The sequence below is a fragment of the Miscanthus floridulus genome, chromosome 10 (genome assembly GCF_019320115.1).
Source record: "Miscanthus floridulus cultivar M001 chromosome 10, ASM1932011v1, whole genome shotgun sequence".
In the NCBI taxonomy this organism is placed as follows: domain Eukaryota; kingdom Viridiplantae; phylum Streptophyta; class Magnoliopsida; order Poales; family Poaceae; genus Miscanthus; species Miscanthus floridulus.
The window spans coordinates 123,693,505-123,754,841 of NC_089589.1; the positions used below are offsets into that span (position 1 = coordinate 123,693,505).

General features: G+C 42.6%; 1 protein-coding gene, 1 long non-coding RNA gene and 1 pseudogene across 3 annotated transcripts; 1 reads left to right on the forward strand and 2 right to left on the reverse strand.

Annotated features, from left to right (window-relative positions):
- Positions 1–6,498, forward strand: part of LOC136489502 (acetyl-CoA carboxylase 1-like) — a 10,391-nt pseudogene extending 3,893 nt beyond the window's left edge.
- A 25,439-nt stretch (positions 6,499–31,937) lies between these two features.
- Positions 31,938–36,282, reverse strand: LOC136485840 (uncharacterized). 2 transcript variants are annotated; one of them, XR_010766570.1, is made up of 7 exons: positions 36,145–36,282; positions 35,944–36,064; positions 35,801–35,842; positions 35,518–35,629; positions 33,381–33,454; positions 33,201–33,307; positions 31,938–32,069 (listed from the first exon to the last, which is right to left on the reverse strand). It is a non-coding gene; the product is annotated as an uncharacterized lncRNA (long non-coding RNA). The 2 variants fall into 2 exon arrangements; XR_010766571.1 differs by lacking the exon at positions 33,381–33,454 and having other exon boundaries at positions 33,201–33,331.
- A 3,787-nt stretch (positions 36,283–40,069) lies between these two features.
- LOC136489503 (uncharacterized) lies at positions 40,070–60,487 on the reverse strand. Its single transcript, XM_066486117.1, has 8 exons — positions 60,237–60,487; positions 44,997–45,143; positions 43,181–43,321; positions 42,785–42,922; positions 42,017–42,235; positions 40,795–40,936; positions 40,509–40,716; positions 40,070–40,416 (listed from the first exon to the last, which is right to left on the reverse strand). The coding sequence occupies exons 1-8, from the start codon at positions 60,485–60,487 to the stop codon at positions 40,223–40,225; spliced, it is 1,440 nt and encodes a 479-aa protein (XP_066342214.1). The 3' UTR covers positions 40,070–40,222.
- Between the last annotated feature and the right edge of the window lie 850 nt (positions 60,488–61,337).

Here is a 61,337-nt window from a genome sequence, read left to right on the forward strand (position 1 = left end):
ATGGTGTTTCTTACATCACGATTAATACCATCACATAGTCTTACACAACATAGCGGAAAATAAAAGATAGCTCTCTCGTGGAAGCTCCAACACAGGGATGGTCAACTGGTTGACCACAAGCCTAAAAGTCCTCTGGATACTCCTCATATCCGTTGACATCTGTTACCCATCCGGGATTTTTATCCAAATATTGAAAATAAACAAGCGTAAGTACTTCTCGTACTTAACAAGATAACATGGGGTTATGAAAGCTCAAAAATGGTTTACTGCTATTAGCACTTTTAGTAAGTCAAGATTTTATCATCAACTATCATTAAGTTATGCTTAAGACCCAATTAATCCCACATGATCAGATATCAGAATCAATTGTATCATATTATCATCGTAGAGCCTCATAAATAAACAACAATAAATGACTAGTTATTCTGTGAGTTTTCTGGGCCACTCATGACCGTGAGCACGGCTGTTATAACAATTTGTAACACTCTGCAGAGGTTGTGCACATTCACCGTGAGTCGTGATTCCCATATGTCCGGGTTAATTACTCCCATATCACTACCAAGGTGAGCGGGTGGGGTATAGTATGAAGCCATTTCATAGGTTTCGCTAACAAGTTCGGGCCGCTAGGTTTCCTCGGTAGCCAGATGTAGGAACCCCCCTTTCCTATGGCACAAATCCTTCGTGGCTATACACATAAGAACAGGGGCAATTCTATACCCAACATGGCAAGCCCCTTTTGCGCCATAAAGGTAACCTCTAACAAGCTAGAAAAAAGGTCCTATTACTGAGCTAAAGTTAGAGCCATGTGACCCTCACGGTTGCACTGTCAGTCCCAGCTTTTGCTGACAGATAAGTCCTTATGGAGGGCCAAGAGCATCATGATCAAAAATCATTTGCTCCTTCGCCCTATAATTCAGTTGTTTAAAAGCAACTTTTACCTTTTCTTTCCATAGAATCATTATTCAATATGTAAATCATGTACAATTACGTTGAGCGCTAGCAACTACCCATATGCATATAACCCTTAGGAGACAAGGAAAACATGATATTCAACCACTAGGATGTCCTTACGGGTATCAAAATTAGACACATGCAAATGAGTAATTAATAAATAGTGAATAGGACATCAAGGTAGATCCCAAGCTATACTTGCCTTGGTTAACAAACTCTTGTTGGTCCTGCTGGTCATCCAAGAACTCTTGGTCACCAACGTTCTCCTCACCATTTGAACACAACCAACATGGCAACATACAACATTTTCAGGAACATTCATGCAAAGCAAACAATCCTATAGTTAGGATAGTACACCAGCAGTATAGAAATCAAGTTAAAATGTTTATGAAAAGAATCTATGTCTTGCTACGATCACGTCAACGTGAAGTTCACAAAAATTGGAGCTAAAACGCGAAAGTTATGATTTAAACAAGATTTCCTATAGCAAATTAATTAAGTAAACCTAACCATGAAATTTAAAAGTTGCAAACATGGTTAACAGCGGTATTAACACATAGATTATGCAATTATGAAACTAACGCAGGTGGAATGGGTCAAATCGGAGTTAAAACGAAGTTTTCTATGAGCAAAACAAATCTAGTGGCATTTATGTAATTAGAATGAACTATTTTTGGATTTAAATAAAATCAAATCTAGGATTTTTAAATTGGCCGAGGACTGCGGGTTCAATTTGGTGAAACATGGGGGTCTCTTTAGCAAAATGACCCGTGAAGGGGTATCAGCCTTCCTGGGCCGTTGATCAAGCAATGGGCGGCTCAGATTAGAGCTGGGGGGGGGGAAGAGAGAAGGCCGGTAGCCGAAATAGTGCTCCGGCCGGCGGCGAGAAACTCGCCGGCACACTCGGTTTAGGGGCTACGGGACACGGTTCGACGAACCGAGGACACTGGGAGAGAGAGGAGATGAAGGTGACCTCGCCTAGGCCGAGAACGTGGCCGGAGGACACGGCCGACGCGGTGGTGGCCATGGCCAGCGGCCCGGAGGTCCATGGCTCTCGCAGATTGGGCTCTAGAGGCCATGAAACACGAAAGTAAAGGCACGGGGAGAAAGAGGGGAGCATGGTGAATCTCACCACGGTGAAAATCGGAGACGACGGTGGCACGAGGACGGCGAACCGCGTAGAGGGATGGACGGTGGACCTCGGCGCAGTGGTTGTGACTTCCTTATGCACAGGCAAACGTGAGAGTGGAGTGGGGGAGATAGCAAGGAGGGCGGCGATGGGGTCTGGACCTCCATTTGTAGAGGCCAGGGAGTGGGGATGCTCCCACAACGCGAGGGACGGCGTGGCAGCGGTAGTTGCGGCTTGACCGCGAGTGGTGCGGAAGGTGGGTGACGGAGCTGACATGCGGGCCTAGGTTGTCAGTGGCAGAGAGAAGGAGGGAGGGCGTGGCGGCAATTGCTAGCTCGCCCAGTTGGGCCGGCGCCTTGCTAGGCTGCGCGATGCAGGCCATTGCGGTGCACAAGGGAGAAAGCCGAGCTGGGCTGGCGGGGAAGGAAATGGGCCAGCAGGCCAAAATGAAGAAGGGAGGGGAAGAAATTAATTTCCTTTTCTTTTTCCAAATCAAATTTCCAAATTCATTTCCAAATGATTTTTGAATCCTTTTGAGTTTAAATCAAACCACTCAACATATTAAATACAATGCTACAGCATGAGTGCATCAACATGTATCTATCCTTATGATTGATTTTAATTTCACAAAATTATTATTTCCTATATTTGAATGCACACGTAATAACATAACTAAATCAAATTTAACTATTTTAAAAGAATGCAAATTTTAGGGTGTTACAATTCTACCCCCCTTAAGATGAATCTCATCCTCGAGATTTGGATGATTGCTTACTCAAACAGTTGTGGATAAGTCTTTCACAAATCCTCTTCTCTTTCTCAAGTAACCTCATCCTCTGTATACCGATTCCACTATACCTTGCACATTTTTATAACTCGGCTCCATATAACTCTTTCTACCGTCTGTAAGATCTTTATCGGATACTCTTCATATGTGAGATCTTCCTTAACAGCAAGTTCTTCTAAAGGAATCTGCTTTTCTGGTACTCGCAAACACTTCTTTAATTGAGAAACATGAAACACATCGTGCACACCTGACAAACTCTCAGGCAGTTTCAATTGATAGGCTACTTCTCCACGTCTCTCTAGGATCTTGAAAGGTCCAATATACCTCGGTGCCAACTTTTTCTTCATATTGAATCTTTTCACACTTCTCATTGGTGACACCTTCAAATACACATAATCTCCAACTTCGAAAGTCAGCTCTCTTCTATGAGTATCAGCGTAACTCTTCTGTCGGGACTGAGCCACTCTCAAGTTGTCTCTAATCATTCTCACTTGTTCTTCTGCGTCTCTAAGGACATCGGGTCCAAACACTTGAGTTTCACCAGTCTAATTCCAGAACAAAGGCATTCTACATTTACGCCCATACAACGCTTCAAAAGGTGCCATCTTGAGACTCTTTTGGTAAATGTTGTTGTACGAGAACTCAGCATATGGCAAACTCTTGTCCCAACTAGTACGATACTGCAGTGCACAAGCTCTCAACATATCTTCCAAAATCTAGTTGATTCTTTCAGTCTGTCCATTAGTTTGTGGGTGGTAAGCAGAACTGAAATTCAACTTTATCCCCAAAGATCTATGTACTTTCTGCCAGAATTGCGACATAAATTGAGTGCCTCTATCAGACAAAATTTTCTTGGGAACACCATGTAAGCACACTATCCTTTCCATGTACAACTCTGCTAGCCTTGCACTTGTATAGGTAGTCTTGACTGGTAGAAAGTGAGCAACCTTGGTGAGTCGATCCACTATTACCCATATTGAATCATAACCTCTTTGAGTGCGGGGCAAACCTACAATAAAATCCATCCCAACTTCTTCCCATTTCCATTCAGGAATCTTCATTGGTTGTAGCAACCCTACAGGTCTTTGATGCTCAGCTTTTACCCTTTGACAGGTGTCACACAAAGTCACATACTCTGCCGCATCTCTCTTCATACCATACCACTAATACTTCTCTTTGAGATCCAAGTACATCTTGGTACTCCCGGGATGTATAGAAATAGCAGACTCATGTGCCTCTTGCAGAACTGCGTCCCAGATAGCCTTCACTTCAGGTACACATATCCTTTTCACGAACCAAAGAGTACCGTTCTCATCAATCTTGAATCCTGGTGCCTTTCCAAGCACTATATTCTCTGCTATCTCCTTAAGTTTTTCATCCTCCAACTTACCTTTGCGTATCTCTTGCTCCAAGGTAGGTTCTATCACCAATTCCATTGCATTAGTGACAAAGCTCAAGTTGAGATACTCCATTTTAGCACACAACTCTGCTGGCATAAATGTCATCCGAAGTCCATTGGCATAACTCTTTCTGCTAAGTGCATCAGCTACGACATTTGCTTTTTCTGGATGATATTGCACTTCCAAATCATAGTCTTTGATCAATTCTAACCAACGACGTTGTCTCAGATTCAGATCTGATTAGGTAAAGATATACTTTAAACTCTTGTGATCTGTATAGATATCACTCTTACGCCCAATTAGGTAGCGTCTCTAGATTTTCAAAGCACGAACCACAGATGCCAATTCTAAGTCATGAGTAGGGTAGTTCAACTCATGCTTCCTCAATTGTCTAGATGCATATGCCACCACTCTTCCTTCTTGCATAAGAACACATCTAAGGCCCAAACGAGATGCATCACAATATATAGAGAAGTTCTTGCTTAAATCGGGCAAAATCAACACTGGAGCTGTAGTCAATCTCTTCTTTAGTTCATCAAAGTTTGCCTGGCATTTATCAGACCATACAAATTTAGCATTCTTTTCCAATAGAGTGTCATAGGCTTAGCAAGCTTGGAAAAACCTTCTATGAACCTCCTATAGTATCTAGCCAATCCCAAAAAGCTATGAATCTCACTTGCATTGGTTGGTGGTTTTCAATTCAATACATATTGCACTTTTGCCTGGATCCACTGCTATTCCACCATTGTAGACAACTTGACCCAGAAAAGAGACCTCCTTCAACCAAAACTCACACTTGCTCCACTTAGCGTACAACTTATGTTCTCTAAGCTTTTGCAAGACTGACCTTATATGTTCAGCATGTTCTTCTTCAGTCTTGGAGAATATCAGTATGTCATCAATGAATACCACCACAAATTTATTAAGAAACTCCATGAACACCTTATTCATCAGATACATAAAGTATGTAGGTGCATTTGTTAATCCAAAAGACATAACAATATACTCATACAAACCATACCGTGTAGTGAATGCTGTCTTGGGTATGTCCGAGTTTCGAATCTTTAGCTGATGGTAACCTGAGCGGAGATCAATCTTGGAGAACACGTAGGCTCCTCTCAACTGATCAAACAAATCATCAATCCTTGGCAAAGGGTATTTATTCTTGATAGTAACCTCATTAAGTGAACGGTAATCCACACATATCCATTGGGTACCATCCTTCTTATCCACAAAGATCACAGGTGCCCCCCATGGGGAAGAACTGGGGCGTATGAAACCTTTTTCTTGCAACTCTTTTAGTTGTTTCTTAAGCTCTTCTAATTCATTAACCCCCATTCTATATGGACGTTTAGCAATTGGTGCAGTTCCAGGTAATAATTCAATAATGAATTCAATGTCATGGTCAGGTGGCATACCTGACAAGTCATCAGGGAAAACATCCGGGAACTCCTCCACAACATGATCTTGTTTATTGGCATCACCATCCAGCTGGTTCACAGTGGCTGTTGGCTGAGCTTGCACTACCACTTCTACATAGATTCTATCTCCATTAGGCGATGTCACAACAACAGACCTCTCTTGACACTGAATCACTGCCCGATGTTGTTTCATCCAATCCATACCCAGAATAAGATCAATTCCCGCTGTTCTCAACACAATAGGTTTTACTTTGGAGTCTACCCCCCTTAAGGAAATGCTAGCTGAGGGACTCCACTAAGAAGCTAGCATGCTACCTCCCGGTGAATTTACTAATATGGGGTTTTTCATGGCAGATAAAGGTATGCTATGCATTCTAACAAAAGCTTGGGAAATAAATGAATGCGAAGCACCTGAATCAAAAAGTACTATAGCAGAGATAGAGTTGACACTGAACGTACCCAACATGACCTCAGGCATCTCCTGAGCTACATCAAATGACACATAGTTCACTTTTGCAGTGTGAGGTGGTCGAGCATTGAACTTCGGATTGCCATTTTGGTTCTGTGGAGCTTATTGGTTCTGCTTCTTTGGACACTGATAAACATAGTGACCTACTTCTCCACAACGGTAGCATGCGTTGGGGTTATTGGGTGCACCACTCTTCATAGGAGCATTGTTGCGCATTCCCTGGCATGATGCTGAATTGCCAGTCTGTTGTTGGAGATACTGATTACCAAACTGTTGCTGGTACTGAGGGCATTGCTGGAACTGGTTACGCTGAGGATACTGACCACTATTTCCCTGGTTAGATGGTCCTTGATTCCTCTGCTAAAAACCCTACTGGGGATAGGCACGCGGGCGGGTGTTGCTTCTAGAAGCTTGCCCTTGAAGCCTCCTCTTCTTGGCTTCCATCTCTTTGCGCTTATCGTCAATCACAATAGCGCGGTTCACCAATGACTGAAAGTTAGGGTACATGTTGGACATAAGCTAGAGCTACAGGCCATCATAAAGTCCCTCGAGGAAGCGGTGTTGCTTCTCCCTATCCTCAGCTACATCATTTGGAGCATAGCATGATAGTTGAGCGAACTTGTCATGATACTCCGCCACAGTCATGGATCCTTGCTTAAGGGACCTTAATTCCTCCTGCTTCAACTCTACTAGTCCATCAGGGATATGATATGACCAAAAATTGTCCTTGAATTCCCGCCAAGTGATAACAGGAGCATTGTTGGGGCGTCCATACTGGAAAGAACCCACCAATCCTGAGCTGCTCCCTGGAGTTGACCAGAAGCATACAACACCTCAAGATCATTGCATTGTGCTATGTTAAGTTGTTTTTCCACAGCACGCAACCAATCATCTACCTCCATGGGGTCTGAGGCATGGGTGAACACTGGAGGGCGACCCTTCATGAATTCTTCACGCTTGTCTCTGACCTGAACAGGTGGTGGTCCTCTTGTAGGTTCGTTATCCAAATGTTGCATCATGGCTTGCATTAACTGCGCTTACATTCCCATCAATTGCTCCATAGTCATTGGTGGCGGTGGTGGTGGATTCATGGGAACACCACGACCACAATCACGGACTCTGCGTCTTCCTCCTCTTGTGGTCATCTGTTTTCCAAACAAATGCGCAAAATTTTAGAGATTTCCAAATTATAGAGAACTTATAGAAGATAAGGAACAACGCTGAGGATTTTTTTTTGGACAAGATTCAAATACAACAGTTCGGTAAATCTGTCATAACTTGAGTTTTAGAGACCCAATAGAGGTGTACCAAGAATGGTTAGAAATCTTAGGAGATCAGCTACAACTTTTATTTAGAACACTTTTTTAGATTCTGATGTACACATGGTCAAAAACAGAGCTAAACCAAATCTGTTCTGGGTTCCAGTCTGTGCAGAAACATCAACTTGTGACAGCTAGATCTCACAAACCTGAACATATATTGATGTGGTTCTAGAGACATTTGAAGGATACAGATGTCTAAATATCTCCACAAAATTTTCAAAATTGTTGGCAACCCAGATTTCGATATACAAGGTAAAGAACACAGGCTGCTCCAGAAAACAGCACAGTAGAGATATGATAAAACAACCCATCTGCATTAAGACCTCTTCTAAACTTAGGGTTCAAATCTATGGAATCTGTGGATATGCCCACAAACCTCCAGCAATCAAACAAACTCCAAATCATCCAAGTTCACAATTAAAAACATCTAATCACTAAAGTTCACACGACAAAACAAGTCTAGACATGACACACGAACTAGCAACGTCGTAGCTTTAAACAAGGCACCTAACACCTATGGGGCGGTGTCAACCATGGTGAACGACCGGGGCTTCTTCTTGTAGATCGGTGGCAGCCCAAGTTGAGCACGCAGTTCGTCAACTTGCTTCTGGAGACGCCTCCTGGCCTCTGCGATGCACGCAGCCCTCCCTTGACTTCTTCATCTACCCCCTGCATGGCATGGACATGTTGCACTATTGCTTCCAGAGTTGGATCACTTTCTGGTGGTGCCAGAACCTGCCAATTACCCTCATGATCATTGTGAGGAAGGAACATAAAACGGTCCTCTTTCATGGCCTCAAAACGACGACCATGGTAGTAGATGTAAGCGTCATGCGCTACATCTTCCATGCCATCCAATGCATGAGCCTGTCTGGCAGTGGCACTGTGGATAGTCTCCACCTCATGTGCATTCTTTATGTCGTTCCAGGCGGTGACAACCAGCTATACCTTCCAAAAAGTTGCCTCCAAAGGGTGCTAGTACTCTGCACAATGATAGTTGATGGAGGCGTGCAGGTCATTGTAGTAGTCATCCAGCACCTGAGTAAGGAGGGTGTGGTAGTATGCCATTTCTGGGGCCTGCTTGAAGTAGTATTTGCACGTCCAACCCATCTCCTCATCCACCATAGGGACAGCTAGGGGTGGCACAGGCGTTGGTGAAGTAGCTGATGACTCCGTTGGTGTAGCTGCAACAGCTTTGACAGGTGCAATAGCTAGAGTAGGAGCAGGTGCAGGTGCAGGTGTTGGGGTAGCCATCCACTCCTCATCTTCTTTGATCAAGGGTTCCACCTCATCATCGGAGATGACCACAATCTCCTTCTCCACCTGTGGAGCACGGTGGGTGAACATGGCACGGTAGCCTGTAGTGCTGAGGCGAGCGGTCTTCGGGTTACGTGGCATCTATAGATTTAGAGTAGGATAGAATTAGAATCAACAATTTTATATAATAGATTAAGGTATGAAACGCATAGATATTTTAATAAAATAACAAGAATGAGACAGTAAGCATGAAACCAGTGGAGCAAAGATGCTAAAGCGACCATCTCTAACTAAGCTTGCGTCCTACAGTCAACACGGCTCTGATACCAATTTGTCACACCCAATTTTAAGGATAAAATTGAATGTATAAAACTCATGTGTGCCCAAGGATCAATCACACACATAAGTTGACAAATAACATAAAGTATCATCACGGTGTTTCTTACATCACGATTAATACCATCACATAGTCTTACACAACATAGCAGAAAATAAAAGATAGCTCTCTCGTGGAAGCTCCAACACAGGGACGATCAACTGGTTGACCACAAGCCTAAAAGTCCTCTGATACTCCTCATATCCGTTGACATCTGTTACCCATCTAGAATTTTTATCCAAATATTGAAAATAAACAAGCATAAGTACTTCTCGTACTTAATAAGATAACATGGGGTTATGAAAGCTCAAAAAGGATGACTCTGGTTTACTGCTGTTAGCACTTTTAGTAAGTCAAGATTTTATCATCAACTATCATCAAGTTATGCATAAGCCTCAATTAATCCCACATGATCAGATATCAGAGTCAATTGTATCATATTATCATCATAGAGCCTCATAAATAAACAACAATAAATGACCAGTTATTCTATGAGTTTTCTGGGCTGCTCGTGACCGTGAGCACGGCTGTTATAATAGTTTATAACACTCTGCAGAGGTTGTGCACATTCACCGTGAGTCGTGATTCCCATATGCTTGGGTTAATTACTCCCATATCGCTACCAAGGTGAGCGGGCGGGCTACACTATGAAGCCATTTCGTAGGTTTCACTAACAAGTTAGGGCTGCTAGGTTTCCTCGGTAGGCAGATGTAGGAACCCCCCTTTCCTATGGCACAAATCCTTTGCGGCTATACACATAAGAACAGGGGTAGTCCTATACCCGATGTGGCAAGCCCCTTTTGCGCCATAAAGGTAACCTCTAACAAGCTAGAAAAAAGGTCCTATTACTGAGCTAAAGTCAGAGCCATGTGACCCTCACGGTTGCACTGTCAGTCCCAGCTTTTGCCGACAGATAAGTCCTTATGGAGGGCCAAGAGCATCATGATAAAAAATCATTTGCTCCTTCGCCCTATAATTCAGTTGTTTAAAAGCAACTTTTACCTTTTCTTTCCATAGAATCATTGTTCAATATGTAAATCATGTATAATTACGTTGAGCGCTAGCAACTACCCATATGCATATAACCCTTAGGAGACAAGGAAAACAGGATATTCAACCACTAGGATGTCCTTACGGGTATCAAAATGAGACACCTGCAAACGAGTAATTAATAAATGGTGAATAGGACATCAAGGTAGATCCTATGCTATACTTGCCTTGGTTAACAAACTCTTGCTGGTCCTGCTGGTCGTCAAAGAACTCTTGGTCACCATTGTTCTCCTCACCATCTGAACACGACCAACACGGCAACATACAACATTTTTAGGAACATTCATGCAAAGCAAACAATCCTATAGTTAGAACAGTACACCAGCAGTATATAAATCAAGTTAAAATGTTTATGAAAAGAATCTATGTCTCGCTACGATCACATCAACGCGAAGTTCATGAAAATCGGAGCTAAAACATGAAAGTTATGATTTAAACAAGATTTCCTATAGCAAATTAATTAAGTAAACCTAACCATGAAATTTAAAAGTTGCAAACATGGTTAACAGTGATATTAACACATAGATTATGCAATTATGAAACTAATGCAAGTGGAATGGGTCAAATCGGAGTTAAAACGAAGTTTTTTATGAGCAAAACAAATCCAGTGGTATTTCTGTAATTAGAATGAACTATTTTTAGATTTAAATAAAATCAAATCTGGGATTTTTAAATCGACCGAGGGCTGCGGGTTCAATTTGGTGAAACCTGGGGATCTCTTTTGCAAAATGACCCGCGAAGGGGTATCATCCTTCTTGGGCCATTGATCAAGCAATGGGCGGCTCAGATTAGAGCTGGGGGAAGAGAAGGCGCGTAGCCGGAACAGTGCTCCGGCCGACGGGGCACCATGGCCGGCGGCGAGAAACTCACCGGCGCACTCGGTTCAGGGGCTATGGGCCATGGTTCGACGAACCGAGGACACCAGGAGAGAGAGAGGAGATGAAGGCGACCTCGCCTAGGCCGAGAACGCGGCCGACACGGTGGTGGCCATGGCCAGTGGCGTGGAGGTCCATGGCGCTCACGGATTGGGCCCTAGAGGCCATGAAACATGAAAGTAAAGGCACAGGGAGAAATAGGGGAGCACGGCGAATCTCACCACGGTGAAAATCGGAGACGACGGCGGCTTGAGGATGGTGAACCGCGCGGAGGGACGGACGGCGAACCTCGGCGTAGCGGTTGCGACCTCCTCGTGCACGGGCGAACACGAGAGTGGAGCGGGGGAGACAGCAGGGAGGGCGGTGATGGGGTCTGGAGCTCCATTTATAGAGGCTGGGGCGCGAGGACGCTCCCACGATGTGAGGGACGGCATGGCAACGGCGGTTGCGGCTTGACCGCGCACGGTGCGGGAGGTGGGTGACGACGCTGACGTGCGGGCCCAGGCCGTCAGTGGCAGAGAAAAGGAGGGAGGGCGCGGCGGCGGTTGGCAGCTCGCCCGGTTGGGCCGATGCCTTGCTGGGCCACGCAAGGCTGGCTGTTGCGGTGCGCAAGGGAGAAAGCTGAGCTGGGCTGGCGGGGAAGGAAATGGGCCAGCAGGCCAAAATGAAGAAGGGAGGGGAATAAATTAATTTCCTTTTCTTTTTCCAAATCAAATTTCCAAATGATTTTTTAATCCTTTTGAGTTTAAATCAAACCACTCAACATATTAAATACAATGCTGCAGCATGAGTGCATCAACATGTATCTATCCTTATGATTGATTTTAATTTCACAAAATTATTATTTTCCTATATTTGAATGCACACATAATAACATAACTAAATCAAATTTAACTATTTTAAAAGAATGCAAATTTTAGGGTGTTACAGTGTGTGAGATTATATTGATTCATAGTCACTTCTATCCCTGCAGCACACCATAGTCCATGACATTGCTATTTTAGATCTTAGCAATTCCAATCACCTCAAATGTAAATTGCAATCACCACAGTCCACGACACTACAATTGCAATCACCGATAATGTAAATTGCAGATATTGGGCACTGCAATTGTAGTTCTTAGCATATGTAATTTTAGATCTAGGCATAATTTAATTTAAGGTTTGTAACATCCTACTCATTACATAAATATGTTGGCTACTTAAATTTTGCTTCTATCTGCTGATCATTGTGAATTGCTGCATGTCTTTGATCACCGTGTCCTTAGTGTGTTGTGGCTTCGGGATCAGTGCTACCATTTGATGTTTCCTTCCTCTTCTTTCTTTTTGGCTTTACCGGGGAGCCTACAAAACATTATTAGTTCACATAAATAAGAATTTTTGCATTTGGATTCAAATTCTATTTGTATGTACTTAAATTCTATTTGAATGTCCTAAAATTTTATACCTGCACTATCTGTGCCATTTGTTTTCTTCTTTTTCATCTTTTCTGCTGCCACCAGTTTCTTCTTTATTTCTTCCATATGTGTCTTCATTCTGACAGGTTTAGGTGGCCTTTCCTTTCTCTGAATTCTTTCTGGATCATCTATTTCAGTATGTGGATCTCCAGCTTCTGCTGCTATAGTTTCTCCTTCTTAATTTCCTTGCTAGTCATTTTGTGCTTCACCTGTTTGCTGAGCAGATAACATTCTATCTAAATTGATTTCTGTCTTGTCGAATTCTACCATTCCATGGCTTTCTCATTTTTTGATCCTTTTGAATTCAGTATTATTGACTTCCTGGATAATATGTTGAATTTCAACAATGAGCATGTTGCAACTGTTTCTTCTTCTTGTCTTTCAACATGTACCTTCATATCCTTTTTTCTCCATTGTCTAAGAAGTATTTGTCTGGAATTGTGCTGATTACCTTTTCAATGACTATTTTAAGGATATGAGAGCAGAGTATCCCATCTTTGCTGAATTTTGCACATATGCAGGTAAATTCTTCTTCTCCTTCTGTTAAGTCAGTGTTTAATGTATATCTCCTGAACCTATGAACCTCCTAAATCTGGTTACTTTTTTGCCGCACCTCAAATGTTTTCCCATCTTCGGTTTCCCTGTAGTTCAACCTTGATGTTGCCTTCAGTTGTAGGTGGAACTTTTGAATATCTTTCTGTTGTATAGTTGTTGTGCCTGCTGCTATATTCTATAGCCGAATATAAATTCCTTTGGCCTTTTTTGCTTGCTATAGCTGTCCTCTAGCCTTTCTGCTCGATTTATGGTATCAACAATCTGATTGTACTCTTTTAGAAAGCTGATGATACTATAGGTTGGCCCTACATTGTCTTTGAACCTCGCATTTGTTGCCTCACTCCTGGATGTGGTCTGTACGAAAGGGAAGAAGTCATTTTTGTAGTAGACCGGGATAAACCTTTTCCTCATTTCCCACATTTTGGAAAAGTAGTGATTCCCTTGAAGGTTTCTTTCCTCAATCATTCTCTTCCAAAGTCACTCAAATTCTTCCACTGTTAGACTATTGTTCACTATATCTTCGAAGTCTTCATACAATCCTTCGTTTGCTGCAAAAACCTTGACATTCTTATTGTAGCATTTGGTCTTTATGGGGAACAAGCAATTTCTATGCTTTGTGTTTATGAAGACTTGCTCTATTGCTGATTTCATCGCCATGTCTTGGTCTGTGATGATCGTTTGAGGGTGTTTTCCTCCCATTGCTTCAAGGAAAGTTTGAAATACCCACTTAAAAGTGTCCACTGTCTCATCATGTAGGAAAACACATCCGAAAAGGCAACTTTGCCCATGTCTTGTGATTCCAACAAATGGTGCAAAAGGTAAGTTGTATCAGTTGGTCATATATGTCGTGTCAAAACTTACACATTCTCCATAATTTGCATAATATTTCATAGAAGAATAGTATGTCCAGAACAAGTTTCTCACTCTCTTTTCCTCATCTAAATCAAACTTGTAAAAGAAAGACGGATCCTCAGTTTGTTTCTTTCTGAAATAATCCAGTACTTGTGTCATATCTAATCCTTTAACTTCTCTGTTCAGCCTTGTCCTATAGTTGTTGATATCTTTCTTTTTCATCGGTAGAGCTGTAAGCCCCCTCTAAGATACGATAGAATAGAAACCATCTTAGTAGTCGGGATATTGTTATCATTTAGAGTCTTGATAAGTCCTTTTTTGATTTCTATCATATACTTGTGACCAGAAAATAGTTGATCCCTATCTCCAGGTCATAGCTCATGATTATGCTCCAAATCAAGAGTTTTAATCTTCCATACACCTCCTTCTTCTTTCACCATCATAACACAAGGATAATCTAACTTATGCAGAACATTTGTTTTCCTTCTCCTTACCGGTTTCTTTCCAACATCCTTGTCTGCTTCAGCTTCTTCTTGCTCTAAACACTTTGGTTCCTTTTCTTTTCCTTGACGAGTGCATCTCATTGTCACTTTGACTACCTCATTATTTCTCTTCTTACTTTGAGTTCTTGTTGTATGTGTTATGAAAACTTAAAATCCGGCTAGGAACACATAGAAGTTGAAGAAATGGTGAGCATCATCCCTAGTCTTAAATTCCATCGATAGTTGTGGGGTGTACTTGTTGTTGATTGGTGCATTATTGCCTTCATATGCTGCAACTTGCTCATTTTTTATGAATTCTTCAATCTTTTCCTCCATTAGTTCCTGACTGCCATTTACATGCTCATTATCATCTGTTATAGCTGATGTAATATCTGAACTTGTTGGTTCTGTTGCTATGATCCTCAAGTCATTTTCTTCCATTGTTGGTTGATCATCTTGATTTTCATGCTGCACCTGTAAATATATTAGCAACAGTCTTAGTTTTTGAGTAATGTCATTTATAATACAAATAATTTTTTTTCCAGTGTGGACTGAAATAGTTGAAGAGATCATTTTTTTATGTATCTCATCAATATCCATGTTATTGAATATATCAGTTTGCCAATGATATTGTTGAATTTTAGATCTATCATCATCAGCTATGCTTGTCATTGCTCCATCATCATTAGCGACGATTGTCATTTCTCTATCTTATTTTTACAAAGATAAGTTTTACTTTGATGCCAATACATTTTTGTATTGCTTATACATGTAATCAAATTGGCTCAGCTGTCTGTATCTACCTCATATGATAGCCTCAACTCTGATATTGACTAGTCAGTTTGTGGTCCAAAGATTCCATCCAAATCTTCAAGCCTCATATTCTATTTTATTTGTTTGATAATGAGAATGGTTATCATTTATAATATAACACAACTAGTTTGACAAGCATATATAATATAGTTTTACCTCATTCCTGTCATTTCCATGTATCATCTTTGTTAATGATCCTTACATCTCTTCATGTCGCTGCACAGTTTATAATGAAGCATTGAAATTAAAGTACTGTTATGCTGAAATTACATTGCACATATGTGTGTAATTTGCATATGTCTGAATTGTAATTTTTGTATACTGGTATTATAAATTTTACCTGTGTATTCCAATCAGTTTGATTATCTTCCTGAGAGTTCCTGATCTATTCCATCATAAGTTTAGTGTATCCTCCCTGCATTAAAATATATTTTAGTCAAAAAACAACCTTCTTATGTTGGCATTTTTTGATTCTAAGCAATGATTTTGCTCACCTTTTTTTTCTGTAGGTATTTGAAAGGTCACTGGAATAATTTGTGCCTGCAAATATTTGGTAAGGAGCTGACTGCACTTCCTTAATTGCTTCTTGTGAGTTCACTGATGTTGGATAATCATCACATCTACTTGTTGTGACATACATATTATTCTGCTTCATAAAAAAAGCAAGCAGCTGAATACTTATATAGCTTTTTATCAGATTCTTCTTCTTTTCATTACATCATTGTTGCTTTCTTCTTGGCGATTCATTTCCTCATAATTCTGAATCTGATATTGTGCCTCTAACATTTCCTGCTGCCTTGTTCTTCTTTCAAGATTCATGTTCTATTATAACATCCAGATTTCATGTTTTGATAGTTAGAAGGTTTCTCATCATTACATATTCCATGCATCTAACACACACAAGGAGATTGGATTCAAATGATCGGTGTACTAACCTTGGCTGTTGAGGTTTGTGGTTCCTCTTCGATCTGATCTCTGCCCCTTTGCCCTGCTTTGCGTGTACAAAGTTGCATGAGCCGGATCTTTAAATTATATACATGTACAGTATAATTGCATTAGCAGCAAGTACAAGTTGCACTATGTCAAATGTGCAATTTCCTTATTTTTGTTCTCTAATTTATTTACAATAGGAATATAGCAAATGCATAACAGATATATTTGTAAGTTTAGTTGAGGATTAGTTAAGGATTGCTGAGTGGTGTGGCTATGCTTATCTTGTGCAGGAACACACTGAGTTGTAGCTTCTTGTGCACACTGAGCATGTGCACAAGAAGCTACCATGTGCATCTCTATCTTGCTTTGTCGACGGCTACCATGTGCATGCATTCTCTTGACCTAGCTAGCTACCTAGGCACTGAATAAGTATATCCTTGGTGCGATAGCTAGCAAGGACACAGAAGCCAGTGATAGACTTCTTTTTGTTCTTACTAAACTGCTACTGGTGTGCTAGTTTGTTTCTTTTTCTTTTCCTATGTGTGGTTGTGCCCTTGTTTAGTGATTAGCTAGTTAGTTGTTCTCTACTCTTGATTTCAACGCTCTCTCACTTCGATCGGTGATGTGGTGGAGAATAACATGCATTTATCAACTCTCAAGTGCTTCTCCATTTTTCTTTGTTCTGGGACATCTCGCCTCTCTCAAGAATATTTATATATATGGCTTGATTTTTTCTTTGGAGCACTATGAAGTTGATATTGAAAGCTTACATTTTATCTCAAGTTTCCTAGACCCTAGAGCAAGAAATATATACTACAGTTAAAAACCATCCTTTTCTAGAGAGGACCTTTGGACAATGTTTTCATTTGTTTCCACTTGTGCCTTCTCTCACCAAACCATCTTTTCATGGCCAATAGCATTCCTGATTGTAACATCCACAAGACCACAATCAATACCAGTGCCCACCCTAGCGTTGTTTCTTGTTAGCACGGGTGTCACACATGTCCCAATCTTTTTTTTGTGAAAGATGTCCCAATCTTATTTAGTTGCATAGTACATCTTAGGCGTACGTACATCCATTGTGGTGTCAATTATGTCTGTTGTCTCTTCTCCTCTGATCTCTGCAATCGTCTTTACTGATGATGGCATCGTCTTTCTTTCTTCTTTTCCATTGGTTATCAGGAGTGGAGAGAAGCTAGCTAGCTACAAGACATGAGGGACATGGGAGAGAAGAGGAGACATGGGCATGGCCATGGCCATGACCATCTTGTTGGGTTTGTAGTCGGAGGGGTTGGACATGCAGAGCATGAGGAGAAGCGCATGGAACCAAAGAAGCTGGACATGAGCAGCATGTCCATGGACACCCTGCCACATCTCACCACGCCCCATGGCAACATCACTACCTTGGATCTCTCCAATAACAACCTACAGGTATATATTTTTAGTCAGTGGTAAGTTTCCACTTTTGATCAACAATTCTTGCTTCTTGTGTTGCTATCTTTTGCATGTGTTCCTTGTTGTTCTACTGTTGTTGTTTTCCTCATCTAGTTAGAGTGATCATCCTTGTCTCCCATTTGTTCTCTCTATTAGAATGGATAACACGCAGAACACTTATCTTATATGGTGTTGCATATTATTATATCGCAGTGTGATAAGTTAACTGCAAACCTAGCTAGTGTGAGATAAGCATGAATTGTTATTAATATATGAAGGATAGCTCATCAGCTATCTAGTCATCTTCTCACAATATCTTGTTATTGCTTTGCCGCTTGGCTTGGCCTCTTGTATGCCATACATAGGGATGGAGACACACAAAAAAAATAGATATGCATGCCTTGTGAGTTGTGACTCAATCTCTAGGTGCTAAAGAATATTCTGAAATTGCACGCAGAAAGAAACCGATAATGCACAAGACAAGACAAGCACAAGCAGCAGGCCATCTTTGCCATCCTGAATGTCTTTTCCATGGATCTACATTCTCCTAGTCTTTGATCTGAGTTGCTATTGTTTTTTTTGCTTTTTCAGAAAGTAGATTCAAAAGATTGGGATACTAACCTTTGCTGATGAGGTATGGATCAGTCTTCTAGTTCTTCTTGAAATTTCCTGTTCTTCTTTGCAATCTGATGTCTCCCCCTTTCCCCTGCCCTGCGTGAGTAGAGCAGAGGCTTCCCCCACACAGATCTGTTTGTGCTTGGCTTCTCTCCCAAGTCTTTATATTCCTATGTATTCATGGTTTTGGGCTTTTGTTATGGGATGCTGCTGTTAAATGAGCCAATTTGTAATTTTAGTTATATTCCTATGCATTCATGATTTTGGGCTTCTCTTATGGGTTGCTGCTGTTAAATGGGCCATTTTGTCATTTTAGTTAATGGGCCAACTTTGGTTGCACATAAATTGTAATAGATTTCCTCTACGTGGGCCTTCTTTAAAAATCCATTGTTTTAGAGGCAGGCAACAAACATGTGCTACCTTGCGCTAAAACACATGGTTTCTTCTCTGTTGGAAATCATGTGTTATGCAAGCAACCAACAACCATGTGCTAGCTTGTGCTAAAACACATGGTTTCTTCTCTATTGGAAATCATGTGTTATGCAAGCAACCAACAACCATGCGCTAGCTTGTGCTGAAACACATGGTTGTTGGGTAGACCAACTCTTACCTTGTCCTTGTGAAGGTGAGTTTTATCTCTCTCACCTCTCACTCACAACTTTGCTCTTCTTCAAGCTGGAGTCACCTCCACCCATGGAAGCTAGCAGCTAAGCACCAAATTAAATCCCACTGCCAACAAATCTCTCTCTGCTTCACGCTAATACAAGCAGCCCCAAATCTCTTTGCTTCAAGCTAATACAAGAAGCACTATGGCGCACCACAAAATCTCTCTCTACATCACGAAATTGCTCGCCTTTCCTCTTCTTCAAGCTAGGCAACACGGAGGGGCTGAGCACGCGGCGCTAAGCGCGAGCAAGCAGGGGACCTCCGACCGCGAGCACGGAGAGCATGGAGATGGGCGAGCATGAAGAAGGACTGCTCTGCTATGCTCTGAGCATGACGAGCATAGAGATGGGCAAGCATGGCGAGCACAATCTGTCGTGCTTCTCTACTTCGAGGTTTGACGCGTGAGGACGGCGGAGCATGCGGCTGGCAGCAAGCGCATGTGGCTCAATAACCACGGACATTGGCATGCACATGCCTCGGTATCTGCTGTGCACACCGACGAGGTTGAAGGGGCATGGCCTGGCACAGATGCTAGATGAGGCTAGGGTCGTGACATCCAACGTGCGGGGATGATGGAGGAGCTCGTCTGGGGTCCGCACCATGCCACATGAGCCTGTCACCACGATGGTCAAGCAGATGCAAGCCGCTGCTCCTCCCACCATGGGCCATCGGAGGAGGAGATATGGGCCGCCACGTCGGAGGAGGAGCAGAGTAGATGCGGGTGAGATGGGAGGTGAGGAGGAGCAGAGTAGATGTGTCGGCAAGGAGCACCGGAGGAGGAGCAGAGCGGATGCGTCGATGAGGAAGGAGGGGTGCGTAGATGAGATGGGAGGTGAGGAGAATGGGCACCCGTGCTTAGCCATGTTGTCGATGAAATACATCCAGTAGTCTACCGAGGGTATGTCCATGGTAGCAGATTAATCGGTGGATATGCACGTAAGGGGTATGCCCATGGTAGTAGATGAATCAGTGGACGTGCGCGTGAGGGAACCGGTTGGTGACACAGAATGTGAGGAAACCAGATGGTGATACAGAACACAAGAGATAGCGATTAGATAGGTTCAAACCATCAGCTTGACGCTGTACCCTACGTCCTGTGTCTTTGTGGATTGTATTATGAGAGATGAGATGAAAATGAGAGGGTCCATACCCGCCTTATATAGCCCAAGGGGTAGGGTTACAGATCAGTTGTTTCTATCATGATCGATTTTATAAGATAGGAAGTTACAGATATTATGGGATCTAGCATATCCGAGCAGGTTTCCTAGATCACCAAAGATCTTCACGCAGTCTTGCAAGGCACGCCAACCTGTGTCGTGCTTCGCACGGCGTTGTCTTGTAGGCTGGGCCTCCAATAGTGGGTTGGCCCATGCACCGTCTTGTGGGGTGGACCTCCCTTAGCGGCTCATCCCATATACAGCCTTGTTGTTATCCAGGGTTATACCCCCACAGCTAGTCCTCGAGCGTCTTGCATCCGTTGAGCAACACCGTCTTGAGCTTGTCTGAGTTGTTGAGCATGCAACCGAGCTACTAAACATGCCATCCGAGCTGTTTGAACACGTGCTCGAGCTATTTGGGCATGCGTCTGAGCTGTCTGAGCATGCATCCGAGCTGTAAGTCTAGTTGCTGGAGCCGAGTACACTCAAAGCCAAGGTTGGTTAGAAGGATGTAAGGAGCTCGATTGAAAAAATTTCAAAGTCTCAATCTTAGGTGAAGTGTGCCCACTTAGATTCCGGGAGTCGAAGTTGGTCGCGTGGCATCCTTGACTTAGTTAACACGGAAGAACTTAGCCACTTTGAAGAGATCTAAGTCAAAGAAATAAGGATATTCACCGCAAGGTGAAGTGTGTCCACTTAGTTCCCGAGCCTGGCACTAGGCGAGGAGTCTCATGGTGCTAGGGTCTAAAGTAGTAGTCTTCAAGTGCTGAACTAGTTTCTAGCTTAGCTGAGAAAAATAGTATAGTCATCGCTAGATGATGTGTACACACGTAGTCCCCAAACCTGCTGGAAGATTACGAAGAAATCTTGTAATAGGGTTAGAGAAAGAAAATATCATGTCATAGCAACACTCAGCGTTGAATATCAACTCGCGTTTGACATGGTTTGATGCGGTGGCCCACCAGGCCCACTCAGTGGCCCAGTGGCATGCGAAGACATCAGGAGAGAATGTAGTGTGGTGGGTGCGGTTTCCCAAAAACCCTGGAAGGCAGAGGGTTAGGGGTCGACCTGTTATAAGAGTGCCGTGACCTAGGCGCATATTCCCCACTTTGTCTCCGCCACTTCATCTTCATCCTCACGTCCACACCACTTCGCCAAGCAACTACTCCGACACTAGAGCAACGACAAGCGCACAACCTCCTCTAGGCGACGGATCTGTTAGATGGCGCCCAAAAGAAACCACGACGGTTCGAGTAGAGCATCACGTGAGCTCAATCGCGCCGAGGAATGGGTGGGGTCTGTCAGCAACGAGGCGACACTCAATCGGTTGGTGGAGGACGGCATGCTACCTGATAGGGTGATAGCGGGATGGTGTCCGGCTAGCGGTGAGAGCTTTCTGACTCCTTGCGGCGATGAATTAGTAGTTTTTGAAGATTATTTCTATTGCGGATTTAGTGTTCCAATCCATCCATTTCTCTGTGGATTGATTCACTATTATGAGATTAGTATTTGTAGTCTAGGCCCGAATTCCATCCTTCATGTCTATGTCTTCATCGAATTCTATGAGGCTTATCTTGGGATTCTTTCATATTTTGATCTCTTCCGCCACTTATTCTGTTTGAAAGCCTGGGGGATCTGGATCTAGGATCATAGGTAGCGCGTACTTGCAGCTTCGGGATGGGATGGTTGGCTAATACATCGCCACCCCATTGAATACAAATGTGAAGTATTGGGCACAACGATGGTTCTACATGCCACAATGAGAACCCTATGTGGCATGCGACATTGATAAGATTCTTGTGAGCAACGCCAAGTGGTCGAATAGACCTAGTGCCAATGGGATGGAGCAAGTGATGGAGTTGTTGGCACTGATCGACCAGAGAAGGGTGGATGGGGTCATAGTGCTAGCCCAGCAAGGAGAGAGCACATCCTGGATATGAATTTCGAGGAGATACCGATGGGACCCGTGAGGTGCCCGAACCGATTAACCGGGATGAAGTCATGCGGTGAATTGGAGTGTTGTTTAACCTTGATTAATTTGAAGACCAAGGAAGTAACTAAGCTCTCCAATCATGGACATGTGCACAAGGTGATACACTTGGCTGTTGCTGCCATGAGTCCCATGTGACTGGACGCGCTATTTAGAAATGACCGGACGCTAAGCCACAGCGTTCGGTTGAGTCTAGAGAGCACCTAGGGCTGACCGGACGTGTCAGGTAACTCCGGACTAGACACAAGAGACTCAGTGTCCAGTCGAGTCTAGAGAGCTCCTAGAGCCGCTCTGGGCCGATCGGACGCTCCCAGCATTCGATCAACTATTACACCGAACATCGACTTCGCTGATTCACACCAGACGTGTCTGGTGTGGTGATCGGACGCGTCCAGGGTCCGGTCGCTGTCTTCATTTCAGTACCGGGCCACATACCAGATGTGTCCGGTCGCCATACCGGACACGTCCGATCACTCTGTGACCAGCGTGACTTACTCCTTTTCAACTCTATCTTCTTCACCCTTGCTCAAATATGCCAACGACCAAGTGTATCACCTTGTGCACATGTGTTAGCATATTTTCATAAACATTTTCAAGGGTGTTAGCACTCCACTAGATCCTAAATACCTATGCAATGAGTTAGAGCATCTAGTGGCACTTTGATAACCGCATTTCGATATGAATTTCACCCCTCTTAATAGTATGGCTATAGAACCTAAATGTGATCACACTCGCTAAGTGTCTTGATCACCGAAACAAAATGGCTCCTACCACTTATACATTTTCCTTGAGCCTTTTGTTTTCCTTTATCTTTTTCCAAGTCCAAACATGTGATCATCATCATGGCATCACCATTATCATGTTATGATCTTTATTTGTTTCACCACTTGGAATGTGCCACCTATCTCATAATCACTTTGATAAACTAGGTTAGCACTTAGGGTTTCATCAATTCACCAAAATTAAACTAGAGCTTTCAGTATCCTAGTTGGGTACCCCAAAATGCATGCCCTATTTGTACCCTAGGCATAAACAAGACCAACCCATTCCACTCCTATCACAGGGTCCAGGTCCCCATCCAAACTTAGACTCCAAGCCCCCACACTTGAGACCCAGTCTCAGTATGGTGCTTAGACCTCCACCTTTTCCTGCCTCCAATTAGTCGGTCTGAAAAGAGCTAGAACCCACAACAAGAGTGTAACGAGCCTTCCCGCACCCATAAGCAAGTATGTGCTCAGGATAATAAGTCTGTGACCTGACTACCATCCATAGCAACGGACGGTCCTTGATTGACACGAATAGGGAAAACGGTGTAACCAAGCTAAGCCCCATTGGCCGCGGGACACAACTTGTTACACCCACCAATACCCATACCATATCCCTGCCTTGTCTCCATTTTTCTCTTTATCATTTTATTATGAGAGTAATAATAATCACCTATTGTGAGTAACGATAGGTTACTCATGCTACCGAAAACCTAAGCATAGCAGCTACTCGAACCTGCACTAGTAAGACTCATAGGATAGTTGTATCTATGCATATGGTTTTCATAAAATTCCGGTAACGTAAATGCACATCACATATATATATTCAGTGATTATCAAAAATAAGGGTTATTCACCAGGGCTTACCTTGGGCAGGCGCGGTGTCAGCTGAGTCAGCCAATGGCGGCTCTGGGACCTCCTCCTATACGAGAATCTCCTCCTCATACTCTCCGACGATCTCCACAAACTCGTGATCGCCGGTGGCCACGATCTCCGCCAACTCGTTCTCTACATGCATGCGATGATGATGCAACACTTAGCATTTAAGCAACAACAACTCCTAAACTAAGAATACACATACTAAGCTACTAAGCTAGCTCTAATGACTAAGGTACTAAGCTAACTATCACCTTTACCAAACAAAGTGTTGGGTTCAACTAACAAACACCTAGCATTACAAATAAAGGATATATCTTTATTTCTACTAATGATTTAATGCATATTTGAAACAAAGAGCATTTAACTACCCTAATGCTTAATCTATTCTAAAGCTACAAAAATTACAGTGAGCACATAATAATACAATGAGGCTACTATAAAAATTTTAGGACTAAAGCTATCACCAATTTACCACAAAAATTATTACAATAATTCTCCTAACAATATTAAACAACCTCAAATGATTTAATAGCTCCTAGTATCAACACATATATATATGAACTAAATATACTAACAGATAGAGCACAATTTTAGGAACCTAACAAAATTTGTTTCATAATTTTTGGACACCAACATGATTTTATATGATTTACCAAAGATTAGCTCAAACATTAAATTAGAAAATTATTTCTAATTCCTTAGGAAAAGAAAAACAAAATCTCCCACGCAGCCCACGCGATGTAGCGCGCTCATGCGCGGTGGCCTACAGGTGCAGCCCACGTGAGGCCGGCCCACGCGGGGACGGTCGACGCTGGGAAATCCCGTGCGCGTCGACGACTCTGCAAAAGAGACCTCAAACTCCTCATAATTTACAATTAAGTACTAACACTATTTTCTCCTCTCTCAGAACTTCTCACTTAACCCCCTAGCTTTCCTAGAATTCCCCCATGTGCACCCACGGCAACTTAATGCACGATGGTGCGGCGAGCGGCGGCACTAGGCGCCTACGCTGGCCACCTAGGACCTGCGCGGGCCCACCTAATGGGTCGATTACCATCTCCGACCCGAGCGGCTATGCTAAGCGGCGGTGCGAGGTGACACGACTGGCTAGGGAAGGCTGCAACATCGCACGACCATCCATGATGGCGGCGCCACTATTCTGACGAGCTAGGGTAGCTACAAGCCTAATTGGTTAGCATGTGAGCATCAGGAGGCTACCGTGGACCTAGCCGAGGTGACGGTTGGGGCGGAGGATGATGGAGGAACGCTGGCCATGTGCGGCCGATCCATGCGGCAGCGCACCGTGGCGGCACAGTCACGTCAGCGATGACGGGGAGGTGGTAGCGGTTCATCTAAGGCACGCAGGGTGAAGAGGGAGTTAAGGCTATGCTATTGGTGCAGGTGAATTGATTCGGGATGGGCGGTAGGAGGGCTGCCCACATCAACGGCCGGACGCGGCCTTATCGGCACGGCGGTGGGAAAAACTCCAAATTGGAGCTTGGCCGTGCTTGCTTCAAGGCTGTGTGGGGGTCGAGGGTCAGGTGGCTTAATGGAGAATCTAGGGACGTGATGAATCGAGCGATGGTGACTCAACCATGCTGAATTAAGGGAGCAGGGTTGACCGGTTGCGGTGGTAGAGTGGGAGGGGTAGGTCTAGCTCGGCTCCTCCTCGCCTATGCAGCAAGCGGCTAGCCGAACCCGAGGCAGCATTTGCGCACCCGCTACGCGACAACATGGCCAGACCATGTGCACGCGGGCGGAGGCAGATGGGGGCGCGACATGCGCGCCCGCAGCGCCATTAAGGCGAGGTGATGGTGCGAGGCAGCCGGGACAGCCCACGTGCGTGTGAGGACAGAGCGAGCGAAAGCACAGCACAATGTCGTAGTGATGTCGGTAGCGGCAACGCGAGGTAGGGCATCAGTGCGAACACGACAGCGAGGTGATGGCGCCGGCAGCGGCTCTGTCGCGATGCGGGGCGGGGCAGGCGGTAGCAGTAGCAGCTCCACGTGGTGGGGTCAGCGGCGGCCGGACTGCAGCCAGGCCAGAGGCAGCCACGGCTGGCCACACGCGGCAGCGCGCGCACGCGCGACCAGCGCGGTGACGCCGAGCAACCGAGCCTAGTAACCGCGTCCACCTAGCGAGCCAGCCGAGAACGTGTCGTGCATGAATTTTAAAGCACCTATAAAAACTAAACGGTTGCTTCTGGACCTAAACCATCTTCACCATGCTCAAGATGGCATATGAGACTACCAAATCAAACTATAACACTACACCACCCCTTAACCCAATCTCTCAAAATAATTTGCTAAACATAGCAATGTATAGCTGTTGACAAACATGGAAATTTTCTTAGTTTTTCAGCTGAACTTGATTTCAATTTACAATTTCTAGGCTAGTAGAAATATTAGCTAGTAATATCAATTTTTGACAGCAAGTATTTCGCTGTTATCTACAAAGTTTATACTTTAAACTTTATTTAAATATCACACACATATTCTATAGTATTTTTGCTTAATAAAAATTGGTTTTCAACCCTACTTGATATACATGAGCTATTGAATCAACTTTTATTTATTATTTTTATTGATCATTTTAAGTTAAAAAAATTTATCTACACATTCTACCACATGCATTAACACATAAACATGATGCTCATGACATGTTTTAGTAAATGCTTTAGGGTGTAACACCGAGGGTGTTACAGTGACCATCTGGTACACCAAGAATTTAGCACGCACACCCCCTACCTGGCGCGCCAATGTTGACGAAATACGTCTGGCAGTCTACCGAGAGGTTTGCCCACGGTAGTAGATGAATCGGTGAAGGTGCGCATGAGGGAACCGGATGGTGACATAGAACGCAAGAGACAACGATTAGACAGGTTCAGGCTGTCAGCTTGACGTAATACCCTATGTCCTGTGTCTTTATGGATTGTATTATGAGAGATGAGATGAAAACGAGGGGTCCTCAATCGTCTTATATAGCCCGAGGGGTAGGGTTACCGATCGGTTGTTTCTATCCTGATCAGTTTTATAAGATAGGAAGTTACAGATATTACGGGATCTAACATATCCGAACAGGTTTCCTAGATCACCGAAGATCTTCACGCAGTCTTGCGAGGCATGCAGTTGTGGTTTTGGTCTAGGTCGGTTTGGGGTTCTAATGGTTGGGAACCAAACCATGAACAGGCCTATTCGTGGGCGTCCAATTTCTGCTTCGCATCAGCCTTCTTAGGTAAGGTTAGTGGCGACAGAGGATTAGCTTGGCAACCAAATGTACTAGTTACGTGGAGAGAGGATTTAAACATTAAAGTGTGTCGATGAAAGGAAGTAAACAAAATACAAGAGGGGATGAAAACGGATCGGATTTGCATGGAATCGAATCTAGATATCACCTTTTACAACATTTTAATTCGAATATGATAATGAATTAGGATATTTTCGAATAAGAATACAAAACGAATGTCTCGTATTCAGATTTCTATTAGGATATTTACTCAACTCAACTCAAAATATATATTGTTAAATTTAACATACATGAATAAAATTTTACCACTAAGTTCATCTTTCACTAAAGTATACTTCTAATAATCTCCAATATCGAAGTAACTAAATTGTAATGGATACTATATTGAATAAAATAATAGATCAAGTGAAGAAATTTAAATAAAAGTGGTAGAAAACAAATAGCCACTTTATTTTATCGTTAGTTTTGGAATTACAAATTACACAACTAGATATATTGAAGTATTAAAGATACAGGACGTAATACCCTACGTCATGTGTCTTTATGGATTGTATTATGAGAGATGAGATGAAAACGAGAGGGTCCTTACCCGCCTTATATAGCCTGGGAGTAGGGTTACAGATCGATTGTTTCTATCCTGATCGGTTTTACAAGAAAGGAAGTTACAGATATTACGGGATCTAGCATATTCGAGTAGGTTTCCTAGACCACTGAAGATCTTCACGCAGTCTTGCGAGGCACGCCGACCTGTGTTGTGCTTCGCACGACATCGTCTTGTAGGCTGGGCCTCCATTAGTGGCGCAGCCCATGCACAGTCTTGTGGGTTGGACCTCCCCTAACGGCTCGGCCCATGTACAACCCTACTAGTGTCGGGGGTTATACCCCCACACAAGCCTGGCTCCCAGAAAACGACCACCCCTGCGTTTTTCTGGAGCCTGGCTAAAGGGTGGTGGTGGCTTCTTGGGGCCTGGCTTCGGGTTCTAAACAGGCAACCAAACTGGCCAAAGGTGGCTCCGTGAAGCCTGGTTAGGAGTTAGACACCCAACCAAACAAGCCGATTATTGCTCAGCGTGCCATGCCGTGCCAATCAATAGGCTATATGCTTTCTGTCTATGCATGGCCATACCTGGTCGTTGTGTTTCTAAAAAAAAGGTACTGGCAGTTGTGGTTTTGGTCTAGGTCGGTTTGGGGTTCTAATGGTTTGGAACCAAACCATGAACAGGCCTATTCGTGGGCGTCCATTTTCTGCTTCGCATCAGCCTTCTTAGGTAAGATTAGTGGTGACAGAGGATTAGCTTGGCAACCAAATGTTGTAGTTACGTGGAGAGAGGATTTAAACATTAAAGTGTGTCAATGAAAGGAAGTAAACAAAATACAAGAGGGGATGAAAACAGATCGGATTCGCATGGAATCGAATCTAGATATCACCTTTTACAACATTTTAATTAGAATATGATAATGAATTCGAATATTTTTGAATAAGAATACAAAACGGATGTCTCGTATTCAGATTTCTATTCGGATATTTACTCAACTAAACTCAAAATATATATTGTTAAATTTAACATACATGAATAAAATTTTACCACTAAGTACATCTGTCACTAAAGTATACTTCTAATAATCTCTAATATCGAAGTAACAAAATTGTAATGGATAATATATTGAATAAAATAATAGATCAAGATAAGAAATTCAAATAAAAATGGTAGAAAACAAATAGCCATTTTATTTTATCGTTAGTTTTGTTATTACAAATTAGAAAACTAGATATATTGAAGTATTTGTGTATATAACGTAGACGACGATAGCTCATAAAAATAATATAGTTGTCAATAAATATTTAATAATTTGATATATGAATTAATCAATCAATATTACATTTATATAAATATTTATCATGAAATTATAAATTACATAAAATAATTTACATCAATAAATAAATCAACTAAAGTATTAAAATAATTGAAAACAACAAATATATTAGGTTTAAACCAAATTAGAAAATACTATATTAATGTAATCTTTATGTATCATTAATAATTTTAAATTAATATTAAAAGTTATTTATAGATATACTATTAAATGGTTTCAGTGCATTATTAGCAATAATAAAATTACATAATTGGTCACTCTTATGGAGAGGAAACTTTTAAATAGGTTCATGATATCTTGTTTTCTTTGCGAATACAGATACTGTTGGATATTATGGAATACGGATCGGGAATCAGATAAAAAAAAGCACTGAAAGACGAATACATCCATTTAGTATTATATTAAAAATAGATACGAATACGGATATCCATATTACAAGTTTTAGTTGATATGGTTTTCAATTTATTCAGATATCCATTTCCATTTTTCATCCCTAATCACATAATTACAGGCAGGGCCATGCGAGATATTGATGCACTGCGAGGACATAAACTAAAGGCAACAATCAAATGATGCAACAACAACAACAACAACAACAAAGCCTTTAAGTCCCAAATAAGTTGGGGTAGGCTAGAGTTGAAACCCAGCAGAAGCAATCAATGTTCAGGCACGTGAATAACTGTTTTCCAAGCACTCCTATCTAAGGCTAAGTCTTTGGGTATATTCCATCCTTTCAAGTCTTCTTTTATTGCCTCTACCCAAGTCAACTTCGGTCTTCCTCTGCCTCTCTTCACATTACTATCCTGCCTTAGGATTTCACTACGCACCGGTGCCTCTAGAGGTCTCCGTTGGACATGTCCAAACTATCTCAACCGGTGTTGGACAAGCTTTTATTCAATTGGTGCTATCCCTAATCTATCACGTATATCATCGTTCCGAACTCGATCCCTTCTTGTATGACCGCAAATCCAATGCAACATGCGTATTTCCGCGACACTTATCTATTGAACATGTCGTCTTTTTGTAGGCCAACATTCTGCACCATACAACATAGCAGGTCTAATCGTCGTTGTATAAAACTTGCATTTTAGCTTATGTGGTACCCTTTTGTCACATAGGACACTAGATGCTTGGCGCCACTTCATCCACCCTGCTTTGATTCTATAGCTAACATCTTCATCAATATCCCCGTCTCTCTGTAACATTGATCCTAAATATCAAAAGTTGTCCTTCCTAGGCACTACTTGACCTTCCAAACTAATATCTTCCTCCTCCCGAGTAGTAGTGCCGAAGTCACATCTCATATACTCAGTTTTAGTTCTACTGAGTCTAAAACCTTTGGACTCTAAAGTCTCCCGCCATAACTCCAGTTTCTGATTCACTCCTGTCTGGCTTTCATCAACTAGCACTACATCGTCCGCAAAAGCATACACTAAGGGATGTCCCCTTGTATGTCCCTTGTGACTTCATCCATCACTAAGGCAAGCAGATAAGGGCTCAAAGGTGACCCTTGATGTAGTCCTATCCTAACTGGGAAGTCATCCGTGTCTCCATCACTTGTTTGAACACTAGTCACAACATTGTTGTACATGTCCTTAATGAGCCCGACGTACTTCGTTGGGACTTTATGTTTGTCCAAAGGCCACCACATAACATTCCTTGGTATTTTATCATAAGCCTTCTCCAAGTCAATAAAAACTATGTGTAGGTGCTTCTTCTTCTCCCTATATCACTCCATAACTTGTCTTATTAAGAAAATTGCTTCCATGGTTGACCTTCCGGGCATGAAACCAAATTGGTTCATAGAGACCCACATTATTGCTCTCAAGCGATGCTCGATAACTCTCTCCCATAGCTTCATAGTATGGCTCATCAACTTAATTCCCCGGTAATTAGTACAACTTTGAATATCTCCTTTATTCTTGTAGATCGGTACCAATATACTTCTCCTCCACTCGTCAGGCATCTTGTTTGATCGAAAAATATGGTTGAACAGCTTGGTTAGCCATACTATAGCTATGTCCCCGAGGCATCTCCACACCTCGATTGGGATACCATCCGGTCCCATCGCCTTACCTCCTTTCATCCTTTTCAACGCCTCTCTAACCTCAGATTCTTGGATTCTCCACACAAAGTGCCTATTGGTGTCATCAAAACAGTCATCCAACTGAAAGGTTGTGTCCATATTCTCACCATTGAACAATTTGTCAAAATGCTCTTGCCATCGATGTCGGATCTCATCCTCCTTCACCAAGAGATGCTCCCTTTTATCCTTAATGCACTTAACTTGGTTGAAGTCCCTTGTCTTTCTCTCACGAACCCTAGCCATCCTATAAATATCCTTCTCTCCTTCCTTCATACTCAAATGTTGATAAAGATCCTCGTACGCTCTACCCTTAAAAAACAGAAATAAAAATAAATACAAAGGGAGACGCTATATCTCAGGTGCCTAAAATCTAACATTTTTTCAGGCGACTGCTACAGGCCACTAGATCTCCATCCAACGCTCAGGATCTGTCCTTGTTGTTTCTGTATGCTCTGCATTCATAACGGGTCCAAAAATACCCAATACGTACTGTTATCCCTTAACGGGCCTGCCAAAAAACCCGTTAACCAATCTATACGCCCTGGTTTCTGTTTACAAGGTGACAACAGTCCGCAACAAATCCCAGAACATGGGCCTATTTCTTAACGGGTCCGAAAAAACCCGTTAAGCTTGCTGGAGGTGTGCCAAATGAATAAACATGGGCCTATTTCTTCACATTGAATTGGGCTTTACACAGTGAGCCAAAACACACAGAAAACTGCATAAAAATGAAGGCCTAATCATTTGTACTGAGTAAACAATGAACCATATATACGACGTTGAAAACTTTAGACCATAGACTAGAAAAATGCACATTTGTGTTAGTGCAACTATTACTTTTTGATAATGCAATTGTACTTTACATGTATGCAAATAGAAAAGCATCTTCATCAGAATTGAATTTCATGATTGGTAGAATTGGTCCAAATGCCTGTTGAGCAGCAACTGACAATATTAAGATTAACAGTAGTATCACTTGTACTAAAGGAAATCAAAGATCGACTCCAGCTTACCTCTTCTTGCATTATTTTCATCGTGTGATCAACATTCACCAGGACAGTTGGAGGGAAAAATTGATCAACTGCATCTTCACCAAGATTGCCAAAGCTCCCTCTGACGGCAATTTTGGCACCTTTGTCTAGAGCATCATTAACAAGAATCTGAAGTTTCTCAGAGTGATCCATCATACAGATTGCACCCATGTCATATCTGCCTGATAATGGGGGACCCTAGAAAAATAACAAAGGGGCAAACCATGAGTACTACTGCCTTCAAAAAACCATGAGTACTACTGCAAAAGTACAAGTGTCAACAAAACATTTAGATCCGTAACGTTTAGATACAATGAACTGGTCACAAAATCTAAGTGCAATAGATCAATAATAGTATACATGTGTGCAGTGCAATAGATCAATGAACTGGTCACAGGATCTGTGTTTCGATAAACGTTTAGATACATGTATATCTAAGTGCAATAGATCAATGATAGTATTTTGGCAATTGCAGGGGAAGAAGATCACCACTGCAGCACATCAGGAGAAGTATTCATGTTCCAACCATCCATTAGCAGTGAAGATATGCGGACGACCGCTACTCCCAATCAGAGCATCTCCAATAGTTCCCAAAACCCACTCCCAATCTTGGTTTTTTGGCAGGATTGAAAGAAAGGCCTCTCCAATCATGGGAAAATCGATTGACATGCACATGTGCACATAGAAAGAAATGGTCTGCTCACATGTGAATAGCACACGCATAGAGAAGCTTTCACACACATGACCAAAAAAGTACAGCATGCTCATGGTAATGATTTAGCATGTCTATCCTCTTGAATGATCAATCAAGATTCATCAAGGCCATGGCACGCTATTAGGAACACTAACGCCAAGGCTGATAGCCCAAAGGGATTTCCAGGCCAATGCCCAAAGGGCTGTTGACACAAATAACAACTAATAATTTTTTCTATAGGAAGACACGGGCAAATAAGTTTTCTCTGTGTCGGCACAAATCAAAACTATTTTTTTTATAGGAAGACAAGGAAACAAATGTTTTGTCTATGTTGGCACAAATCACAACAAGTTATCTTTTTATATGCAGGGTGCTTTGGCAAGAGATTTGGAAATCAATATTTTACTGTAGCATTGAACTAGCAGCAACGGCTGATACAAGCACCCGAACAGCTTGCGACCCTGAATCCAGCTCATGAATGTGGAGCCTACTGATAGTACAATTAAATAGGATAGAATGGTGTACATAAAAAGAATGACAAACTGGGAGACAATAATTTACTTACTGCTAAATGCCAAAGGTTCACACATATGAGAGAATACAATTTCCAGAAGCACAAAAGAGGTAGAAAGAACCTAAACATGAGCCTCCAGTTGCAGCCATATTTGGATCACGCCCTAGTTCCTCAACAAAGTACTTGCACACCTCCAATGGCCCTGGCATGCTACTCGATCACCATTTCCTATGCCAAGGTTCCTTATGATACCTTCAACACAATGACACAAACAAGGTCTAAGGTATAACTGTGAATTTACAATAAATCACTTGGTAATTGAATAGCTTGGACGGCATCTACTCCAAAAATCCAACCTTATTATCAATGCAGGTCCTAAGAATGATCACATCACCAATGAAAACACCATAGTTTAATTAGTACAAATCAATAAGTAGTGAGGATTCCCTAAGTACTAATGGAAATTAGTAGGGAAAGTGCTAAGCTAAAAAAATATAAATCTCATCTATACAAAACAGATCAGAACAATGTGGTGTACCACACCGGACACAATGTTCTTTGTGCTAGCACTTTCACATCTGCTCACAAATTAACAATCCACTCCACAACTATAAGCTTCAGTTCGGCATCAAATTCAAAGCAGGCACGACCTCTCCTCTCCCTTGTCACTCTCTGTCACACATACACACGCAGTCCTAGGGGCCCCAATTATCTAATCAACCATAAATTCCTCAATCCTGCCCCCGCTGACACAATCTCAGTTACTGCCCACCATTTCCTCACAAGAAAGAACAGGGCCACACCTGCAGGGTTCAGGGCCTTCAACCACACCTACAGCAGCACAAAGGCCAAGAAAAGAAGAAAAAAGAAACAACACTCCTTGCTCTCTTTCTCTCTATCTTATCTTCCTCCTCTATCCTGTTTGCTCAGTTCTGGTGGCTTCTGCTCAGCAGCTTCCTCCCTAGTACAAAAGCCCAACTAGTGCTGCGGACTGTGGTGTGGTGCAGGGACACAGGTGCCTAGGAACAAGTGGGGACTAGTGGTAGCGTACGTACTTCTAAAGTTCAGCTCATATTTAAATATAACCTGGCACACAGCCTCTACACAATTGCAGACAAGGATTCCCTAAGTACTAATGAAAAATTAGTATAGACAGTGATAAGCTAAAAAATAGTACAAATCTTATATATAAAAGCAGATCCAGCTATTGGAGATCACAAATTACAATAAAAAAGAATAACAAAAATGTGGTGTGTGCCGGCACAAATATCTGAAATGGGTCGGCACAAATCACAAGTAACAATTTTTTTCTATAGAATGACAAGGACAAAAATGCGGTGTGTGTGCTAGCACAAATCACAAAAAACAAACTTCAATATGTGTTAGCATAAATCATAATAAACAATTTTTTTCTATGTAAGGACAAGGACAAAAATGAGATGTGGTTGGCATAAATCAGAATTAACAAAGTTCATGAAGTGTTAGCACAAATCACAAGAAACATTTTTTTTCTATGAAAGGACAAGAAGAAAAACTTGGCTTGGTTAAGCACAAATCACAATAAACAAAGAAAAAGTTGTGTTAGCATAAATCACAAGAAATATTTTTTTTCTATGAAAGGACAAGGACAAAAATTTGATGTGGACTTGCACAGATCACAATGAACAGACTACAACTTTTTCTATAGAAACACAAAGACAAATTTGTCAGCACAAATCACAAAAAAAATTCTATGAAAGGACAAGGACAAAAATGTGGTGTGTGCTGACACAAATCACAGTTAACATATTACAATTTTTTCTATAGAAAGACAATGACAAAAATATGGTCTATGTTGGCACAAATCACAGTTAACATACTATAATTTTTATCTATAGAAGGACAAAGACAAATAACTGAAATGTGTGGCACAAATCACAATTAACATATTACAATTTTTTTTCTATAGGAAGACAATGACAAAAATGTGATACTTGTTGGGACATATTGCGTATCATCAGAACTAAAATTGCGGTGCTCAATATCTGCAATTTGCATCATCGCTGATTGCAATTAATTAACTATATGTTTTGTTTTCATGAACAGGAAAGATTAATAGGAACAGAGTACCACAACTACTATGGAGAAGAACAACAAACAAAAAAATTCAGTAGTATTACTGTGGATGCATCTTATTTCTGTAGTACTGCACCAAGACAACTTGAAAGTAGCTAGAGCATATTTTGCAAGCTGTGAGGTTTTCTTAACTCAAAATTGAATATTCTGTATGTGAGAAAATTCTCTGTTAATAGTTTCCAAATAACAAAAACTACTCTTTTTCGGTCAGTGTCATGAGCCGATGAAGTGGAACATTTTCTTCTTTAGACAGATAGATTAGTTTCGAGTATAAACCCAAATGCTTACTGAGTGCAAAGAGATTGAAAGTGTTTGATTTCTACCTCAGGCTTCATATCTCGGTGAACTAACCCAGGCAGATGACACTCTACAGCCACTTTCAGCATTTGGCGCACAACTGCTGTAGCATCTTTCTCACTATAACGGCTATTCTTTCTGTCCAAAGGAACACACCATTTAGTAATGAACCTTTATACCAACAACTACAAATCAAACGAAGTAGACAAACAAAATAAAGCAATCTGATTTTACAGCACAAAAATCTAGAATTTTAATGACAAAGATTGAGATACATGAAACAAAGAGATGGACATCCAGTCTCCTTACTTGGCCAAAATTCGGTGCAATAGTTCACCACCCTCACATAGTCTGCAAAAATAGAGGTAAGACTTAAGAGTTGTGTATAGGAACATTTATTTGAAATCACATGATCAAGAGCTCAGAGTGTGATAACGGAGAAGGGATCACACCTGCTTTGGTCTGAGCTTGAACTTCTTGCCTCCAATAGTGAACACAATGTCAGGCATGGACCCAAAGACTGGCACAGACCACGGCTGATTCTCCCATGGGACTAGATAGACGCTCGCAAAGCTGTCATAATGAAATAGTTAAGCAAAGTAGAGTACTAAGTGGTACAGAAACGCCCTGCACTAAATGTTAGTTAAGCACACGTGATTAATGTAGTTCAGGATGAGCTTATGTGTCTTGTTCTGGGCAACTTGGTTCAGTTTTAGTTCTACTGAGTCTAAAACCTTTGGACTCCAAAGTCTCCCGCCATAACTCCAGTTCCTGATTCACTCCCACAAATCAGAATTAAAAAGTTCATAAAGTGTTAGCACAAATCATAAGAGATAATTTTTTTATATGAAAGGACAAGGACAAAAATTTGACTTGGGCAAGCACAAATCACAATAAACAAAGAAAAATGTGAGCTAGCCCAAATCACAAGAAGCATTTTTTCTATGAAAGGACAAGGACAAAAACTTGGTGTGAGCAGGCACAAATCACAATAAACAAATGAAAAGGCATGTTAGCACAAATCACGAGAAACAATTTTTTTCTATGAAAGGACAAGAATAAAAAAGAGGTGTGTTGCCACAAATCACAATTAACAAAGTTCAAGATGTGTTAGCACAAATCAACTTATTGCATATTATGACAACTACAATTGCGGTGCTACATACTTGCAATTTACACTAGTACTCATTGCAACTAATGATATTTGTGTTTGATTTGTTTGTTTATCATGAACAGGAGAGTTCCACAGCACTAGTGACCTACAACTGCTATGGACAAGAACAACAAAGAAAAGAAATGAATGTGAGTTCCCAAAATATGTGGGCAACACCAAAATATTATAGTTTTATTGTAATGATGAATGCAAAAATTTGCATGTTATAATGTCACAGGAGGATCAAGCTATATATTGTCACAGGGAGGGACAAGCTACAGGAGCCTTACATGGACTTAACATGCCAATATAGGTGCATACAGTTTTTTAATATTGTTATTAATCCCTGAAACTATATAGGTGAGTGGGAGCCTTTAAAATTCTTTGCGAGAAATTAAGGCATATATCCCAAATTATAACCCAAACAAATTAATTAATCACTAATTAACCAGCTAACAAAAAATTCTAATTAGCATGCGAAAATGCAGGAAGAAGTTAAAGATCACAAGAAAAACTTTGCGCACTGTTTTCAATTTTGAACACACTAAACTTTCACAGTAGCAGCCGTGTAAATCTCCTAATGCAAACAAATTCGCTCAAGTAGTAATCATTAGCAGGTAATTCTTTTCACTATAGCATGATGGTGACTATACACAAAGTGGCAGCACGTTGTTGCAAATCAAGGCAAAAGAACTAGTGCTTACTCCGTAGACAAGAAGACAAGAAAATGATTTCAGTCACAACGAAAACTCATGGTGCAGTACTTAACTCACAGAGCTGCTACTCTGAAGATTCTAATCTGAACATTGAACAGACTGCCTGTGCAAGCAAACGGAAATAGCAGCCAGCTGTAGACGCACTGCTTACCTCCTTACCTGATTGTCGAAGTGCAGCTGCTGTCTCTGTCCTACTACTTTCCAACTGAGCCAAAATTGTTGCTGCTGTTGTCTTACTCGACCCGGTGGACTGAAAGCAAGAGCCGGCACCACATGGTTTCCTATCGGACTGATCAAGTACACTGCCCAATAGCTATTTCAATCTCTGTCTGAACTGAATATCTGGAACACCACGCAGCTGAAATGTTGCAGTTCCTAGTAACCAAAGAAGGAACCGTTGCACATTGGAATTAGCAGGACACTAGCTATCAATGCAAACTGAAATAATTCAGATGAACAAGTACTAAACCCAAGACGCTGCTATCTGAAACATCTGGTGAGAGAGCTGCAAACACGCAAGCCAAATTGTTGCTGAAAGAATACAGGCAGGCCTGTGTCAGACAGCTACAGAACAATAAACAGAGCAGCTCGAACTACACTAGAATTTTTCAAAGGAGATTGAAATGAACACTGACTGCAAGAAAATTTGTACAGCATCCTCACCTCATCGTGGCAATATAGGTGCATACAGTTTTTGAATGAGATATGTCTCCTGCGTAAAGTGATCCCTGAAACTAAGGTTTATGAGCAACGTAGCAAAGAAAGAACTCAACCATATAGGTGCATACAGTTTTTGAATATTGTTATTAATCCTACAAAATATCAGAACCACAACAGATTCCTGGAAGGCAACAAAAAACTGAAAGAGCAAAGTAAAACAATAGAAATCTCAAATTTATTTCATGAACTAATATGAATTTCTTATGAAGGGACCTTATCAGAAACTTGTGCTATAAGACAATCTATATCCATGGCATCTGCCTGAGTTGTGTACAGGCAGAACACCTCAAATATTTTTACAAATATCAGGTAAGGAAGAAATGTACATGAATCTTTTACATTCTTTATGCAGGCTCAGGTCATCAGAACTGACCCAAAGATATAGTGTTCAGCCATCCCTTTTCACGTGAACGATAATCAAAAGCAAAGTTATGGTAAAATTTTAAATTGTCGGTTGCCGCAGCCAACTCCAATACTTGACGCCTAATCACCCATAGTGAGGCACAAACAGAAGGGGTAATTCACTGCATTTGATAATACAACTTGCACATCTAACTGCAAAGGGCAAGAAGGAAATCAAAACATGACCTCCAACATTTGCCTCCAAAAAATGTTGAATGGATTGCACAAAGCATACATCACCAACACACCTCTCCATCTCCACCACTCATCCGCCCAATACCACTAAAAAAATCAGCACACCTCTCCACCACTCCGTCTGTATCCTTTGCTTATGATTTCAACCAATCGAAGACGAAATCAACACCCGATCAGGAAATGGGATCGAGTACACACAAGCAACAAGTGATTCAGCAACGATGAACAAGGAGGAAGGAGATGCAGCCACCCCACAGAACATAGAGCGTCACCTGAGATGGGGATTTCGCCGGTAAAATCGCTTCGCCATGGCGACGATGCGGCAAATCACCGGAAAAATCGCCCTGTCGCCACGACCTGGGTGAAGTCGCCTCGGATTCCTTTCGTGTCTGAAGGGCGCACGGTTTGAGGAAAACAAAAAAGAATTCGAAGAGGTGTTGGCAGTGGGCACAATTAGGACCGGGTCTAGGATGTGTTAACGGGTCTCATTTCTATTGAATTGAATCACATCCGAATCGAATGCAACCCAACAGAGACCTTGAGGCTGCGCGCGCGATCGCGTCGCCTGAACAACTCACACAGATCAGGCGACTGTAGTATAGGAAAAGTGAAATACAAATTAAGGAAACATCTAGTGATTAAAGAAGGGTTTGCGAATACCGACACATAAACATTTTATTAGAAAGTGTTATTTTTTGTTTCTCCATCTTTTTCATTCGTGGTCCGTTTAAAGTGGGTCCATTATGTGGGGTACGGGTGGTTATCTTCAGGTAAAAACATCCCAAAAATATTCATCAAAATAGCTTTCTTCATCTAAAGATATTATTGGAGATTAGATTAGCTATCATGAACTCCCTCAGTCCCATAATAAATAACTTTCTAGACGGTGGCCAAAGACACACATGTATCCTTATCTCCTTTTTTTTTTCCTTTAGGATATCTCCTAGATTGGCAGTTATTGCATACATGTATCCTTAACTTCTGCATTAAGGGGCAGTGTTTCATGTTTTTATGGAATGTTTTTTTGGACAAACTTTAAACCTCAAAAAGTCATTTATAGAATGTTCATGCCTACTTCATTTAGCCCGTATTTATTTTGACTGTAAAAAGGTTATCGCAGCTCATTATTTGCATCCTCAAAAGGTTTCCACAGAGTAGAATTGTACTCGGTACTCCATCCATTTTAAATTATAAGACGTTTTGACTTTTCTAGATACATAATTTTTACTATGCACTTATAAATATACACTATGTCTTGATGTATGGTAAAATAATTAACCTAAAAAAGGTTAAAATGTCTTATCCAAGATGAAGGGAGTAGCAAAATATGTGAAATGTCACCAAGTTCGTGAGCTAAGTAAGTAACTTGGTTGGCACACAGGAAACTACATAAGCAGATATATAAGAAATACCATCTCAGTCATAGTGAAAGATCCACACACACACACACACACACACACACAAATTAAGTGCTTCGCTACATCCCGCCAGTACACAAGTTCGGATACAACAAATTACCTACTACCGAAACCTGGAGCATCATGTTCACACGTAACCACCAAACAAAACGCCGAGATCCAAACTGTCAGACTCAAAACGTGTTGCTTTTGCTTCCTCGTCACTTTCATCATCAGTGTACCATAAATTGCATGAAGCATCAGGTGAGCCTATTTCATATAGGTCAATGGCAGGGTGTCTCAGATCTTCCACTCCTTGGTTCTTGCATGCATAACATTGGCCTGGCGAAAAAAACCAGGCAAAATGTATTAGAAAACTGTAAGTACATTCAGACATATATATTTCATATATGATACTGTACAGTTGCTATTACCATTTTCGTTTGGATCCAATGGATAGCATAAATAATATTTTTTCCTAAAAACCTCCTTCACTTCAGCAAAATACAGCTTCACCTTCCAATCAGCTGAATCTGGCATCTTCATCCTCACAGTGAAGTTATAATGATGGTACACCTTGTCATAGCTCTCCACATTAAAACACTGGTGCTGAAGTTCATCAAGGCGGTAGTCCTCCAGCTCCTGACAAAAAATCAACATAGGGATATATTGTAAAAGTTGTAAAGGTTGAAATTTTAATTTGTATAAAACTATGCGTACCGCAAGATCTCGATTTATGTCAATGAGCTTCTTGAAACAGAGCATCACCTCCTCCTTCATGCAGGATATTCCAGTCGGAATAGTTTCTTCCGCTGAAGCTTCATGCCTGAATCCACAACTAGTTTGAGACCAACGTCTTCCTCTATGGTGGGAATCAAAGTATCATAAAACCAATTCCAAACATCGATAGTTCTTTTGCATACATAAAAATTAATAAAGCTACACTAGAGGTATGACTCAAATAAAAGTTTGTAAGCACGACATGCATCAATTGTTTAGAAACTTCACTCTTGCTAAGTCTGGATGACTATAGGAGGGTAAAATACAAAAGTTAGGGTAAATGACACCATACATGAATACTATCAATATTCTCTCAAAATATTACCAGAGTACCAAATGCGTAGCAATAGCCGAACAACTTATTACTACCACAGCATTTGATTGTATGATATAGGGACAGTCATAGGCCCCAAGCCTATGATGTCCCACAGCATCCTACTCCTACGAGGATGGCGACATTACATAGGGCAGCTACCACCACTCTCCCAGTCCACTACTATGAGGCTGATGATGGTGTCACATCCTTGCCTTCCAAGTCATTAGAAAGTTTGTTAAGCAAAAGTAAAAGAAAGGCTAAGCCCCTTCAGTTTTCTAACCTCTCAGCCTCCTCTCTCCCTCCCACCACTGCACTAGTTGTGCCAGCACCTTCATGGTCACTAGCCTTATCCTTCCCTACCAGCAAACTTAGACCATAATAACTAGCACTGCTTTAGCTATGCCAGACCAAATTCAAATCATGGGGCCTACTTGCCAACCTTTATTTTTATTTCAAGAAAAACGTAGCAAGACACTGAAATTATTTGAGAACATGGTTTGTGTTACTCTAAAAATATATTTAAAAAACTATTATGTAATCACAACAATGCAGCATATGGAAATTATTAAAGTCTAAAATTTCCATTTTACATATGACAGGAAGGCTTATTTCCTGATGAACATATAGAAAAAAAACAATATATGACTTAATAAAAACAATAAAACCTAGGGGAATTTCTTTTTGTTGAACAACGGCACAACACAAGAAAGCATTTTGTCATTTCATCAAGAACAAAGAAAAATACAGTAAGCAGGCGTACTCCCAAACAAATCAATACCAAATATCAGCAGATAGTGATGGAAATAAAATAGAAGGAAAAGCAGACCAAAACATTAGAACCTCTACCTTGATTCAGTTGGTACCATACTATGCCGAGGGTGAGCAGCTGCAACAGAAGCCTGTCCAGTAATAACATTGGGTAGCTGTGATTCTGTACCCAATTCAGCAGCACGGGCATTAAGAGTGGGATCCTCAACAGCCAGAATGTTATAAGAAGTTGCGCGGAGGTTCATACAAGGACGCGCATCTAAGTATTCCTTAACCATACGCTGCACATCCTTTGGGCTGAAGAAAAGCATGGTAATATTATTAAAAGCAACCAACATATCAAATTTCAAATCGCAGCTGTAGACGAAAGGTCTTGGAATGCAAACTGAACTTTTGCTGACTGGTGATATTGAGCAAAGAATTCATTTCTACATAACAAATGAAAGCATGAATACAACAAATGAACACAAAAGGTTTTCACCGTCATGGTCACTTATACTGCTTACTCACCCTCATAAGTACTCCACTATGCACCTGACCATGCACGTGCTAGAGGTGTTTGGAAAATAAAATAACTATTTTTTGCATATTACAGGTTTATATCTGAATTAGCAACTTCAAAAAACCATCATGTCCATAGCTTAGAATGTTGACAGAGTAATTAATAGTGTATTAACATCGTGTGGTGCTACAGCTACTCACATGCTACTGTGTTGTTTACTTGCTTATGTTGTTTTGGTCCTCTGTGTGTGTACTATAATTTTAGTGCCTCAACAAGGCTTCTTACTATTTCTAGTGTATTTCAGGCTTATATATATCGATAGAAAATAGTGATGATGTACATACTCCACATCTGAATATAGCTTGGGGCCTTCCTCCTTGACGTTTGGTACAGTTATAAAAAGGGGCGTAGACAGCACCATAGATAGTGATAGACCTTTTGGTCGGTTGAAAAAGAACTCAGTCTGTCCAGTAGTAGGAAACCTGCACAGGCGAGAAGACGCTTAGATAGAGCTACCAATGTATGTGCTCCTTGTTCATTCTTTGTAATGCATTAAAGCAAGACAATTTCATACCAAAAGAGTGTAATTTGTTGTCACATAATTTACTTCTTGTTATCTTTTTACGTTATTAAATTCATATATCTACAGTTAACTTTTGTTTTTGAGGATTCTTGCCATTATGTAGAGATAGAAAACATTAAATTTCAGCGTAGATAAACAAAGAGCAAAATATACTTACGATGCACAGTCATCATCAGTAGACTCTTCATCTGTTTCTGTTTGAGGGGGCAGAAGTTGGGGGTCACTTAATGACAGTGCCTCTTCCATAACTTCCCCATCAACCTCACTGCTGTTCACCACACAGGTATGCTCCTCTTGCCTGATAAAATAACATTTAGAAAGGAACAATAATCATTAGAAAGAATATCCAGAAGAAGGTATTATGAATTTGCTACACAAGTCAGACAATAAACATGTATCTATATATAAAGGTAAACAGCAAGGCTGTCTGGGCTGGTCTGAATAGAGAACACTCTGCCCAACACGGGTTCCAGTTCCAGCCCCTTGAGCTACAGGATGACTACAAATTTTGAATCAGCACATGTAAGTACACTGACTAGTATAGCAATCTACAATCTTGTTCCATTGCCAAGAAAGGAAACGAACTATATTTATTGGAATCTTTTATACATGTTAAAAGATAATGAATTTGAGGGGCAGCAAAAAGTTTCCAGGCCAAACATTCCAAAATCGCAAGGATAACAAATAAAACAGAGAAGCCCTGGTGTTGGGCTGGTGCTAAGGCATTACAGCAGCTCCTTTGTACGTCGCTGCCACCAGCTGCTTATGCTGCGATGGGTTTTTTGTCGTGTTTTTTTTTTCTTTGCAGCGAGTGGTCCTGTTATTCTTTGGGAGTTGGGTTTGCTTCTCCTTTGGTTTTTTTCTTTTTTCTATACTTAATGAAATGACACGCAGTTTTCTTGCGCAGTTCGAGAAAAAAAAAACAGAGAAGCCCTTATGACTTCAGATTACACAATACTTCTATACAGCTAGGGTTGAAAAATGCTCACTGGACAGCAGTTCTATGCAATTTCCTAGCCCATGAAGCTAGTAAACATCAAAAGTACATGGATCCCTCAGAGCCTCGGCTACATTTACGTCCCTACAAAGAACTTTTTGTTTTCTGTAGCTGTGATTTAATTGTGAAATGCTAGAAGGGTATGAAAAGTCAGCCTAGCTTGTAACTGATACGTATAGGACAAGATTGTTCATTTCTTGATCATTCTTTGTTCTCTGGATAGATACACATGGTGGTTGTCCTAGCATGCAAGTTGGATTGCTTCACAGAGCAAGTGATGACCTCTTGACCATAATGTGTTTAATGGTTTGCTGCTGACAAATAAAGCAGTAAAAAAATATAACTAGGAAGGCTGAAATGGTTCTGTTAAACAAAAACACATTTTTTAAACAGGCAAGCAATATCCACCATATCCCACCAATATAAAAAGGGAATCTTTTGGGGAGCAAGAAACAAATGGCAGTCCAAAATTTTGCTATGATATGCAATTTTTGGTTGAACAAACCACTGGTAGCACAATACATGCTTGCTTTTTGGGGTCCGAGGCAGTTTGCTAATTTAATTGGATAGTTTGAAATGATTCTCATAACAGATAAATGGCGCAACCATACAGCTACTTCTTCCATTATTCACATGGCTTGTCAACGAAAAAGCCAATGTCTATGGGAGCAAAAAATAGCAGAGTATTTTCCAGCACAATAACCTGGGAACGGGAACTAAGCACACGATCAGTTTTACAGTTCAGAGGTTAGAGCGATAACTTTTAGCAAAAAAAGTAATGAATATATGGATCTGTGTGTGCCGTCTCTGCTCACTTTACAATTTTATACCATATGGCACCGACTTAAAGTGCTACCACAAGAAATTCGGCACTTTTTCTAAGTAGATTTAGATGGTGAATGGTGTGGGTCCCATCAAATTGCATATGGCCGAGGGCAACTGAATTTAAAAAGTGGAACATAAGAAAAGAACTCACTCAGAGCGAGGTGCATAATCAACATTTGTCATTTCAGCTGTTTCTGGGGTGGAAAGTGAAGGGTCGCTCAAAGACAGCGCTTCAAATGCTGGCAAATCCATAACCGGACTATGAAGCTCGCTGCTTCTCACCGCGCTAGCCTCAGCCCTGATTAAAAACATATTATAGGAAAGATCATAAATGCAAAGAACAGAGAGAAAAAAAAAGTATAAATTTGCTATGGAAACAAACTGCGTGTATGGGGATCGGCGCCGTCGGCCATGGCGGTCGAGCTGCAGGCGGCGGGTTTGGGGTTTGGATGGTGGTGTACTAGCGTGTGTGGGTCGCTCGCGTCCCTCACAGTCACAGCTCACAAGCTAGTACTACTACGTACTTCTCGCTACTGACCGGTGACTTCCCCCCTCTCTCTCGCGTGCAGCGTGCTCTATTATTACGGTAGAGGAGAGGAGATGCCCTGGCACGTAGGCCGTAAGGCTAAGCGGAGAGGTCACTCGTCACGACCACGGGTAGTGTAGCACACCCTGCGTTTGGTTTAACTTTGAAGAGTGTTTCTACTGTCAAAGTAGAGAACACCAACTAAAAACTGTAAAACTTACTTTTTAAATCATCATTTGAGAGTCATTAGAGTAAAAATTGTTTTCTATATCTTTGTACTCTCTAACAGTTTTTTTTTTGTCTCTTTTGTGCACTCGGAGTCATTATCGCTCTCCATCTTTAGCTGAATAGAGAGATCCAATTAAAAAGGTCGTTGAAAGTTATTGTTTTACCACAATCTCTATTTCTAGAGTCTTTTGAAGTTGCTCTGATAGGAAGGCTAATTTTTATCACACATGTTCTAGCCATTAGTCCATTAATTGAGAAAATATACATATTCAGCTAATTTTAGCCAGCTTATTATTAGCCCATATCATACCCTTAGGACTAGCTAGTCTCCAATTCAAAGGGGTTGAGACTTGAGAGGAGTTTAATTCCTTCTTACAAATTAAAATCTCCCTCAATCCGCTCTAATCCATTCAGATTTAAGACTAACCGAACAAATGCTTAATGTGTTGCCTAACGAAAGGATCGGACGCGCGGAGATGCATGATCAACCAAAAAGGTTCCCCAATAATAAGAGACATATAGTATAATATCAGCTCTCTCAGAAATTAGATCTGTCATTACTTAGATTACATATGAGTTTATTTATTTATATTAATATATGTAGACCTTAAAGCCCTAGCACCGGCTAAGCGGAGGGGTTAATGTGGCACTCGTCACGACCAAGGTTAATTCTTTGCTAATACACGTTTTCAAACCTAAAGAAGCGAATTAAGTTAGGATACACTAGGAACAAGAGGGAAGAAACAAACAAAGCGAATTTGGTTAAGGAAGAAGCAAACAAATTAAAAGCAGGCACACTAGCTGGTTGATAATGGAACTTACCGTGGGTTAGATTTTTTGTCGATCCAGTGATGATGGACGGCGGCGGCTGGCCGCTACTGTCCTCCTTGAATCGTTGATAGTCTATCGCAGGGCGGCCGGCGAGCTTTGACGGCAAGCGATTCCAACCGGGAGGCGCACGATTCGATAGCGATGTGTGTCACCGGAACCTGTACATATACTTGTTATTACTATAAATAGTTCATCAAGCGATAATTGATGCAAGACGACATAAGGACGAAGACGTGTTCGAATTCGAATATACTCCATATACTTACAAATACATCATCTATATATGCATAAACAATGACGAAGGAGGTGGTGCACTCCAAATTCGACTCGGAATTGGCCCCACGTGTATACATAACTCAGAGTACAGAGATGTGATTTGTTTTCTAGTGTAATAAACCTCCGGTACAAGTATTTGGTTCAGAAACCAGCGGCGCACGGTTTGGCTAGACAGGGCCACATGTTGCACCCTCGCGGCCGTGTGGGAGCAGCTTTGTAAAAATATACAAAACGAAACATCAGAAAAGAAAGAAAAAAACAAAAAAAAATCCCACTACCCTACTAGCCTTGACGAAGACTACTACAGTCATATCTGGGACTGCTTCGCTCCATGTGTTTTTGGCTCTATTTTACGTTTTTTGCCTGCTTCTCGATCGTGAACCACTCGCTTCATCTAGTGTGTCTGGGATCTCTACGAGGACATACATGGTGTCCGCAATGTTTTCCCCTGCGCAGGGGAACATCAGGAGTAGGGCGCCCCGGCAAAGTCAACATGTCACGCTAAACGGCTTTGGCTCGAGCACAACTAGGCTTGCCGCATTGTGGTCTAGCCCTATGCATTCACGTTCAAGCTCCCACCGTTCATCCTCGAGTCTAGTTCGCTTGGCCATGAGTCGTGCGGCCTTCTCCTCGAGGTATTGGCCCCAAATTGGATGAGGGGGCATGCCCTCAAGGGGTGGGTAGGTAAGCTTCCCATTCTACCCCATCATGAAGCACCCGGTGCTCCAGGCGATCACTACGTCAGAATACCCCATCACTGCCAGTTCAAAATACCCCATCACTGTCGGATTTTGAACCGGCACAACCATACCAGCAGTGATGAGGGTAAGCTATCACTGTCGGTTCCTACAAACCGGCAGTGTTCTTCAACTGCACTGCCGGTTCTTTACACAACCGGCAGTGTTCATTTCCACCAACACTGCCAGTTCATAAGACCACCCGGTAGAGCTCAGTTCCAACAACACTGTCGGTTTGTGTTTCAACCGGCAGTGTTGTAGTAAGAATCACTGCCGGTTTATGACAAGAACTGACAGTGATGGCTAAGCCAACGCTGCCGGTTTGTGGCTCGAGCCGGCAGTGCCAGCACTGCCGGTTTTGTTGCTAACCGACAGTGATGTTTTACGACAACACTACCGGTTTTCTGATAATCGACAGTGATGTCACGTTCGCAATTTATTGTTTTATAATTGATTTTAATTTATATTTTTTCGTGGAATCGGGTTTCGCTTTATATACGCTACGTAGACGACAGGTACATCAATATTAAACATTACAAATGTTACGGTTACAATTCAAATGTTCTTATCCACATCTCGATCCCTCAAAATAAAAAAGAAATGTTCTTGGACTTCACACATGCTTCTCGGACTTCTTACAATAATCTGGCGAGCCGCTCTGGGCCATACTGGTCCTTGTACCTCACGGATTGTGCAATGGAAAATACTTCATCTTTTTCCAATATCTCAGCTAAGATGAATTTTGCGAGCTCCGATTGCAGTGCAACGATCTTCATGTCTAACAGCCTTTGGTGGTTATATTTCTTGCGCTGTCGTTCAAAAAAGATGATATCCAAATAGGAACATTACATCATTTTGTTGAATTATTAGCAGACATAAATGAAATTGGGATTATACACACCAACTTATCGGCTTCTTCCGATTTTCCGCCGATGTAGCGAAGCATTGCCCACATTACATAAAACCCGCATTCATTGTTTCCCGCCGGCTGTGACAGGTACTTCCCCTCCATTTCGACAACCTTGAATGGGACCGGCGTCCCACCGATATGTCTTCTTCGGACACTGAGCAACATTAAAAGGAGAAACATTAGAAAGTGGTATGTGTGATTAGAAAATAATATGTTATTAGGATCGCTTACTAATTCAGCACTGCCACTAGTGCATCCAGATGATGAAATGGTTTTTTCTTCGAGTCCCACACCTCGATTAGATTTTTGGCAAGATTGACACAAATGAAGATGAAATGGTTGCTACAATCACAGAATCCTAATTATCGAATAATCTTAACGAAAAAAGCATAATATTAAAAGTCGAGAACACATACTCGCAGTTGTAGGCTAGAAGTATGTGGGTTTAATTCTTCATCGTGAATTCATCGAAAACAGCAATCAATCTCTGTTTTAGGTCTTCCACGTCACATCCATAGAGGCCTAGACATGTCTTCTCATTGACTCGCAAGGGGTCCAAGAAACCTATGTAATCCCATTTGCTTTTTAGAATGCAAAATTTTGCTATACACCTACATAAAATCATAGGAAGTGCTCAAAAGTTAACAATTTGTCTCGAGAGAGTAGTTAATTATAATATCGTGCGTGTAGGGTACTTACATAGTCCACAGCGTCAACATTTGAACATCGAGAGAGCGTTTCTGGTATAGCTGAAACAAGCACTCCCACTCGACATCGAACTTCTCTTCTTCAGGATAATGGAAAACATGTGGCGAACAGATAATAACCTCAAAACCAAAGTCGTCCATCTCTGTTGCTTGAGCCATGTAAGATTCATGCAACTGGCGCATATATGTTGTCAGATTTTTATACTCCTCATTAGAAACCAAAAGATTGCCCCTTTCATACTTCATTGCCGGTGGTGCCGTCCCTTGTACATCATAATAGATGGTCGCAGCCTCTTCCATGGTTACTCCTGGGTTTTCTTCGATGTACTTCTGTATGTTTCTTAAATCTTTATTGTGTATTTCTTCATCTCTTGTTATAGCGTATTTATTCTATGTTTGCCTTTTGAATTCGGACTTCAACAAATACGAAGGCAGTGAGGCACAGAGATTGAAGAAACTAACACAATCTTCCTTCGAGATGTGTGCTATAAATTTTTCTTTCATCAAGGTGGTAACGCTGCCACTGAACAACCTTTTTCTTTTCTGTTGGTCCACTTTGGGAGCATTAGCGACCGAATCCAAGGACCTTTTCTGCGACTGAATCCGAGGATGTCCTTGATCTTGTTTTGGGCTGAGGTGGAGGAGGAGGAGGAGGAGGATGATGACGAGAATTCTGTTTTCTCGGCGCTGATGAAGATGGAGGAGGAGGGGGAGGAGGAGGAGGAGGAGTCTCTTTTCTCAGGGCTGATGAAGATGGAGTTGGACGAGGAGGAATAGAAGGAGACCTCTGTCTTCTCGGGGGTGATGGCTCTGGATGAGGAGGGGAGTGATCTCTGTTGAGAGATGGTGAGTGATCATCGTGGGTGGGCGAAGACTCGCAGTCGTCCTCTTCATCAGAGGACAATTGATGGTCAAGATTAATGAAGCGCTTGCGCCAGATCACTTGAGAGCCCTTGTTTTGACCAAGTTTCGGCATGTCTTCCGCTACGGGGTACTCAATGGGTATCTCGTTAAACTTCTTATCAAGTATTCTGTCAATGGTGATGCGAGCGTACCCCAGTGGAATTGGGCGGCCATTAATTGTCCTGTCTCCCACAGGCCAGGCCTGGCCGAGCGCCACCTTGTCCTTTGTCCATTCCTAACGGATGTACAACCTAACATTGATGGGTTCAGTGATATCGTCTACCGGATGAGGCACATTCGCCTCTTCTTCATCGAGCGGGGTCGATCCGCAGCTGCTGTGACCCCTAAACTGTGGGCTAAAGGCAGTAGGAGTAGGGTTTTGTGGTACTAGTGACCCCTTGGACAGCAAAATTTGCTCAACTTGAGCTTCAACGGTCGCCTCAATCCGTGCTTCCATTCTGTCTTCCATCTCTTTTAGTCTCCTCAAATACTCTGCCTTCTGTTCCGTTCTACCCCTCGAGCAGCTCCGGTAAGTGTTAGATTCTTGGGGGAATGTTAGTTTCCAAGGAACAACACCGGTTCCTCTAGTGCGACTAGGGTGCTCCTTGGTTTCAAGTGCTTGGGTGAGCACGTCTTTCTCCCTATTAGAAGTGCGAGTCCCTTGCCTCACCTCCTCAGTTACCTAGGAGATCCTCTGGATGAGTTCGCTCGTGGGTTGATTTGAGGAGCTAAAGCTCCTGTCCTCGGCGTGCCGTACATTTCTCCCCATACAATATAATACCGATCTGGGCTCCCAATCGGCGGTCTCAACCTCAACGCCTTCCTCAGCAAGGCGATCCATCTTTTGAAGTTCTACTTCAAATTCTGGCATCTTTTTGGCGTAGCCACGGGAGCCGAGATGATGAGGATTCGTCGCTTTCTGCGAATTCTCCTTATTCTTCCTGCTCAGTTCTAAGTACTCCTCGGATAACCTATATTACTTGAAATCCTGCTAGAAGTCCTTCTGCTTGCTAAACTGTCCACCATCAAAATCCGGTTCTTTATTTTGGAGGACAAAATTCTTGTACAATGTCCCCTTGAAATTCTTGAAGCATGTCCCCATGATTTCTTTTGCTTTTTTCTTGACTAACTCTCTGTCATACTCGGCTGGGAAAGTGAAATACTCTAGGATCTTGACATCCCATATGTAATCCTTCTCGCTTTCGGGAACCCTCCACTGGTCATCATCTTTCCCAATCCACTTCCTGTACTTAATCGGGATGAAGTCCCTAACAAGTAACCCAAGGATAGTCTTGTATTTGGTCAAAGCTATAGGCGGTGAGAGTGGATCCCCGAATTCATCGAACTCGGTAATGTGCCAGTGTGCATTCCTACCAACAGGAATCTTTGACATGCCTTGCTTGGATCTAGCCTTCCTGCTACTTGAACTCTCTGGCTCCTCGGCTGGCGGTGGCTCCTGCTAGAGACACCAAGTAAGCTATGACCCTCTCAATTGATTAGCGTGTATGCCTACATAGTCACATGATACCAAAGTTACCTAGCCATCTTGGTCATTTTGATCCAGATGCAGCAGGCCGGACGGGGTCCATGGCTGCTCGTTCTCACCGACCTGATTGACATCGTCACCGTTTGTCGGATCATGCGGCTCTCCCGTCCCAGCGATATCAGCCGCTTCTTGTTGCTGATCTATTCTTCGGCGATGGGGTAACAGGCGACGATGAGTCATGGCTGTGACACTATCGTGGTTAGTTTTGGCCACGGACAACTACTAATAGCATATGTTCATATATATATATATATATAATATGTTTAATGCAAAGTCTAATAATAAGTCCACATACAACAAAGTCAAATAATAGCATATGTTCACCTAGAACAAATTCATTGTTTGATTGACCACATACAACAAAGTCCACCTACTGTTCTATGAAACTAAGCCTACATCAACTTCCAAATAAGAAAAGCGATGACCATAGCCATAAATAAAAGCATGACATCTTTCCAAGACCAAGGAGCAATTCTCATAATCTTCACATCTCCGGCGGGTGGCTTCTCTTCGATCTCTAGTGCCAGCGGATGGCCATGGTTTGCATTCATTGGACCATAGTAGGCCAATTGCCCATGGTTTGCAAGGTAGGCCGGATGACTATAGTAGGCCCTCAAAGCTTCAGCTTCTGTGTTGTATTTTTTGTGCAAATTACCAGGGTAGCGATTGACTTGAGCATAGCAATCTTCCCAGGTTCGATAAATCCCAGGCATGTGACCAACATGCACTACAACCATACCATGGTTGCCTATACATTTAAGTAAATTAGGCATGTGGTAAGTGGTAATGGTAACTCACTGAACAAGAGTTATTATTCAAGTTATATGGGCAAACTAAATCTATTTAATGTTCTTTATCCTTGACATGATAAAAATTACCTCAATAATTGGGTAGTTTATTATTCGGAGATCAATATGGTTTAGTAATCATACTTGCTGTTGCTGCCGAGCCAATTTTAAAAGTTGTTTTTAACTTTTTTTCTGGAACAAACATCTATAGATGCCTTTTTTTAAGCATGCTATACATTCCATCAAAATCAATGGACACATCAATGACCTTTTTTGAGATCGCGTTGAAGAACGAACAAAGCTTTATGATTGGGGCGCGGACCTTTGGGGGGAGGATACCACGTAGGGCAACAGGGAGCAGTTGAGTCATAATGACATGACAGTCATGGGCCCTCATAGGGCCTTAGTTGAACTTAAGTTCTCTCATATTCACTAGCCTCTTCGGGTTCGCACAGTAGCCTATCGGGACTTTGTGTTCATTGAAGAAAGAAATAAGCGCACACTTTTCTTCCATCTTCAATGTCCATGACGCAACTGGAAGTTCGAACTGGCCATTATCTAGCTCCATAGGATGCAACTCCTTCCTGATTCCCAAGTGTTGCATGTCTAGGCGTGTGGCTAGTGAATCCTTCGATGTCTCCCCGGTGTCCATCAAGGTGTTAAGAGTGTTAGCGCACACGTTTTTAGTGATGTGCATGGGATCAAGACAGTGGCGTACACTCAAAAATGGCCAGTAAGGTAGTTTCCAAAAAACCGATTTTTTCTTCCAAACGCTCCCATCAGGCGCTACTACTGCATTGTCCCCCGTCCCAAGGACAACCTCCAGTTTGTTGAGTTCTCGAAGTATCGCAAGCCTGTCTCGATATTTTGGAGCTAAGCATTTCTCAATAGTACCATTGAAATCTTTTCTATTCCTACGGTATGGGTGATCCTTAGGTAGGAACCTACGGTGTCCCATATAAACTATCTTTGAGTTATTTGGCAGATTTACCGCATCGGTGTCGTCCAAGCACTCGACACATCTAGTATAGCCTTTTGTCTTCTCTCCAGACAACGAACCTCGACCTGGTAGGTCGGTGATTGTAGCGATAAGTACTCCCTTGATCGTGACATGTTCCTTTTTGTACTCATCCCAAACATCCGGCACACCCTTTTCAAACATCTCCACTAGTTCATCGATCACTAGTTCTAGAAACACATCGATGTCATTCCCAGGTTGTCTTGGCCCTTGGATCAGTAGTGTCATCTAGATGTACGACCGCTTCATACAGACCCAAGGTGGAAGGTTGTATATACAGAGCGTCACTGGCCAGGTGCTATGATTGCTTCTAACCTGATCGAAAGGATTTATCCCATCTGTGCTCAAAGCAAACCAAAGGTGCCTTACCTCTCCACCGATGTCCTTATAGAACATAGTACTGACAGTCCTCCAGTCATGCCCATCGGCGAGGTGCCTCATCATTGTATCTTTCTTACACTCTTCGCCATGCCAGTGCAACAGCTTGACTGACTTTGCACATGCAAACAGCCTATGCACCCAGGGAGCTATAGGGAAATACCAAACGACCTTTATGGGACCTCCTCTGGTCTTGGTACCCTCATCTGATGGCCCTTCCTTGTACCATGGAGCTTCACACTTGGGGCACTTGTCCAAGTCTTTGTATTTTTCTCCACGGTACAATATGCAATCATTGAAACACGCATGGATTTTTTCAACCTCGAGGTCGATGGGGCAGATCATTTGCTTGGCCAAGTATGTCTTTTCTGGCAACTCGTTTTTTTCTAGGAGAATTTTCCTTATTATACCTAACAACTGATCGAAGCCTTTATCGCTCAATCTATTTGTCGATTTGAACTCTAACAGCATGATGTCGGCTTCTAGTTTGCTCATTAGACAATTCCTATACAATGGTGTTTTGCCATCTTGTCTCATTTTCTCTAGCTTTCTCAGCTGTCTTTCACTAAGACATCCGGTCTCTACATTATGTAGCAGCTGAGAAATGCCATCGTTATCCTCGGTGTCATCAGCTAGCGTGTTCCTAAACACATTATTAACTGTGGCCATAGGTTCCATGTTGACACCGGGTTCCTCGTCAGCATCGTGGATGGCTATGTCAGGCATGTCCACATCATCATTGTTTCCCAGCAGAACATTCACACCAACCTCGTCATGCATAGTCCATATCATATAGTTTGGCATGAACCCCCTGGTAATCAAGTGCGATCGTATAGACTCAATTTGACAAAAGTTCCTATGATTCTTGCAATCTTTACATGGACAGAAGACAGGGTTCCCATTCCCAGCATGGGCTTTGGCATCAGTGATAAACTGGCTGACGCCATGCTTGTACCACTTGTCTATTTGGGACAGATGCATCCACTCTCGATCCATCTATGCACAAAAAATACTAAGACAGTAATTACAAAGAATTAATAAGAAATCGAGCTTCATGAACAACAATTGTAGCTCAAAAGTACCATTTTTGGAAAACATTATTGTACACTAATTATTGAAAAATTAAAATTGGTAGCCCCGGCCCTGTAAATTGAAAATCATAGTAAAAACAATTATTGCACAATATTGAAGAACAACTATTCTACTCTACTTCTAAGAACTAATTATAGCATCACATACTAACAATGATGATCTTGACCACCATGGAATAATTAGCTAGGAATTTAAATGTGTTCATAGACACCAACCTTTTGGATGATGGATTCACCACAATTTGAGCCTTGCACAAATGTCCAATTGGAAAAGTGCTCTCTAGAATGGAGAAAGAACTAGAATGAGAATCAAGCAATGTAGCCATCAAAACAAAGCTAATTAAGCAACAAAATCAAAGGGTGGATGTTTGTTACTAACCTTAAAGCAAAAAGATCAAGCCATTCTTCAAAATCCAAGCACTAGCTTCATGGTGAAGAGCAGCCGCAACAATGGAGGGAAGGATCCAAATGCGTGCCTCTGTTCTCGGGATGGAAGAGAGGAGGAAGGAGAGGATGGCTGCAGCCTTTTTGTGTTGTAGGCTTATCACCGTCGGTTCTTGGCTAGAACCGACAGTGATAGTGCCCAATCACTGTCAGCTCTTGGCTTGAACTGGTAGTGATGAGTGCCCGCCAAAACACTGTCGGTTCAAGCCAAAAACCAGCAGTGATGTGGTCCTTCACTGCCGGTTTTAGCCCAGCACAAATCATTTTTTATTTTCAAGCTCATAACCGGCAGTGAAGGTACATCACTGCCAGTTCTCACAAATCCGGCAGTGATGAGGCCAGCAATGATGTGCAAATCTGGCGTAGTGGATAGCTCGTGAGGTCCACGAAGTTGTCATCTAGGCCATCGCTCGAGAATGTGGTGGATCGAGTTCGCCTTGAATCCTATCATCCTAATGAGCGTGTTCGAATTGTCGGACAAAGTGAGCTCATCCATTCCCTGCATAAGTATGACATGTCAGAATCAGTGCTCTGGGGTAGATAGGTTCCATTGGTCAGCTAGTGCTCGACATTGGCTAGCATGTAGAACATCTGCTGTCACCCCTTGTCAGTGAGGCTCAGACCAAGGTCAAGACAGATTTACCGGGTGAGGGTTTCTAGATCGACCCACAGAAGGTCAACCAAAAGCAAAGTTATCAGGGTCTCCACATTCCCCGACGCCACCCTAGCGTCGAGACTAAACTCGCCAAAGCGATCGGCGAAGAAGTTTAGGCTCTCAAAGATAAGATTCTAGCCTAGAGGAAATGTGACGCCAACAGAAAGAGCTCCACTACTGAAGCAAAATGGTGCCTTTGGTGTGACGCCGTCAACTCCAAGAACACCGGTGGTATGGACGATCAATGATGGGAAAACGCACACGATGTTCCCCAACCTGGTGGTGCACTAACTGTTGTGGGTTCATTCACGATGAGTAATTAGAATGTTGATGTGTGGTCTTTGATGGCCTAACACTAGAGATATTTAGAGTTTATCCTGGTTCGGGCTGGCACCCTACGCCCAGCACCGTTTTGGTGTTCAAGTGTTTAGGGAGTAGTAAAAAAGAGTAGGGGAGAGAGATGTGTGAGTACATGTCTTGAGAGCTCGGAACCTCGTACCTGGTTGTCTAACGATCTATGGAACCTCTTTTCTACCGTTGTCCTTATCCCACCTTATATATTTGGAGACAGGGACATACAAATGCTTGGTGATGGGAGGGCTATGTAAGGGGGTGGTGCGGTGTATGATCTCTAGGATGCGCCGTGGTTCCTGGTTCAGATCCCGATGTCTTGTCTCCTACATGGATCATTGGAGATGTCACCCCGTGCTGAACGAGTTGCACGGTGAAAGCCCTAGTTTGGTTTTGGATAATTGATAAAACCCTAGGACTAACCTTGATCTAAGTGTGTGAATTACATAAGCAAGTCTAATCCAAGTGGTGGAGCTAGATGATGGTCATGGTGAAGGTGATGGCCACAAAAGAGATGATCAAGTGCTCCATCTTGGAAAAGAAGAAAGAAAAAACAAAAACCAAGGAGATCAAGGCAAAGGTATCTAATAGGTTTTTGTTTTGGCACTCAAGACACCATAGAGGGTGTGAGTGTGTTTAGAATCAGTAGCCATACTATAAAGAGGGGAAATCTTTGGCTAAGCGATTATCGAGTGCCACTAGGTGACATGACTCTTTCATATGCATTAGGGACCTAGTGTGCTAACAATTGACCCTTGAAAAATGCTTTGAAAAATACTAACACACGAGCACACAAATTCTACACTTTGTGGTTAGCAACATGGAAGCAAGGGTGAAGCGGTTGAGGAGATAAAAAAAGAAAAGTGTTCTCACGCAGTCGAGAAGGCTTGGAGGCGATTGGACCCAGGCGCGCGGTAGTACCAGACCCGACGCCCAGAGTCTAGTTATGCGGTGTGTTGGTGGCATGGACGCGTGGTGCACGCAGGACAACCGGACCCAGAGGGTGAGTCTAGTCATGTATGACTAGACCTGGTCCGAACGGTTTTGGCGCTCTCTGGACTTCTCTAGAAGTGACCGGACCTAGGTGGCATATTAGGACTGGACCCGCCCCTCCATGAGTCTGGTCATCATCTCGGTAGAGCGCGGTGCAGCAGGTGTGAGGATCAAGAGTCCGGTCATGAAAATTAGACTGAGTTCGGTCGGTTTTTTAGCGCTCGAGAACTCTCTGTAAACGACCGGAGTCACACGCGCGAAAACGATCGGACCCGACCTCTCCAAGTCCGGTCGTTGTTTGACTTTGGCACTGACCATTATAGCCATTGAGATCCAACGGATGAGATTCGAAGCGAGGGCATGTGGGTGGCCAGGAGTGACCAGACCTAGGCGACCGAACCCTAACCAGAGTCTGGTCGGTGAGTTCGGTCCTGCCTGCACGAGCCCAATGGCTCTTTGAGCCAAGGGGGCTCTATAAATAGGTCTTGGACGGCTTGGGGCTCACTGTCTTGGCACTTTGACATTCTTGACATCCTTGTGAGCCTAAGCAAACACCTCCCACTCATCGCCATCATTGATTCATCATCATATTGAGATTGGGAGTGATTCCTAGTGCATTTGCTTGAGTGATTGCATCTAGTGGTACTTAGGGATCGTTGTGGCTGTGAAATTCTTATTACTCTTGGTGGTTGCTGCCACCTAGATGGCTTGGAGTAGTAGAGGAGCATCGGCAAGAGTTGGTGATTGTTTGTGGCCATCTCCTGGTGATTGTGAGGGGTCTTATGCCTTCCCTAGCAGAGCATGGAAAGGTAACTCTAGTGGATTGCTCATGTCATTGAGTTACCTCACTTGTGGGTAGATTCTTGCGATGTCCATTTGTTGGACTAGGTTTGTGAAACACCAATTAGCTATCGAACCACCAAGAGTTGGTCGACACAACAGGGACTAGCATGCCGGCAAGCACGTGAACCTTGGGAGAAAAATCTTGTGTTATCTTGTGATTGGATTTCTCCCGATGATTGATTGGCTTTCATATTGTGATTGGTTCATTCCTCTACACAATAGTATAATAACCCTACTCACACCCTTACATTCTTTGCAAACTAGTTGTGTAGCAAGCTATTTAGTGTAGCTAGTTTTGAGAGCTTGCTTGCTAGCTTATTTTCACCTAGCGGAGCTCTTAAGTGTAGCCTTGTTGAGAGCTCTTAGTGAGTAGTGACTTAGACTCTTGTGTGCCTAGAGATTATAGCAACTTGAATTATTGGGTAGGTGATGTTGACACCAAAATTTGGTTCGAGAAGAAAGGACCCCGAGGTCAAAATTTGTCAAGGGAAAGCCAAAATATTCAACGAGATCGGCTAACCAAGTTGTCATCAACCGAGTAAGATGACACCATCATATCAGGGGAATGAGCCCCATTGGCAAGAACGACAAGGCATGAAGCGAGAAGATACATCAGACTTCATAGAAGGGAGAGATTGAGGTCCAAGTTATCATAATTTAGGAAGCTTTATTTTCATTCCCAAGCTTGAGATCGATCTTGTTCGACTAGGACTCGTAGTCAAGCCTCAGGTATAAATATTGAACCCCGGCTATTGTAATAGACATCTCTCATCGATCAACCAAATAGGTACCTTTACTTTTCGGCTTACACCACCCCTTAGGAGTAGGAGTAGAGTAGATTTCGACGAGTTCTTTGGGCAAGCAGGGCTGCATCGGATGACCTGACCTCCGGCTTGTTTGTGGGTATCCATCATGACTTATATTGTTACTTGTGAGCCTGCAACAGATGACTGATCTCTTACAAGTCATGGTATAAGTTAGTTATCGATCTATACTGTTGTTTGTAAGGCTGCAACAGATGATTGTTCTCTTACAAATCACGGTATAGATTAGTTATCGATTCGTATCAACCTTTACAAGGCTACAACAGACGACTGATCTCTTGTAAACATTGGTATTAATCAAAGTTATCGATATTGTGCTAAATAGTTTACTGTTTAACACAATATCACCAATTGCCCGATCTAGGTTGAGGCTTATTAGTCTTATTATTCTGATCTATCATCTGCTAGACATCTTTACGGTTGAATTCAATTCTTGATGTTAGATCATGTTTGATGACTAATCTACCTCAATCCTGATCATACATGGTGGGTGTTTGAGGTCGTGTTCTATTAAGACATAGATTCATTGATCACCAGTATCGGGTATGACTCCGCTATCAATGTTGCATCAGCTGACTCGATCTATTAATAGCGTGTCAGATGGACATTGTCAGTTAATAGATCTATCTATTAAGAAGAGCATGGCGTCAACCACCCGCCATGTCTCCATCGGCTATTTAGCCAATGGCCCTGTAACAACTCGGGTTTTTGGAGAAGCCAAAAATACGAACTTTTTAAATTTTTTCCTGCAATGTGTGAAGCATGTAGATGCTAGGTCAAACTAAGAACAATTTATAAATAAATTGTTGCATGCATATAGAATTACTTGTAGGAGTTTGCCAGAGTTCTTTGTTGGTTTAGTGTCTTGTGTTGGAGAGCACAAGTCCGTAGCAAATCCTTTTGATCCCTTCTAGAATATCTTATGAATCCCTTTTCCTCTCTCTTAATTCATCCTTTTGCTTTTGAACCTCATTTGAATCCCTTGATCTAATTCATAAAGTCAATCGACCTTCCTTGTAAATCAATGCCCATAGATGCCAACCCTTGGCATTGGATTCCGAGACCCATAGTGGACCCCACCTGGGTGAATACGTGATAGGTGACACATGTATACCAACCTAGAGCTCTCGGAAGTAAATATAATGGAGCAAGAAATAGAAAAGAAATTAGAAAAGGGGAGGAAAATAGGAAAGCCATTTCGGCCCAAGGTGCCAAGTTAGCCCAACTCGTCCACTCTCTCTCAGCTGGCCTAGCCGAGCCCCCTCCTCCTTTTGGCCCAAAATGAAGCACCAGCCCCACCAGGCCATCCCCACCCTCTTTATCCACTGCACGGCCCGCTCACCCCTTCTGTTGGCCCAACCGGCGCAGCAGCCTAGCCTGGACCAGCTTCTCCCCTCTAGCCCACGTGCGCGCACGGCCTGCTCTCTCCACTGGCCCAGCCGAGGCAGCGGCCCTGCTCCCTTGGCCCAGCCGCCGAAGCCCCATCTCCTTGCCCAGCCGGTCCAAGCCGCCCTGGAGAACCCTAGCGAGCAGATGCTCCCAGCTGCCACTGCCAGACCACGTGCAGGCGCCCGACACCGCCCTGCATTCCATGCTGCACAATGCGCGCCGCGTGCCCTTCTCTGCACAAAAGCCGAGGATCGCCGTCCACAGTGCCTGGAGCCCTAGCCGCTCGCCCTATAAAATGCCACAAACTGGCTGCCCCTCTTCTTCTTCCTCCAAGCCGCCGCCGTTCCCTTCTTCCTCCTCTAGTGCGCCGCCGCTCTCCACAACCATCGCCACGGCCACGACCTCGCTCTCCACCGGAGCCGCGCACCGCTGCTTCGAGCTCGCTGCGGAGGCACTCAACGCGACGCACCGCGCTGCCGACGCCGGGCTCCGTCGTCCTCACTGCCGGTGGCCCCTCGCCGGTCCACTCTGCTGCCGAGACTGCTCCACCGCGCATCCGTCTCTTCGTCCATAGCGCCTCGCCATGCCGGCAGCCACGATCACCTCGCCCTGAGCCTGCAAAGCCGCTCCATCGTCCTCTGCTCCAGGCCGGTCTGTGCTCGCGAGCCCCTACACGTCGTGCTGCTCGCGACACTGGAGATCGTGCCCCTACCACAACATGGCCCACCGCGCTGCTGGGATGACCGCCCGGAGCCACCTTTGCCACCATGCTCTGAAGCACACCGCCGGAGCCGCTGCTGAAGCCGTGGCACTGCCTGCAACGCCGTGCTCCCCGGCCGCCCGACAAGCGCTGTCCTAGGACCTGAGGCCGAGCCCGAGGACCCCACGATGACCATGTAGCTACACCACCTCGTCGACGTCCACCTCAAGCTTCTGCTCCGTGCCTCGTCCCCAGCCGCGGCCACGCCAAGCCCTGACCCTGTCTCGGCCACGACGAGCCTCTCCACGCCGATGTCGTTGTGCTCCACCAAGGCTGCACCGGTGCCCTCCACTT

Coding starts and splice junctions, on each gene's coding strand:
- LOC136489503 (XM_066486117.1), bottom strand. CDS start 60,487: ATGGAATGCAGGGCGGTGTCGGGCGCCTGCACGTGGTCTGGCAGTGGC. Junction 42,236..42,784: donor AAGCTATATTCAGATGTGGA/GTATGTACATCA, acceptor GCTTTTCTTCAG/CCCAAAGGATGTGCAGCGTA. Junction 40,937..42,016: donor ATGGTACCAACTGAATCAAG/GTAGAGGTTCTA, acceptor TTCCCACCATAG/AGGAAGACGTTGGTCTCAAA.